The 72,089-nt window shown below is 33.5% G+C and overlaps 2 protein-coding genes across 3 annotated transcripts; one reads left to right on the forward strand and one right to left on the reverse strand.

The window, feature by feature from the left end:
• Positions 1–7,737: 7,737 nt before the first annotated feature.
• On the reverse strand, positions 7,738–29,375 carry LOC129222830 (zinc metalloproteinase nas-14-like). Its single transcript, XM_054857382.1, has 6 exons — positions 29,228–29,375; positions 27,480–27,532; positions 22,953–23,028; positions 19,128–19,245; positions 18,054–18,232; positions 7,738–7,986 (listed from the first exon to the last, which is right to left on the reverse strand). The coding sequence occupies exons 1-6, from the start codon at positions 29,349–29,351 to the stop codon at positions 7,745–7,747; spliced, it is 792 nt and encodes a 263-aa protein (XP_054713357.1). The 5' UTR covers positions 29,352–29,375; the 3' UTR covers positions 7,738–7,744.
• A 12,796-nt stretch (positions 29,376–42,171) lies between these two features.
• On the forward strand, positions 42,172–59,663 carry LOC129222127 (centrosomal protein of 19 kDa-like). 2 transcript variants are annotated; one of them, XM_054856576.1, is made up of 3 exons: positions 42,172–42,234; positions 44,558–44,640; positions 58,848–59,663. In XM_054856576.1, the coding sequence occupies exon 3, from the start codon at positions 58,871–58,873 to the stop codon at positions 59,360–59,362; it is 492 nt and encodes a 163-aa protein (XP_054712551.1). In that variant the 5' UTR covers positions 42,172–42,234; positions 44,558–44,640; positions 58,848–58,870; the 3' UTR covers positions 59,363–59,663. The 2 variants fall into 2 exon arrangements, with proteins under 2 accessions (XP_054712551.1, XP_054712550.1); XM_054856575.1 differs by lacking the exon at positions 58,848–59,663 and adding an exon at positions 48,375–50,293.
• Positions 59,664–72,089: the final 12,426 nt, after the last annotated feature.

Genomic DNA, 72,089 nt, shown 5'->3' on the forward strand with positions numbered 1-72,089 from the left:
CCTACCGCAGTGCTGTCCACGAGACTACCGGATACGCCCCATCTCGGATGCTCTTCGGACGAGAGCTTCGGCTACCTTGTGATCTCGTCTTCGGTCGTCCTCCGGATGCGCCTTCATCGCCTGAGGAGTACATCCAGGATCTCCAGGCCCGGTTGGAAGACGTTCATAACTTCGCACGAGAGCGAATCAACATCGCGGCGGAGAAGATGAAGACCCGATACGACACAAGGTCTACTGGACATGAACTCAACGAAGGCGACAAGGTTTGGTTATGGAATCCCATCCGACGGAAAGGTCTGTCACCCAAATTGCAGTCGCATTGGGATGGACCCTACAAAGTCCTTAACCGACTGAATGACGTCGTAGTGAGGATCCAAAAATCACCTAATGCAAAACCTAGGGTTGTACATTATGATCGGTTAGCCCCATACTATGGCCATAGTTCATGAGTATTACGTAAACAACCATGGTTGATAACATAAAAGTTGTAGATAATTAATTTTTGCTTTTAATGTTTAGTAATATTTCTTGTTATTATTGTGTTTTCTGTATCTGTTAGTTATTAATTAATGTGTATATTTGTCAACTTGTGATAGAAGTTTGGCACCCTTTCTGGGGATTGTACTGCCCGGGACGTGCAGTCCTTAGGAAGGGGGCAATGTTACAAATCTTGTAAATAGTAATTATTGTAGGAACGTAACCTGTAAATAGTTTCCCGTAATGAATATACAACCCCTTAACATATGGCTAAAGTATACAACCCCTATTCTTTTTATTTTCATTGATAAAGTTTGATAACGGTCTACGCATTTCTCGAAGCTGAAAGAATGTTGTAGAAAATTCTTGGATGTTTATAAAAGCCGTTAGCGATGGATAAACGGAGAGTTTCGATTCAGATTTCGAACTGAGTGTGTGTATTAGCTCTGTTTCTAGCGAGGCATTTCGCTGTGTTGTTTTCGTATTTGGAAGTAAATACGTGTGTAAACGTTGAGTTTACGGTGTTGCGTGATAATTGCTTAATTGCTGATGAATAATTTTGCAGTTGTTGACGATCTTTCCTGTACATAGTGTAAATAAATTTCCTGTGCTTTTATCAAGAACTGTGTCTTCATTTCAAGAAAGTGGAAGTCGCACCGAATCCGTTACAGTATTATCGATGGTGTTTAAAGAATAAAATTATTTTTCACTTTTTAGAGCAATTTTGAAGTCGGTTCTATTTTTTTTTCTTTTTTTTCAAAATTTTTTTATTTCATTCTTTTTGGTGTAAATGCAGATATTTCAGTAAAAGTAAGAAGTTACCTAGTAAGAAGTTCGGCTCTATATCACTGTATTGCTTTAGAAAAGCCTTTATTCAAAATTATCATTACAATTACTATTACCTACTGTTATATGGCACCAAACTTTTATAACAATGAGTTTCATATTGTCGCGTAGATGAAGATAGCGAAGACAATGTGAAAGCCAAATGAAGCGAATACTCGTTAGTCTCAACTCTAGATCTTTATTCAGAACCACGAATGAACAGTACATCTCCTTATATACAACTTGAGAAAGTGCTGGAACTTTCCAGACTTGAAAAGATACAGAAATTAATAGAACATTCGAGAAAATACGGGAAACAGTAGAAACGAAATTTAAGTAAAATTCACTTTGTTCCAGTCGGGATTTGAACCCGGGTCGCTCGTGTGGGAGGCGAGAATTCTACCACTGAGCCACCGTTATCCACGGATAAAAGGGGGAACTTCGCTACAATATCATTTTAATCATTTAATAGGGAAATTTACTGTCTTTTGCCCATAACTTTTTTTCTAAAGAACAAATATGGTCAAACAAAGTAATGGGACCTAAGTTGAGCCATCCCCTATCCATTAAAAAAAGAATCATCAAAATCGGTTCACTAGGTGAGACGCTATGAGTGGACAAAAAAAAAACACACATACATACGGTATGAATTGATAACCGCCTCCTTTTTGAAGTCGGTTAAAAATGTGCACACTTATATTTAACTTTTATCAAAGATATTATAGTGAACTCAGAATTCACTCTAAAAGTAAAAATTGCTGATTGTAGCTGAAATTGCCGACTGAGTACAGGAAGGCGGCGCCCGGTGGTTGGCAGGTTCCAGTGCCCTCCATAAAAGCCCTTATTCGGCCAAATTTGTCTGATTATTCGGCAAATTTTAAGATATTATTGCATTTTTAAAAAATCCTGAATGTCCCTTCTCATGTGTGCATTGCATATCCGTACTTTATCATTCGGAAAATTGAGAATTTCCCAAAGAATTTAAGTTTGGGGTGTCCCTGAATACAGTGTCGACAAAATAATACTTTGTTCAAGTAAATGTCGGTAAATTGAGAATACTGTGCAAATAGCAGTCGGCGAATTGATTGTCTTTCAGGTGGGCTTTCAGATGAATAGTCGTACGCAAAATATACATGTTTTTTGGTTTTCCCTTTTTCAAAGAGAGGTGAAAACTTGCACATGGTCAAGCTACATACAACTTTACTCAAAGATTTAGAATGCCGAATCAACTGAAAAGGCAAAAATGCCGACTCTAGCTGAATTTTCTGAGAGGACGCTTATTGACTCGGCAAAATGAGCAGTCACAAACTAAGCAATCGGCATAGTGTCAGCAATGTAAAACTGAATGTAAACGGAGATCCCATTCATTAGTTTCTCTTGTGTAAAGTATGAAAAGGTTAGATGTATAACTTTGTATGAATATGTTAACTTTTTTTAAAATTTTCTGTCAACATTGAAAATGCCGACTTATGAACTGATTTTGCCGACTGGATGTAATCACTGGGAGGGTGAGACACCCCCCTCACCCCCCCCCCCTATGGCGACGGTCCTGGGAACAGTGTGTCTGCTATCCTTTCTGTCTAGGAGCAATCCCTCTCACCCTAGCCCCTAATAACTTTTGAGGAAAAACAGCTGAATGCTAACAAGCAATGTTTTGCTTTTTTCTTGAGTATGGATTTATAGAAGAACAAGTGTCATTTTAAAAAGATGCCTCGACCTCGAACATGAATTTTTGGGAGGGGGGAAATTCCCAATTTATCGAATGAAAATCTAAATTTGACCGAATAATAAAACACGAACATGTAGGGGAGACTGGGGATACTTGATCCCCACTTTAGTTTTCAATTTTTTTTCTCTGCTATTAGTTTTTTCTTCTTTCCTTTTCTTTTCTTTTTTTTTCTTTTTCTAATAAATGAACAATGGTAATTTCTTCCTCTGTCAGACAGTAATATTTTTAGTTGAAATTAAACAGAAAATTTTGGTAAAATATTTTTTTTTTTTCAATGTTTTCAGAAAGGCATCATGTATCCCCACATCAAGTATACATGATCTCTTCATGTGGGATAATTGATCTCACTGAGAAAATACATAAACTTTTCATTTCATCAGCAATTTACCTATTCATTTCAGTTTTCTATATAATTTTTCTAAAAAATAACTATATTTTCAATTTTCTGACAATAATATGAACACAAAAATAACATTGTTTTAAATTCATATAGGAAATTTGTAGAAAAATGTACACAACTATGATGAACTTAGGATGCTTTTAATTAGTAATTTATTCTCCAAGACAGTTGTGAACAATATATCTCTACTTATTAAAAAAAGGTAACGTCAAAGAAATTGTGAAAGGAAACCTGTGGTGCGACCTGGGACTAAAACAACCCATATGGCACCTACAGCCTTAAAATTTTGTACAAAATTGCTTCAAGCCCCGGGGTTGGGCACCTGGAGTTATTTTAAGTTTCGAATTAGTTTTTTTGCAATTAATGTTTTAAATTGAAATTTTACGTAAATTGATTATAAAAAGGACGAAATATTTCCTACACCCCTTAACGTTCTATGTTGCTCGAAAGAGAATTTTTTCTTGCATCAAATAAAGCTTTGTTCCAATTTTCTAAATTAATTTTTGGTAAATTTTCTTTAATATTAAGTCAACCGAAGCTAAAAATAAATCATAAATCCTGAGCACAAACGATGATAGAACTTATTTTAATTTTTGTGGAGTAAATAAACATTTAAAAATTATATATATGCGTGCATATGCAGCGGCATACCAGGCATACCTAGCGTGGTTGTCACCCGGGACCGTAATTTTTGGTTTCACCACCTTCCCTTTTTTTTATACAAAAAAAAAAAAAAAAGAAACCGTCACCTGTTCAAGAATTGTTGAAGTTATCGGCTTTTTAGATCGCCGATAACTTTCTGAATTTTTAAGATATTGAACTAGAACTTTATTATGTGTTGAGGGATCCAGTTGTGTTTCAGATTATGAAAGTAATAAATTACCATCTTTCGCGCATGCGCAGTGGAAAATTAATTGCTTTAAATGTCCATATCTTATTAAATTTTCAACATTTTCATTTGAAATTTCAGAATAAAACTTCTCTTGTATGTTGTCAAGTTTTCTAAAAGTTTTCTAAGTTCGGATGGAAAACTTTGCGTGTTATGAGCCAAAAATCTTCAAATAAAATTCGTAGTTTTGAAAGAAATGCATATATTTTCGTGAATATCAGTGACACTTTCTCGAAAGCATGTATGTAAAATAATTGTAAATAGTAAGCTAACTAATTTCTGAAACTTACAGCTTATTCTCAGCTATTTACGATGAATGAAGACCAAAAAACTTTTTTGTTTTCCTCAATTTGTCACTAACACCGGAAGCTCAAGGGTGATATAATTTTTATTGGAAATTGACAGCTGGAGCATACCTGTTATATGACAAAAGTTACAAAGCCAACTAGTCTTTTATTTCATGAGAAATTCTTCAAAATGTGAATTTTTGAATGTGTCCCAATACTTTTGGTCATTTAGTGTATTTCAGGGATAAATTAGTTTTCCACCATTCCGCCTCTTTTTTTCTTCAGTTTCCCCAACTATGTACATATTTCCGTGATGAATAAGTACCAGTCTGAAACAAAGTAACAATAGTAAACAACGACGTAGAAAATTGATTGCAATTATGCGTTTCGAGGTTTCAAAGAACCCTTTTTTCAATGCAAGGAAGTGTGTGACTTTACATCTAGAAGCTCACACTTCTTTGCATTGAAACAAATGGTTCCTTGATATCCCGAAACACGGGTCTGATGATAATATGTGCTTCATCTGCGTTGTTTATTTCTTTTATAAATATTTCTGTGCTTTGGGTCCTATATTTTTTATTTTTTCTCTCACGTTTAAAAGACACACTCACATACACACACACCACGGAAATAGATGAACTTTACATACATTGTACTATAAGCCAGTATGGTATATATTACATATCGTAGGCATCACGCTAAACTAACAAATGTGAAAATTGGTATTTTTTAGGAGAGCCAAAACACGGCATATAACTTTTCCCCCCTAACTCATTTAGTTGCTTGCAATGTGTTAATTTTTATTGATAATTTTAAGAGTAAAAAATAAAATTATCGTTGAAGTACACTCATGTCCAAAATTAAGTTTAAAATATAAAATATGTAAAAACTAAAAAACTATTTACTGTGCTGATATAAAATTTGGCACAGAGGTATAGTACTATAGGGGAAAGAACAAAGAAACATAACAACATGGAGAAGATACACTGGTGTGCAAAAATTAAGGACGAAGTCGAAAAATTAGCAAATCAGCTGAACGAAGAGGCAGAGCGGACAGAAAGACCAATCAGGAGATTAAGTAAGGTGATGTACGGTAGCACATGCGCAGATATGCAGGCACACGTAATGGGGGAGTGTCTGAGTAGTATAAAGCATGTTGTCGGTGTGAGATCAGTATTTCTGGCAAAGAGATTGCACGCCGTATAGCAGTTAAAATCACACCGAGTTGCTGCTTCAGCGAGAAATGGAGAATAATCAATCTGTTAGACGACATCTGGATGCTTTTACCCGAGGTCGAATCATTGGAAAGTTGGAGGAAGGCCGCAGAGTGACAAGTGTGGCTGCAGAGTTCGGAATTGCTCACAGCATCGTTTCACGACTTTGGAGACAATTTCAAACTATCAAATTCAAACAGGAACAGCTATCCGGGGGTTCAGTAGTGGTCGTCCACGAGGAACCACACCCGCAGATGACCGGTATATTGTCTTACAGGCCAGAAGAAACAGGCGGCAGACAGCGGGAGAAATCGCTAGCACAGGCGACTGGACGACCGATATCGCGTTTTACCGCGGCCAGAAGACTGCACGGTGGTGGTCTGTTTGCACGACTACCACCGTGTGTGTACCTCTAACACCTGCCCATCGGAGAATGCGTTCTCTGTGGTGCCGGGAACACTGGAATTGGAGAGACAATGAATGGGGACGAGTACTCTTTTTGAGAGCAGATTCAGTCTGAGTAGCGATTCTCATCGCATACTCATCTGGAAAGAGCGGGGAAGCTGCAATCATCCCTCGAACATCATTGAAAGGGACAGGTATGGAGGTCGCGGTGTTCTCGTTTGGGGAGGCATCATACTTGGTAGTCGTACAGACCTTCACATCTTCGACGCAGGTTCAGTCAACGGGACCCGTTATTGTAACGAGATTCTTCTTCCATATGTGCGTCTTTTTAGAGGCGCTATGGGTCCGCAGTTCCTTTTCATGGACGACAATGCACCATGTCATTGCACAGTAGCTGCCGAACAGCTCTTAGAGAGTGAGGATATTGAACGTATGGATTGACCGGCACGATCTCTGGATCTCAATCCCATCGAGCATGTATGGGATTTTCTAGGCAATCGCTTGGCAGCTCGTACCTTACCACCAGTAACGATTCGGGAGCTTCGATTGGCGCTGCAAGACGAATGGACAGCAATGCCTCAACAACTCATTGACACCCTCATTCTCAGCATGGGCAGACGCTGTGAAACCTTCCTAGCAGTCGGGGAAGATCATATCCCCTACTAAAGACCGGATGTTTCTTGCTGGACACCGATCACAGGGATGTTTCAGCCCTCAGTCGCATTGCGCTCCATGCTATTTTTTCAATAAAGCTTCTTTTTATCCCTCTGATTTCTCTTTTAGTAAGTGTTGCTTACATTACACATGTCCTTACGTATTGGGGATCTTACAGTATTAAATGTGTTGATTTGGAAAGCTTTTGTACAAAGTTATATTGAAAAAACCGTCTCGTCCTTAATTTTTGCACACCAGTGTAATTCAGAGTTGAGAAAAAAGGCATAGATCAAAAAGTGTTAAATTATGGATCAGAGATGAAGCATTTGTCTCGATAAAAGCCTATCTGATATGGACTGACCACCGTGCACTGCTATATAAGCTTCACAACGAGCTTTTATACTGTTTATGACGGCGTTTGGAGAAACAAAGCCCATTCTTTCAAAAGCGGTAATTTAAGTCGTAGAGGGTATTAGGAGGGGGGTTACGCTGTGTAACGGCACTTCCAAGACCATCCCAAACATGTTCAATAGGATTGAGATCCGGAGACCTCGAGGGCCAGTCCATACGTCGGATATTCTCTTCCTCAACATACTTTGTGACCTTAATTTTGGACATGAGTGTAGTTATACCAGTAGCCCTTTTTAAGTACTACGGCCAACATCGAATTGGAAAAACGCGATTTTTCACATTCGTTAGTTTAGCATGGTGCCGACGATGTATACCTTTGAATCACTCTTCAAATATTAACACCCTTAAGTTTTAACTGTTTAACTCACGCAATTTTTGATATGCGACCACATCAATGGCCGAATAATACTAACAAATCATTCTTAAATAGTTTATTTGTTGCTGTTTGTTACTTCAGGAATCACATTCATAGAATTTGTTAATTTTTTCAACATCCAAGTCCGTTAAAACTCCGTTCTTCAACCCATATCCAAGTTCATTTGGATTCACATCAGCATTGGTGGGCAGCAGAGTAGGATTTGGTGGGTTTCTTGAATAAGAACGAGATGTATAATGCATTACTGATTTGTAATCGTATTCCACGTCTAAATCATCAATGAGGTCGGGTGGCAAGGCCTGGAAGTCTGCCTCATAACCTATTAAAAGAAAAAAAGAATTTAGGCTTATGAATCTGAATACAATTAGCATTGAGATGTGCTTAACTAAGTTTCTTGGTACGTTGGTTTCTGTCACAATTCCAAAATATTTGTCTCACTGAAAAGATCATGGTATTAAACATTTTGTTCGCTATTTCTTACTTCGTAAACTATACTGTCTTCACCGGATAGCCACACTTGATGTAAAAAACACCATATGGCGATGTGAATCACGTGTTTGGCTATAAAAAAGAACGAATTGGAGCCAGGCAGACTCTAAATGCGAGGAAGATAAAACATTTTTTATTATTTTTAATACAGCAAAAATGCTGGTAAGTTTTTGTCTGGTGAACACGATAGATGTCGTTACGTAAACCGAAGCATCATGTGACGGTACATGCGCACAAGTGGTTTTTGCTGCCGCGCTCGCTTTGACGTTCGATTTTCAATGCGCAGGAGATGTGAGGCATGCATCAAGGCCCGGGGTCGATATTTCGAACACCTACTTTGATGAAGATCGTTGAGTCCTTCATGTTCGTTTTTGTTTAGTTTTTTGCTGTACTAAGGATAATAAACATGTAAGATAAATAAATACCTTTGTGCTGAATAGTAAAGTCAGACCAAACAACGTAAGTAAAAGCACAAATTTATAAATTACAGCAGACACGTGTTTCGGCGTTACAGGGAACGCCTTTTTCAATGCAAAAATAATGAGCTTATGGATGAAAAGACATCCGACAAAAGACTTTTGTCGGATGTCTTTTCATCCATAAGCTCATTATTTTTGCATTGAAAAAGGCGTTCCCTGTAACGCCGAAACACGTGTCTGCTGTAATTTATAAATTTGTGCTTTTACTTACGTTGTTTGGTCTGACTTTAATAAACATGTTTTCTTCACTAATTCGTGTCTTGTCTTTTTTTGTGATTTGTGTCGTCAATATCGCGCCAGGAAAGCGTTTCCAACCATGCATTGCTGCGAGTCTTCCCATCGTCTAGGTGTACTCTATCTGCCCTGAAAGTCTGTAAACGCTGTACTGATACACCCTGTAGATGAATTAAATAACACGGAGCGCGTTACTACAGCGGTGCGAGGGGGTCTGCTAACTGTTTAAGCAAACAAATTGTATACACTCGTTTATTTATTTATTCGAAATTCGTTAAGGAATTCAACATTCTGAGGTTCTCAGTATCAAAGGAGTGACGAAAATTACTTAATTTCCGGCATAACGTCTCACCATGGGCAACGCAGTGGCCGATCGCCTGCAGTAACTGAAGTGGGGAAGTTCCTACACCGTATTAGCCTAAACATCGCTTTATTAGTGTTTTCAAATAACCACTCCATATTTTCCATTCTAAATGTGAAAGTTAATTTAACATAGTGGTATCAAAGCGTGAAGCTTTAGTTGAAGCTAAAGAAGAGAATGGTTCTTACACTTGAGGCAGTGAAAAGTAAAGGGATGTGAGTGGACGATTTCAAGTTTTAAATAAAACTCGTTTAAAGTTGCGGTCGTAGGCAAACTTCCATTGGAATTTGTTCCTAAATCATGCTGTTTAGCAGCACCTACCAGAGCTACTAGTACTATCTCTTGCCCTAAAACGGAGAAGAGGTTCACTTTCCACTCGTACTGGTTAATTCCAAACTTTTAGTTTTGGTACTTAAATCCCTTTGCTTCTCACTGTCTCGTTTGAAGAAAAAAGTAAAAATCCTCGATATGCAAGAGAACCTGATATCGATCTCATGAGATGCACAGCACAAACCATCATCATCTTCATTTTTAGTTGCAATTACTATTACTATATATACTGTGTAGGGTAGACCAACCAGTGACTGAACACTACCCAGTGAATGAACAAACTCGTAATATTTAAAAAAAAAAAGCTTCCAAAAGCTTTTTTCTAAATAAATTGTTCACAATTGCTTTCTGTATTGATATTCTAAGCTATCTGATACCTGATTAGTTATTTTGGTCACGTATTTTTACAATGAAAAAAATATAGAATGTTCACAATTGTGCATCATTCTTTTTCTCTGCAAAAATTATAAGGTTAGTTTCGTGCATGCAACTATTTTAATAAATAATAATTTTATTTATAAATTTTATTTTCTTATTCTGCAAAAGATAAATTAAGTATGCATATATAGGCTATGGATTTAAGTTGTTTTAGTTAATGCAGAATGCGTAGTTTTTCAGGTAGAGGGGTGTTCAGTCACTGGGTACGAAAAATTACGAAAAACAAGTGAATGAACACTGACAAAATTTCTTTTGATTTAAAAATAAATTTGAAGTTTCTTTGAGATATTTTTAGTTTTGTATTTTTTTGTAATGCAGATAGTTTTTTGTGTTTATTTATTTATATATTTCATTATATATTTTTTTCTTTGCATACAATACACTTTTAAACATATTACTGTTTTTTTTTTTCGTTTTCTTTAATTATTTTATATCATATTATTACATATTTATTTATTTATTTATCTATATCCCTATCTCTGTATCTATATATCTCTATCTCTCTGTTTATATATCAACCTGTAAATTTATCTACAAATCTACCTATCTTTTTCTCTAACTAGCTTTCTATTTAACTACCTACTTATCTATCTCTTTATCTACCTATCTTCTTAAATAGATAGATAGATAGATAGATAAGGCAGATATATAGATAAATAGAGATACAGATGGATAGGTGGATAGCAAGATATATAGGTAGATAGGGAGGTGTACATATAGATGGATAGGAAGGTATACAGATAGATAGCTACAAATAGGTAGGTAAATTGATAGATGTATAGATAGTAGATAGATACAAATAGGTAGGTAAATTGATAGATGTATAGATAGTAGATAGACAAATAAATTGGTAGATAGGTAGATAGATAGATAAGGAGATAGGCAGAGATAAAGATAGATAGCTAGATAGTTAGGTAGATAGACAGATGTACAGATAAATAGATAAGTAGATAGGTAAATAGATGAAAAGATAGATAAGTAGACGGATAGATAGCAAGATAAAAAAGGAGATAAACAGATATATAAGTCAGGGGTGCCCATCCCCCCCCCCCCCCCAAAATCAATGGCGCAAATTCCCCCCCAAAAATTTTCCCGCTTTCGAATGGGGTGATACATAACAGTTTTTAAGAGTGTGTAATTTCTAGTCAAATTCAGGGGGGGGGGAGCGCTAACAATCTGAAATATAGTTGGATTGTGTGACCCACCTTGCCTTCCCAAATTTTACAACGTAGTCCTTGTGTAAACAAATTTTAGGTGCCCCTGAATTTTGCTACACCTTTTTTTTTTTTTTTTTTTTTTTAACGTATGAATCGTTACAGGGAGAGTGGATTCAACTTGCTGGCTTGGGATGGAGTCATTACTAGCTGTATACAATATGAATCTTGGAACGGAAATTTATTGCCACTTTGATAGGGGGTCCGGGGGTTTCTCCCCCGGAAAATTTTCGAAATTGTAGTTTTAAAACTACAGTTTTAGACGATCTCTGGTGATGTTAGGGGGATACATGGTTTGGTGTTCCCTTCCCAGTAATTTTCCAATATTGAAACTTTAAAAGCGCAACTGTAGATAGTCAACGTTGTGTTAAGGAGGGCTCTCCTTTGTTTTAAAGTTTTAGTTCTAAGAACGCAGTTTTAGACTATCTGTGGTAATGTTAAGGAAAGAAGATATCCTAGGGCTTGCCCCAGGGAAATTTTTAAAATTAAAAGTCTTAAAAACGGTATCTATGGTTGGGGGAAAAGCGGTTTTCTGAAATTGAAGCTCTAAAATCGCAATCATAGCCGACCTTTGTGATGTTAAGAAAAAAAAAGTTTTCGGAAGCTCTGCCGAAATTTTCTCGAAATTGAAGCCCTGAAAACCAATTTTAAGACGATTTTTCAATAATGTTGTTGAAAGTGGGGGAGGGGGGTCGGGAGAGGGGTGCTCCACTTAAATTTTCGAACTTGTAGCTTTAAAAACGCAGTTTTGATAAATCTTGATAATGTTAGTGGAAATAGCACTTCGGTGCCATTCCCCCGGCAAATTTTTGAAATTGATACTCCAAAAACGCATTTCTAGGCTAGTGTTTGATCGAATTAAAGAAAGAGGGGGGAATCAGGGGCTCTCTCCTACAAATTTTTCAAAATTGCAGTACTAAAAACTCAGTTTTAGATGACTGATGATAAAGAGGGTGTTATTCTGGCATTACAGTACGGGCTGTTACAGTTTTCCAAAATTGAAGTCGCATAGCCGAAAAAGATGGATCACACACACCGTGACAGATATTTTTCGGAAATCCTCAAAAATGGATTCAGCTATTGAGCACACATCGAAAACCAGAGCTCGAGAGTTTTAACGAATCCAATATCCTTCTACACGTATTAGATATAGAAGAAAGTAAATATGAATTACGAAAAATAATTTAAACACCTTAGGAACAGACTGTTCTACTTCTATCAACAAAAACCAACATCACAGAAAGTTTTAATAAAAATCATCTAATGATAAATTGAAACAGTCAGTTTAAAAATGGTAGAGAAGATGGGAGTAAAAGTGAAATGTGTGTGTGAAAAATTCTTCATAAGCTTAAGCTAGTTAATCAATAAAATATATTAATTGTCGATTGGAGGGAGAAAAATGTGTTTTCCGCAAACTTCAAAACTAGTTCATAACAATTGTTAAATGAATCAGTGAAAGAATAGAGCATACTGGTTAGAATTATTACAAACAATAAAACATTTTAGACCATTCTCCCTCTCATCACTGTTACACGTATTCATCATGCAAAATTGTGCTTCTTCCAGAAAATTTATGAAAAACTGAAAAGAAATCAAATTGTCTGATTCAGTTTTGAAACGGACACCAACTCCATATCGTCTGTGATGTTCCCCTCATTGAAAAAGAGACACGGTCATTAAATTTTGGAAAGGAGTACCAGAGCCGTCGCTAGTCAAAAAAAAAAAAAAAAACTGGAGGGGGGATACGATTTTGGCGGCCCCTTGTTTCCAACGCATTTTCCAATACGCAGAGAGAGATGATTTGGCTTCTGGTTTAGCAGATATAGTCATATTACTAGACCTTTTAGTGCTAGCAATAAAAATTTAATCGTAAGAATAATATTCAGTCAGAATTAGGGGGTGTCGGAGCGCTACCTTCTTGCATTATTTTGAAATTGAAGACATAAAAACGCAGTTTTAGACTATATTTTAAGTTTGGGAGGAAGGGGAGAAGAGGTCCAGGATAGCCACTCCCGATATTTTTTCCAGATTTAAGTTCCCAACACAATCGTACGTTATATTTATGTTCATAAAAGGGAGTCCGGGGGGCTGCCCCCCTCGAATTTTCAAGATTCTTATTTGAAAAACAGTTTTAGACAATCTATGGTGATGTTAAGGAAGGAAGATTGGGTCATCGTTCAATAATTTTTCAAAATGTAAACTTCAATGACGCATTCCCAATTGTGAATTATTTCTGATTATGACAAGTAAAGGGGGGCCGGGGGCTCATTCCCGGGAAAAATTTGAAAATTGTAGTTCAAAAAATGCAATTTTAACCATCTATGGTGATATTAAGGAAAAGAGAGATGCGCCCCCCCCCCCCCCCCGAAATGTTTTGAAATTTTGAAGCATTAGAAACGAGACTTTTTTTGTTAAAATTTAGTGCACTGCCAGTTTTTTTATAAGTAAAGCTCCGAAAACGTAATTTAAGCTAACCATCGATGAAAGGGGAGGGGGGGGGGGGTTGAAAGGGCTCGCGATCGGAAATGTTTCGTGATTGAAGCACTAAAAGCGAGATTTAAGATGTTTTTCGATGATGTTGAAGGGAGAGAGGGGGGTGGGGGCATTATCTCGAAAAATTTTCGATCTGTTGAAACCGCAGTTTTAAAAATTTTAGGTAATGTTAATGGGTGGAGAGATTCGGTGTCCTCCCCTGTCAAATGTTCCAAAAATTGAAATTCAATTAACGCAATCGTAGACGATTTTAAATACTGTAGAAGGTTTTGGAGATCTCCTCCGAAAAATTTTCTGAATTGAAACCTTAACAATGAAATTTTTGAGGATCTTCGGTAATATTTGGAGGACGACAGTTGTGAGAAACCTAAGGGAGTTTTTTTTAACATTACTGCCCAAAAGACGAAATTTATTCGGCCTTGAATGATGATCAATGATTAATGGAGAGTGTGTTTCTCGTAGGTTAAGTTGGGAGCAAGCACTCTCACGGTTTTTCGAAATTGCAGTCCTAAATGCTCAGGTGTAGGCCATCTTTAATGACGTTATGGTAAGAGATGGGGTTTGAGAACGTTTTCCCGGGATTTTTTTAAAGCCTAAGTTTTAAAAACTCACTTCCAGCCCAGCTTTGGGGACGTAAAAAGAAGGGTTTGGATGTCCCCACTTTTCCTTTCAGTTTGGCTACGTCCCTCCTATCTTCATTGTAAATATTAATTATTGATAAACATATTGTGGTAATATTTTCTTCCAATTTTTCTTTGCCAAACATAGTTATTTGCTTGGATTTTCCATAATAAAGTTTTCAATTTCCCGCCTAATATTTTTGTTTACCTGCAATACAAACGTTTGTGACCTTAGAAAAAGGACTTTTAACGTTTTGAACGGAAGTGGTAATTTTCAGCAATACCTTAGGTCTCTATTCCACTTCATCTTATTATAAATGTGCCTCCTGCATCTCTTGATCAAGCTTTGATTTACTTACGATTTTTACATTCAAACATTTAGAATTTTTGGTGTGAGTATTCATTATAATACCTTGAATCTCTCTCTTTGCATTTAACTGTTTCTCTCTCACTTTATTTCAAATTTATTTCGGCGACCTATACATTTTTCTCCACTTAGCAATTATTTTCCGGACAACATTTTTCTTCAAAAGAAAAAAAAAACATATGGGAATGTTTCGGCGACCCCTATCCTATCTGCTGCCCTAATGAAGTTGGCCTATTTATGGTTTTTTTCCCCTCTGTCTCTCTCTTTAAACTGAAGAACTATATGAAGCATGGTTTTGTATAACCAGGGCCGCCGAGAGACAAGGCGTGCACCATGTTAGTTTTGTCACCGGTCCTCCCTCCCATTTTGCTAATTTTACTCTATGTACAATACTTTGAGTCGAGCCCATACTTTCCGACTAGACAGACATACCCACTATGCGGCGTAGTCAAGTGTACTGCACAGAATGTTTTTTTTTTTTTTGCGTTAGTAAAAGTTTTTGAAGCTTACATTTGCGCGGTCCTTACTTAGATACTCTTAATAAAAGAGAATCATGGATATTCCTAAATTGTATTTTAAGATTACATTTTCTATTCAAATTTTACAAAAATACTTTTTGTCACTATTATTTCGATCGTTCATTTATAATAACTATTTTAATTTTAAAAAACAACGAAGAATTTTTCTTTTTTTTCGTTAGTTGCATCGCTAAAATGAAATTTGCGGCCCCACTTCTGAAAAAATGGGGGGGGGGGGGGGTGCTACGGCGATGGCCCTGAAGAGTACGTGAAAAAAGTATTATTAATGCATCTATTTCTTGCTGAATGAGTTAAAACATTTTTTCATTCCAAAGTTCAAAAATTCATTTCCTAAGGAAAAACAAAACTTCTGGAAAAAAATCCCCCCCCAAAAAAAAATGTTGATGGCGCAACTTGCGCCATAATCCTCCCCTGTGGGCACCCCTGATATAAGTAGATACATAGATAAGTAGATATATAAATAGGTAAATATATAGATATGTTGATAGACTGATAGATAGATAGATTGACTGATAGATAGATAGCCAGGTAGGTAGACTGGTAGAGAGATTAGGTTGTTGGATCGTTAGATGGATAGATAGACAAATAAATAGATGCTTAGATAGGTAGGTAAATTAATAGATAGGTAAATAGATAGACAGATAGATATATAGAAAAATAGATAAGTACATAGATAGATAAGGAGATAGACAGAGATAAAGATAGATAGATAGGTAGGTAGATAGATAGACAGATGTATAGATAAGTAGATAGATATATAAATACAGATAGGTAAGTTGATCAAAAGATAGATAAGTAGACATATAGATGGGAAGACAGATAGATAGCAAGATAAAAAAAGGAGATAGACAGATATATAAGTAGATACATACATAAGTAGATATATAAATAGGTAAATATATAGATATGTTGATAGACAGATTGATATGTAGATGATTATGAATGATAGACAGATGATTGATAGACTGATAGATAGATAGAAAGGTAGATAGACTGGTAGACAGACAGATTAGGTTGTTGGATTGGTAGATGGATAGATAGACAGATAGATATATAGAAATGTTATAGACAGATTGATATGTAGATAGGTAGATAGACTGATAGATAGATATACAGATGTATAGATAAGCAGGTAGATAAATGAATAAATAGATGCATATAGAAAGATAGAAAAATAGATAGATACATAAATACAGATAGGTAAGTAGATCAAAAGATAGATAAGTAGACAGATAGATGGGAAGACAGATAGATAGCAAGATAAAAAAAAGGAGATAGACAGATATATAAGTAGATACATAGATAAGTAGATATATAAATAGGTAAATATATAGATATGTTGAAAGATTGATATGTAGATAGACTGATAGATAGATAGAGAGGTAGATAGACTGGTAGACAGACAGATTAGGTTGTTGGATTGGTAGATGGATAGATAGACAGATAAATAGATGCTTAGATAGGTAGATAAATTAATAGATGGGTAAATAGATAAACTGATAGATATATAGAAAAATAGATAAGTACATAGATGGATAGGTAAATAGATAAATAACTAGAGGTATACGTTATACGTGTAGATAGATAATTATGCAGATGTATTGATAGACCGATAGATATGTAGATACACAGATTGAGATATGGACAGATATATACATAGATAAGTAGGTAAAAAGATAGGTAGATGGACAGATAGAGAGATAGATGAATAGATGAATTGAGATATAGATAGATGGATAGAGATATAGAAAAAGAGAGATATAGAAAATCATTGGTTTTGTGCATCATAACAGTATTTTACATTGGATAACGCAAGTTATTTAAAAAAAAAAAATACAGTATAAATATTGATATTTGTTTGAAAACGTTGGCATATATACCTCTGAGTAGCGGCTTAAAGCAGTTCGTGGGCTGCTTACAGGTGTCAGAAATAATGTTTACGTTTATCAAAAAGTCGTATACATACTTTTTTTCACAACATAAAATTTGACATACGCGACGAACCTTGGAACACATCCCTCGTCCACTGTAGTTAGTCAAAATTTGTTTTTGTTATTATGAAAGGACAAAGCTTTATTACTATTATTTTTAATATTTTCTGAGACCTACTAATATTCAGTGCAGTATTTATTCAATTACTCCTAAACTTATTCTTATTGTAAATGCTTTCTCCAATAGTCAAGTGCATGCGAGGCTAAGTGGATGAGGCAAAGTGAATTAGTTCCTTTCGTTTACTTATTCAATGATTTGTATCTCTTATGTATTCATTCACAAATTAATTCATTTGCATTTCTTTATTTTAAAATGCAATTATATATTTGCTCATTCGTTCATCTATTTTCATATTTATTCACTATATTAATCAATTAATTTACTCATTTATTTCTTAATTGTTTCAAGATCTATTCATTAATTATTTGATAATTTAGTTATAAGTCAGTTGATCAAAAATATTTCTAATAATCAGATAGAAAATATTTCATTAGAAAAATATTATTTTTTTTACTTTGTCCCCCATGGAAAAAAAAAGGTGAAAATTACACATTCGACTCTATTGAGTTCTTTGACTGTTATAGTAACAGAAAACACTTAACACTGACATTTTATTTTTTAAATGAATGCAAAATTTCATTTGGGAGACTCGTTATAGGGTACAATGCAGAGTTTTCATAATACAACAAAAAAACATGCTAGGAAATGTTTGATTCAATTATTCCAAAATATATGTATTTTGCTATACAAATTCATAATTTCATGATAAACATCTTTTAATTAATAAGTAATGATAACAAACAAACTAGTTTGTGCTATAAAGGACTTACCCTCTTGTACGTTATCCCAGACAACATAAACATAATCATCTCTATCTGAACGAGAATGTTCGTGAAGAAAGCCCAACGTGTGCATCAGTTCGTGCATGATTCTGCCTTTGGACATACAAAGAGGTGCTTCTAAAGAGATGGTTTGTACTTGACCTTTGTAGCCTATTTCTGACTGGCAACTGGAAGAAAAGTAGATTCCAAGAAATGCAATTGTACTGTAGAGTATTTTAAATAGAAATTCACTTGGTTTCAAAGGGTATAGATTATTTCAAATTGACATTAATTTGTCACTAACTAGACTTTTACGGAAAGAGGGAGGAATATAGCATTAGCGATCTATCTGCTGAATCAATGGGGAAAAACTGCAGTCATGGTTGTTTGAAGGCATGCGCTGAAGGTTTTGATGCTTTTAAGCAAAGCAAAGCTCACCATTACGTTTGCAGTGAGAGGATTTCGAATGGCAACATCCACTTTTCCCTAGTGCAAATTGATCAGCGTACTGAGAAACCACAAACGAATACTTAAGTATTGGCGCGTAACAAATATTTGCTCGTTGGCATACTCGAACACCTGACTGCAAAAACTCTCTGCCTTTTAAAGGTTTTTCCGAAAGCAATGCTGTGCGCGTGGCGCTACGATTGGTGGTTCCACTATGTCTATACCTGTGAACTATATACAAAGTTAGTCACAAAGCTCCTCCTCTCTCGTGTTGTCATCAGTACTTTATAATGATCTTCCTTGTAAATTCTTTACGTCGCCAACTTCCGTCACACGCCGATTGATACAACGCCAGCTGTAGTTTTCTTTTGAATCACATTATACATGTATGTTACCGTGAAAGACTGGAATTTAGAGAAGTCGACTTTTACCGGTGATCCATCGGAAACATTCTGTCTTTTACCGATGTTTTAGGTATGTGAATGTTGATATTCATTGGCTAATGTTGACTTTACCAAATTTCGGACTTCCGCAGTAACATATGCACACTTGCATACACTGATGCACCCATGCTTTAATCATTAGCGGATTTTACATTCAGAAAACGTGACGATCATATGAAATAGCATTACGTACCCCATATCATTCTGAATTTCTACGTAAGCCTCTTCTTCCGATCTCTCAACCCATGAAATGCAAGTCTGCTTTTCAAATTCATCCATGGCGGAACGAATCGCTTCACGATCTTCCTCCTCTGCAAAGAAAGATTCGAATAATACATGAAAAGAGTAGTGGTAGGAAAATCTGAACTGTCATATTAAGCACGGGAGAGAATGTGCTGATGCTTTGTGTCATACATTCCAATCTGTAGTTGCGGACTCTTCAACTCAAAGGAATCACAGCACAAAATGAGGATAATGCCGCCCCCAGCCCTTCCATCTATCTTGCTTTAAACTTTTCTATCAAGTTAAATTTTCGTATTTTTAATGCACTGTAAAGTGCGAATAGTTAAATTAAAAATTCATTTTTTACTACTAATATCTTTGAAATTTTTTTTGTTAAAACGGAGGTATACTGTAACACAAACTGCAATTAAAAACCTTCTCCCTCTCCCCATTTTTTCCGAAAACGAGTTCAGTGTTCAGATACCAATGCTTTGCTTTTAATCATCAAGTTTTTGCCACTACGCTTTTTCGCTGAACGGAACAGACCACTCTCTAAATCACAACGTGTATTGAATAAGGATAAGGAATACAAGCAGTTGCTGAAAGGGAAATGCTAGTATTCGAAGGGGTGCCTACAGGAGGGGTTTATGGCACAACCTGTACTGTTGAAATTTTCAGGTGAGATAATTTTACAGGGCTATGATCTTATTATTGGGATCAAGGGACTGTCGTTCATGAGGGTTGCTCCGTAGCATTTGAAGCGGCGCACAGAGCCATCGCTAGATAAAAAAAAAGGAGGGGGGGGGGCAAGTGTTATAAACATAATCGTATGGATATCGTATGGATAATATTCAGTCATAAAAAGGGGGTTTCGGGGGTCACCTCCCGGCAGTTTTTTAAAATTGAAGTTAAAAAAACCGCAGTTTTAAATATATATTTTTACGTAAGGTGGGAAGAGGTACGGAGGAACCTCCCCCGATATTTTTTCGAAATTGAAGTTCCAAAACACAACTGTGAATTATATTCGATTATGTCCAGGATAGCGGGGTCCGAGGAAAATTTTCAAGATTGTAGTTCGAAAAACAGTTGTAGACAATCTACAGACCGTGGGTCACCCCCCCCCCCCCATAATTTTTGAAATTGAAGTACGCAAATGTGAAGTATTTCCGATTGCGACAGGGAAAGGGGAGTCCACCCCCTCCCTCTTATGGAACACTCTCCTAGAAGTTTTCCGAAATTGCTGTCCTAAATCCTCATGTGTAGGTCATCTTTAAGGACGTTAAAGCAAAGGATGGAGGGCCGAGAATATTTCCCCGGAGTTCTTTTAAAACCTCACTTAGTTTTAAAAACTCACTCCTATTCCAATTCAGAGTCACAACTGTCTACAACTGTATTTATGTCGAGGACTGCATACTACGTGCCTTGCCTCCATTATTTTTATATACCGATAGATGGCAGCACCATCACCGGATCGAACAGTTAATGAGAATTTAGAACTAGTCCAGGAGCTAATAACTACCTAGTACTAGCACCCCCAGAGGTATCGTTTCACTTGGAGGACATTGAGACCGCGAGCATATTTAACGTCGCCCAGTCCCCTTTAATGACGACGGTGGGTCTTCGACCATCGAGGCTCGAACCCAGGACCCTCCGGCCCCGAATCCGACACTCTACCGATCGGGCTACCACGGCCCAAAAACTAACTCCCAGGCTGTCTTTGAGGACGTAAAAAGAAGAGTTTGGAGTTCCAACCCAAGGGCCCTCCTTTAGGCTACGTTCTCTCTTCATTTTTGATTTTAAATTTTAATACACATATTGTGATAAAACCTTCCCCCAGTTTTCCTTTTCCAAAACCAATTGTCTTCTTGGATTTTCCATAGTAAAATTTTCAATCTCCAGCCTAATTTTTTTATTTGCTAGAAGTCCAAGCGTCTTCGGCCCCAAAAAAGGAACTTTTAATATTTTGAATGGATGTGGTTTTTTGTTGCGATAATTTAAGTCTTTTTTCCACCTCATTTTATTTTAATATGCCTCCTGCATCTCTTGATAAAGTTTAAATGTACTTTTACATTCAACCATTTAGAACTGATGTGGTGGGGTGACCACAAAAAATTAAAGTCGATTTTAATTTATCTAATCACAAATTATTAGCGAACACATTTTCGAATACACTTTTGCAAATGAATAATAATAAAAAATAGAGTATTAAAAATGAAAAAAATTACTTAAGCTTGAAAAAATCCATATTTTGAGCATTAGGTGGGGAGACCTAAATTGCATTAGAGCAAAAGCTTCTATTTAACACTAATTACCAACATTATTGATTATATTTTTCAGCTTGATACTTTCTTAAAACTTACCTTATATACATACACACACACACACACACACACACACACACACACACACACATATATATATATATATATATATATATATATATATATATATATATATATATATATATATATATATAAGGTAAGTTTTAAGAAAGTATCAAGCTGAAAAATATAATCAATAATGTTGGTAATTAGTGTTAAATAGAAGCTTTTATATATATATATATATATATATATATATATATATATAAAATAAAGTTTTTGAAGAAAATTATAAATTTCAGGCCTAGTGTGGTTTTCGTAGAACATGTTGGGCAAAAGGACAACGTTTTATTAACATGAAATTTCAAGTTTATATAAAGGAAGTTTTTTTTTTTTTTCTTTTTTTAAATTTGGCTTGCACACAAGTGCTGGCTCACACTTTCAGACGCAAGTCGACCGGTATACATTTGTTCAAATTGTATGAAACTTATTTTTTACAATGGCGCTGTTTCCATCAGTCAAAAGAACTGCTTTTAGTCACTGAAGTAGATGGAATGAGGAAAAAAATGACTTTGAGCGAGGAAAATCTTTTATTTTCAAAACCTTTAATTTTTAATTAATTTTTTTAAACGTCCTATTGTTCTGAACGGATTATATCGACATCGAATTTTCCTCAACGCTGACATCAAAATTTGACTTCATTTTTTATATAAATGATGAATTTTCTAGTCTCCATGTCCGGGGCAATTCTCTTATTTCTCCAATCTTCAGCGAATCGTGTGCAAGTTACGACGAAAAATCTAAATGATTTCAAAGTTTTTGACGGACATTTTTTAACTGCAGTACGTTAGAGGATCTTTCTACCAGTGCAGTGACAGCAGGTTGTTTTTCCAGCATCGGCACTCTGCAGGCAGAGAAACTACTTTCCCAAAATGAGCTTACATCAGTTATACTTTTTTGACTTGTTCTTGTTTTTAGCGGCATTTTTAAGAACATTAGCTTTCTTTCATATTTTTATCGATTCTAATCTATTTTTAAAAATATAATTAATTGTAAAACAGGCAATGATTAGACAAAACATGAATTTGTTTAAAAAAAATGAACTTCAGACAATTTGATCACTTTTCTATGGATGTTTCTTATCTAAGTTTTTAAGTTTCTAAACATACAGCTCAGAGACATTAGTAAGTTATTTCCATGCCGCAGATTAATCCCAGATCAACTCGATTCAAAATCTAACCACTAGACTCACGGAAATAGTTTCTTTTGATTGAATAAGAGGCATGACTTGCAGAGTATAAGCGACTGGATTTTTCAAACCTATTAGTGCCCTTGTGACCTTCCCCGAAACTTGCTTCTTTGCTTGTTACTCTAAAGATGGTGTAATTGAAATCAAATATATAAAAAATCTACCCAGTAGGTAGTCAAAAAGTCTGTTAAGAGAAAATAAAATTTATGTCGGATTTAAGACTTACCGTATGTTTCATCAAGAACGTATGGAATAGTTGTATCAGGCCACCGTCCATCGATATTCGTAATCACATTCCTGCCCTGTTTGAAATATTTTTTTGTGATTTTTATTTATCATTGTATATAAGAAAACTGAAGACAAACAGTCGAAAAATCATTTAGAAGCATCATTATTGATAATAATTTACGAAGGTTGCACAAATTCATATTTCAAAGCAAAATAAATAAAACATATTTATTATAATTAAGCTGTAATAATAAATTTTGGCAGAAATAAACGTTAATTAGAACTTTAAAAAGGAAAAAAAATCTAACAAGCTATGAAAGTAAGTTTTCTGTATTCGAACTGTACTCTGTTTCCTATTGTTTTATGCAATTCTTCGGTACATACATATGCGTATCGCAACACATCGGTGCATACCATATATACGTATATTCGCATTGAGTACAATATTATATGTAATGAATCCGAATAATGAAAAATGTACGAAGAGTAAATTCGAAATTATCCTTATCTTTCTTGGAATACTATTCTTTTAAAGTCAAATAATTACAACCAAACATGAAATTTAGTTATCAAATCAATATAAAAATAAATCAACGATATCAAATAATCTACATTGTGTTTTCTTTCTTTTTTTTTAAATTTCCTTAAAACATTAAAACAAGTATACGACGTAAAAAAAGCTTTCAAAAACGTGTTTAACCTGATTTAAGGAAAACCTCAAAACCTGTACAGTTCGAAAAGTTTGAAATCCTCATAATTAAGAAATATACTCCTGCTTTTTAGCATTGAAATATACACTGGTGTGCAAAAATTAAGGACGAAGTCGAAAAATTAGCATATCAGCTGAACGAAGAGGCAGAGCGGACAGAAAGACCAATCAGGAGATTAAGTAAGGTGATGTACGGTAGCACATGCGCAGATATGCAGGCAGACGTAATGGGGGAGTGTCTGAGTAGTATAAAGCATGTTGTCGGTGTAAGATCAGTATTTCTGACAAAGAGATTGCACGCCGCATAGCAGTTAAAATCACACCGAGTTGCTGCCTCAGCGAGAAATGGCGAATAATCAATCTGTTAGACGACATCTGGATGCTTTTACCCGAGGTCGAATCATTGGGAAGTTGGAGGAAGGCCGCAGTGTGACAAGTGTGGCTGCAGAGTTCGGAATTGCTCACAGCATCGTTTCACGACTTTGGAGACAATTTCAAATTACAGGAACAGCTATCCAGGGGTTCAGTAGTGGTCGTCCACGAGGAACCACACCCGCAGATGACCGGTATATTGTCTTACAGGCCCGAAGAAACAGGCGGCAGACAGCGGGAGAAATCGCTAGACACACGACACAGGCGACTGGACGACCGATATCGCGTTTTACCGTGGCCAGAAGACTGCACGGTGGTGGTCTGTTTGCACGACGCCCTATACGGTATGTACCTCAAACGCCTGCCCATCGGAGAAAGCGTTCTTTGTGGTCCCGGAACACCGGAATTGGAGAGACAATGAATGGGGACGAGTACTCTTTAAAGATGAAAGCAGATTCAGTCTGAGTAGCGATTCTCATCGCATATTCATCTGGAGAGAGCGGGGAAGCCGCAATCATCCCTCGAACATCATCGAAAGGGACAGGTATGGAGGTCGCGGTGTTCTCGTTTGGGGAGGCATCATGCTTGGTAGTCGTACAGACCTTCACATCTTCGACGCAGGTTCAGTCAACGGGACCCGTTATTGTAACGAGATTCTTCTTCCATATGTGCGTCTTTTTAGAGGCGCTATGGGTCCGCAGTTCCTTTTCATGGACGACAACGCACCATGTCATCGCACAGTAGCTGCCAAACAGCTCTTAGAGAGTGAGGATATTGAACGTATGGATTGGCCGGCACGATCTCCGGATCTCAATCCCATCGAGCGTGTATGGGATTTTCTAGGCAGACGCTTGGCAGCTCGTACCTTACCACCAGTAACAATTCGGGAGCTTCGATTGGCGCTGCAAGATGAATGGGCAGCAATGCCTCAACAACTCATTGACACCCTCATTCTCAGCATGGGCAGACGCTGTGAAACCTGCCTAGCAGTCGGGGGAGATCATATCCCTTACTAAAGACCGGATGTTTCTTGCTGGACACCCACCAGAGGGATGTTTCGGCCTTCAGTCGCATTGCGCTCCATGCTACTTTTTCAATAAAGCTTCTTTTTATCCCTCTGATTTCTCTTTTAGTAGTGTTGCTTACATTACACATGTCCTTACGTATTGGGGATCTTACGGTATTAAATGTGTTGATTAGTAAATCTTTTGTACAAATTTATATTGAAAAAACCGTCTCGTCCTTAATTTTTGCATAGCAGTGTATGTTTTTTTTTTTTTTTACTTTATTGACAGTTAACTGTAGAATTGCAATTATTCATTTTTGTTTCTGACAACTGTTAAATACTTGATCCACCCTTGTCAGAGCAAGTATGATAAAAGTTTATAAAAAGGGCTTTTGTGCAAGATAAAACGCATCATTTTCTTAATTTCGACGCACGTAAGCTTCTTATCTAGAACTTTTTACAAGTTCGTTTAATTTCTTAACAAACATGCAGCATTTTATCTTAAGATTTATAATGCCAGTTTTTCTGTATTTTCTCAAGCCTGTCAAAAACTAAAGCCTCATGTACTTGTAATAAATCAGCCTTTGTTTCCATTCGCATTGCTTTCATCATCGCATAAGGGAAAAATAAATAAACAATATTATTTGTAATCCTCTCCGCATGGCGTTAGAAAATTTTGAAGGACTTTTTAGCTTTGAATAAGCTTTATCTCGGAAAGAACTTTTGCAGAATATGTGCGACAAAGACTTTTTAAATTTGTGCATTTCAAAAGTTTTTTTTTTTTTTTTAACAAAATTTTAAACATCAATGCCCTCTCATAAAAAGTTTTACTTCAAAAACTTGTTAGTTTCATACAAGTATAGAGCAATTCGGTAAAATGACACAATCAAGTTTAATTGTTCTAAAGTCCTTGAAATTAAGTCGAAATTAAATCCTTGAGTCTACTTGGGAATGACTACAATTTTGTTTCTAATCTAGTGGATGACTAGGATGTTACTCTCTCGTTACCTATTTATTAATTCTCAACACCATTTCTTTTAAGAATTTTATGCATTTTTTATTCTTGTGGTCATTTTGTTTGTCGGTAGGTTTCGGGGATTATCAACTATATCAGCCGATGCAAGTGACGATGCACTGTCTTTTCTTTTTCCTTTGTCGATCAATTTCAACGATTTATCGAACCCAAAGCTATTTTTGTTTTGAATTATCTTAATTTGCAAAAGTGTGGAAACTCAAAAAAATTTAGTTCGCCTATTTTTTCCTGATATTTTTGAAGCTTCAATTATGCTTTATAAGGCGGCAAAACGCAGAATTTTATTTATTTTTCAAATTTTTCCCTAGGGAAAAACGCCCCCAGATCCCCTCAAACCGAGATTATTCTAGATCGCATTTAAGGTGGTCCTTGAATCACTCTCCGGTAACCCCCAAAATAACTCCAAGGTCAATTCAAAAAGTATATGTTGTGTGATTACATTGAGAAAATTTTTCTTTCGTTAATTTTAATTAGGTATAATTTAGATTAAATTACATTAATATGCATTCGTTTTATTATAATTAACAGGGGTGTACACCAGGCGGTAGGCATGACTCAGACTGAGTCATTGAAATCAATGGGCCGTTTCCAGGGAACTTTTCAACTTTTTTCGAGGGTCTCGTTCTTGGGTGGGGGGTGAGGGTGACATTATTCTTGCAATGGACATCTCTGTAACAATGCAATCATTTTTTTTTATTGAGGGCCCCGCAAGAAATTTTGCCCAGAGCACCGCAGCACCTAGGGCCGTCACTGTTGAAAACCATTTGTTTGCAGCAATTTACATTTTTTCTCAGCAATCTTTAGCTCAAGAAAGTTTAAGCATGAACAGAAATCGTCTACTTTTAAATGCTAAAACAACGGCATGTTTATCCTCTTATCAAGGTAACAAAGAAAGACTTTTCCACTGATATACTTAGGATTCATGCTTACGTTTTTCACCTAACGGTAGCAAACCTGATAATAGTAACGACTCTTTGATAAGCATGCCCACAGCTGATTTCGTTTAACATCGGGAAGGTGTTCGTCCTTAGCTGAATTTCTAGATTTGAGGCTCCGAAATATTTGCCATTCTTGACAACCTATGTATCTACAATAGTCTTGGCTTAATTTTATCACTCTAGGACACAACGGTTTTAGTTACAATAAATGAATCACGAAATTAGAAATATTTAAAAATTATAGATGCACATACACAGTTTCAACATAAAATGAAAAGAACTCAACTTATATTTACTGTATGTCTCCATTAAAATAGAATTATCATTATAAATTTTTGATCAGAATAAATAAACGAAAACCTAGATAATCGTAAATTCAATTACTGTTAAGAATAATCATCGTGTTAAGTTTTTTCCTACTAATAACTCCTTAAAATTTCAAGGGGAAAATTAATTACTTTACTTACTAGTATAAATCCATTTTGAAAATTGGAAATCCTTTTTGTAGTTTTCCTTAAATCTAAAACAAAAGAAAAAACCAACATCAATTTTTCAATATCAATACATACATACAAACAGACATATATATATATATATATATATATATATATATATATATATATATATATATATATATATATATATATATATATATATATACGTATGTGTGTGTGTCTGTGTAAGAATTGATTAATTCAGTTACTTATGTCGAAGGTATTTAACAGTAAACATAAGAGAGACAAATGAAAAGATTAATAAACCCGTTTTTGGAAAACCCTTCGTGAAACATAGAACTCCGTTTTCAATGCGTAGCTAAAGACTGGGACAAGAATAGATCTAAGAAAACAAATAGATTTCGTTGGCTTTCGTTACGATAATTTTCAATCGTTTTTTGTCGAATGGCTCCATATGCTTGCATCGATTCAAAAGATTCAGTGCCTCCAAAACGCATGAATAAATTTTGATTGCCAATTTTGGCTGCATCAGTCTCCTTAAACTACAACCCTCCCCTCCTTTACAATTGTAGTATGCTTTCACAGAACACAAAGAAGCTCCGTAGTCTCTTCACTCTTCAGACGTCACGTGTTCTCACGGAGAGAGGGTGGGGATTTTTTAGTGATGTGGATGCTATATTACGAATGGAAAAAAAAATTTCAATATAAAATGAAAATTGCCTTTATAAGTTTTGGAGGTACATGATTATTGATTTTTTTCCTACACTAAGGGGACCTTGCTCCCAGTAAGAAAACTTTGCAAGACAGATATCTTTTTTGCTCATAGCCTCAATATCTTGAACAGAGAAATTGGAAATGATTCTCCTGATTTGCAACTAATAAACAGGCAACAGGCTTAGGCATTCATGGCTTGGTTATAGTACGGGGGAGTTCATAGAAATATCCATAATACTACACATATTAACATATCATAATTGGTAATATGGCGCAAGGGCAAGTGATCAGTAAGGGTTTGCCCTTGCCCTAACCCCCTTCTTTCGTTCTGCCTCATACACACGCAGTCGAAATCGCTTATAACGAGCCCTGATATAACAAAAAGACGGATTTAGCAAGGAAATTACTCATAGAAGAATTTGGTTGGCGCAATGATAAGTGTATAAGAGAGCATAATTCGCTTTAAATCGAACAACGCTTAAAGCGATCAATATTTTTGTTACTCATCGAATTTCTATTGACATAACATATCCTTTAAACAATTCCTCCAACAATCCTGCATAACATATTCTTTCTTGAGAAAATTTCTGTAAAATTCCGAAAACAACTGAAAACTGAAAGATGAATCATAAATCTTGAGAAAAAGTTATGAAGTTTTTTTTTATTATTTTTATTTTTGCGGAGCAAGAAAATTCCACTCAGGGCCTGATTACTGAATAGGCCAACTAGGCGCTGGACTTGGGCCTCCGCTGTTTATAGGCCCCCAAATGGCTAAAATTGTGTTAGCCAACGGATAAAATTGTAAGTTTTGACGACAAGGGGGTCCCAAAAAAGCGATTGGCCTTGTTCCTCCCCCCCCCCTAATATCTTAGTCAGGCCCTGGTTCCACTGTGATACAAATTTAAGGATTCCGTTAAATCCGCAAAAATATAAGAACCTCGTGTACTTTTCTAACGGGGGAGGGTAGAGTGTGATAGAACGTTATAAATCTAGTTTAATAGGCAGAAGTTGAAGAATACTACTTTAATCAAAAACATTTTACCTACCTGCTTTGGAAGTAAACCATTCTTGATCGTAACTGTCTGTAGATCCGTGACAAGACAAAACTGCGAGCTCAAACAGTAGTATCTCAACAAATGCTATATTTATAACTTCTGTAAACATTCTCATCAGTTGTAAAGTAAAAGACGGAGTTTTCTCCGCATACTATTCACTCACATTGCTACCGATAGGTAGTGAGAAAAGGAACATTTGCGTCAGATTCAAACTTATCTCGCAAAGATAAGCAATTTTGCTAACAAATTCAAGAACAAAAATTATTCTTTTTCCTTCTCATTTCTTGCTTTTTAATTAAAAAAAAAACTGTTCGCACAGTAACAAGAAAAAAAGCAAAGAAAAAAAAGGGGGCGGGGGGAGAAAAAAGAAAAAAGGAGTTTGAAAAAAAAAAAAAAAAAAACTGCTGAATTTAGAAAACAGCATTACAGATTAGTTTTATACCACCAATAAATTCTGTCCAACTGTGGTAATTTAATTAAATGATTTTCTTCCTACTTATTTATTTTGTTTCTTTTGTTCAATTCATGCAATTAGATTTGTTAAACCTGGTTTACCAGGAATAAGCCGGACTTTTTGCAAAGATGATTTTGAAAACTTTTAAGGCATGAGAACTTTTAAGTGCCTTTTTTTCTCTTAACAGCATAATTTATTTACTTTATTTTTATTCATTTACGTTTGCTTATTTATTTATTTATATTTTTCAAATATTTTTTAACTTAATTTATTCATTTTCATTTTCAAAAATTACACAATAAACTGGGATTGAAAAAAATGGTTAACTTATTCAATGAAGAAGAGGTGAACATTTCATCAAACCATACGTGAGTTCAAATGCAGCACGTACAAGTACATTTTGGGGGAAAAGATGTAATGATCATGGAAAAATTATGATTTCCAACATTTTTCAAAAAAAAAAAAAAAAAGGAAATACTATCCACATTAATAGGAGAATAAAAATGTTAAAAATAATTAATTTGGCGTTTTCCAAAGGAAATATGAGAGTGGAGCCGTAACTAGACTTATGTTTCGGGAAAGTGTATCGGTATTTCAGTTTTCTTTCTCCTATTTGAGAAAGGATTTTCTTTGTATTACTCATGCTATCAGCAATGGCGTACCAAGCATGAGTGTCCCCCAAGGCGAAGAAGTTCGGGAGAGCTCACACATTCATTTTTCAAAATTGAAATGTTAAAAACGCAAATGTTAAATGCAAGTAGGGGAGGGTGGGCCCAAAGCGGGAAGACCTTCGTATGCCCCCCATAGTGTATAAGCGACGATGCATACATATGTCGTGTTTACATGAACACCCCCGAGTTTTAATCAGTCCCAGCGAAGCAGCAGTGCAGCAGCATGGCGCAACCAGGCTTTAAAAAGAAAAAAAAAAGAAGTTTTGTAACTTGTGATTAGTCGAAGATTAGCTTATTTTTTTGATTGTAAATAATATTACGTTATTCTGATACCATCCACCTTCAAACTACGATAGTCATTTTTTTTTTTTTTTGGTTTCTTTTTAAAATTTAAGGTTATATATATAGGGGAAAAAAACGTATTCGGGCAAAGCGGTGCGGGAAAAGCGGGTATAGGATTTAATCATATATTTATTTATAATTTCTTGACTCGTGTGCTGACTTAGGTTTTCTATTTCAACAGATAAATAAAACTTTAAAAAGTTATTTTTTAGGATGGCTATTAATTAGTATATTAATTAAATCAGATAGCTCTTTATGTTTTATAAACAAATGTGCTAATTTTAAATTGGATAAGTAAAACTGTTTTATATACATATTTTTTTTATAATTACAGGTAGCTAGTCAACTATTTTAATCATTTATAACTTCATATTTGATTGGAAAATGTACCCAACCACAATTAGTTAAGCTTACCCGCTTTGGGCTCAATAGTAGGGCAAAGCGGGTTTTTCAAATGTTTGTAAAGTTTGATATTAAATAAATATTGGGTTTGAAATAATACAAATATCACTTTTTATTTTGAAGTTCAAGATCCCTGCTAGGAAACAAAACCGAAACTGTTGCAATAAAAGTCCAAAAACTACAATTTTCGAGCGTTCTTCGAAAACCTACCCTCTTTGGGCCACCTTCCCCTATGTTAGAAAAAAGGCATGTTCGAGAGAAATCCCCCGGAACTTTTTTTCAATTGTAGTTCTTAAAACTCAGTTTTAGACAAACTTTAGTGACATTACGAAGAGGAGAGGTTCGAGGACTCACCCCTGGAAAGGTTTCTAATTCATAGCCTTAAAAAGATACTCTAGACTATCTTTTGTCTAGAGAATGTAAAGGGTTGAAGAGGTCTGGTGGCCCACCCCCGGGAATGTTCGAAATTGAACTCTTAAAAACGCGTTTGTAGGTCACCTTTAGAAATGTTCAGGGGACCGACAATTTTTCGAAATAGAATCTCTAAAAACGCAATTAAAACAACTTCTTAGAAAGAAGTGACAAACAATTATTTCACAAATAACGACTAATCTGAATCTCTATTTGCAGTTTTAGAGCCGTTACTCGATAACTTTTGTTACTTAGTACAACTCCAGAAATTTAGGTTACACAACTTCAATATTATCCCACAAACAGCATCACCAACTTCATAAATGTGGTTGACTTCTTTAATAGCATCAAGATTTCTCGCGTGTAATTCTAACAATGTATTCTCAAAATTTTTAGTCAAAGAACATATTTGATCATAAATGTGATTTTAAAATAATTACTTAAAATGTCGGATAATATGGAATCCTTATAAAATAAAGAAAGGAGAAAAACATGAAGCGGTTAAATAATACATTACAGGAAAAGGAAAACGTGAGAAAACAAATTTAAAAGAAATGCTTACCAGTTTTTTGTATTCACCATCACACAAAAATATATCATTATAGATTCCATAGTGAGTAATGTTACAGAATAGGCGGGAGGCATAAACTACAATTTAATCCCGGCCTTCACTTAAATTCGGTACACTGGCACTGGTTATACTGTATCTCTTTTCCTGCCTTAAACAAAAGTAAAAAAAAGGTTCTCCACAGATCTATATAAAACCATTTGTAAACATGCCTCTCACTTCCAAATGCTCTGAAATAATCTAAAATAGTAATAAACAAATCAAGCGTAGTTATAAAAAATTGGCTTTAAATATTCTGGTGCCATCGGACGACAGTAAAAAACGTAATTTTATGTAAACGTAAACGCAAACCTTCATTCTTTTAGAAGGTAAAATCTGCTTCAGTTAAGCTGTCAATGAACGTAAACGATTTGTAACCATGGCGAAGAAAGTATGTTGTACTCCTAATAAATATTAAAGCAACGAGCTAGAGCTATTCTCGTTGTCATGGTAATCTTAAGCGTGGGAGCAACATCAACCTTGGTCAATTGAGCTTAATAAGCAACAGGGGAGGGTGGCCCAAAGCGAGTAGGTTGCCCAAAGCGGGTAGGTCTTCGTATGCCGCCGTCCTCCCCCCCCCCCATGTTGTGTTAGCAGCGATAAATACGTTTGTCGCGTTTGCCCGAACACCCCCGAGTTATTATCAGTTTCAGCACAGCAGCAGTGAAATGACTTGGCGCAACCAGGCTTTAAAAAAAAAAAAAAAAGATGCATTAAAAAAAAATGAAGTTTTGCAATTTGTGATTAGTAGAAGACCAGCTTATATATTTTATTGTCAATAATATTAACTTATTCGGACACTATCCACCTATAAACTACGATGGTCATTCCGTTTTTTTTTTTTTTTGTTTGATTATTAATTCAAGGTTATAATTACTGAAATAAAAAAGTGCGCCTTTGGGCAAAGCGGGAATAGGATTTAATCATATATTTATTTAAAATTTCATGACTCGTATGCTGATTTAGATTTTCTCTTTCAATAGGATAAGTATAACTTTAAAAAGTTATTTTTTAGGATGGCGCACAATTAATTAAGTAACACAATTAATTAGACTATTAATTAACTCAGTTATTTCTTTATGTTTTATAAACAAATGTACTGACTTTAAATCGGATAAGTACAACTGTTTTGTTTTTTTTTATATAATGGCAGGTAGCTAGTCAACTATTTTAATCATTCATAACTTCATATTTGATTGGAAAATGTACCCAACCACAATTAGTTAAGCTTACCCGCTTTATGGGCTCCCTTGTAGGGCAAAGCGGGTTTTTCAAATGTTTGTAAAGTTTGATATTAAATAAATATTGGGTTTGAAATAATACAAATATCACTTTTTATTTTGAAGTTCAAGATCCCTGCTAGGAAACAAAACCGAAACTGTTGCAATAAAAGTCCAAAAACTACAATTTTCGAGCGTTCTTCGAAAACCTACCCTCTTTGGGCCACCTTCCCCTATGTTAGAAAAAAGGCATGTTCGAGAGAAATCCCCCGGAACTTTTTTTCAATTGTAGTTCTTAAAACTCAGTTTTAGACAAACTTTAGTGACATTACGAAGAGGAGAGGTTCGAGGACTCACCCCTGGAAAGGTTTCTAATTCATAGCCTTAAAAATATACTCTAGACTATCTTTTGTCTAGAGAATGTAAAGGGTTGAAGAGGTCTGGTGGCCCACCCCCGGGAATGTTCGAAATTGAACTCTTAAAAACGCGTTTGTAGGTCACCTTTAGAAATGTTCAGGAGACCGACAATTTTTCGAAATAGAATCTCTAAAAACGCAATTAAAACAACTTCTTAGAAAGAAGTGACAAACAATTATTTCACAAATAACGACTAATCTGAAACTCTATTTGCAGTTTTAGAGCCGTTACTCGATAACTTTTGTTACTTAGTACAACTCCAGAAATTTAGGTTGCACAACTTCAATAACTTCAATATTATCCCACAAACAGCATCACCAACTTCATAAATGTGGTTGACTTCTTTAATAGCATCAAGATTTCTCGCGTGTAATTCTAACAATATATTCTCAAAATTTTTAGTCAAAGAACATATTTGATCATAAATGTGATTTTAAAATAATTACTTAAAATGTCGGATAATATGGAATCATTATAAAATAAAGAAAGGAGAAAAACATGAAACGGTTAAATAATACATTACAGGAAAAGGAAAACGTGAGAAAACAAATTTAAAAAAAATGCTTACCAGTTTTTTGTATTTACCATCACACAAAAATATATCATTATAGATTCCATAGTGAGTAATGTTACAGAATAGGCGGGAGGCATAAACTACAATTTAATCCCGGCCTTCACTTAAATCCTTTACACTGGCACTGGCTATACTGTATCTCTTTTCCTGCCTTAAACAAAAGTAAAAAAAAGGTTCTCCACAGATCTATATAAAACCATTTGTAAACATGCCTCTCACTTCCAAATGCTCTGAAAGAATCTAAAATAGTAATAAACAAATCAAGCGTAGTTATAAAAAATTGGCTTTAAATATTCTGGTGCCATCGGACGACAGTAAAAAACGTAATTTTATGTAAACGTAAACGCAAACCTTCACTCTTTTAGAAGGTAAAATCTGCTTCAGTTAAGCTGTCAATGAACGTAAACGATTTGTAACCATGGCGAAGAAAGTATGTTGTACTCCTAATAAATATTAAAGCAACGAGCTAGAGCTATTCTCGTTGTCATGGTAATCTTAAGCGTGGGAGCAACATCAACCTTGGTCAATTGAGCTTAATAAGCAACAGGGGAGGGTGGCCCAAAGCGAGTAGGTTGCCCAAAGCGGGTAGGTCTTCGTATGCCGCCGTCCTCCCCCCCCCCATGTTGTGTTAGCAGCGATAAATACGTTTGTCGCGTTTGCCCGAACACCCCCGAGTCATTATCAGTTTCAGCACAGCAGCAGTGAAATGACTTGGCGCAACCAGGCTTTAAAAAAAAAAAAAAAAAAGATGCATTAAAAAAAAAATGAAGTTTTGCAATTTGTGATTAGTAGAAGACCAGCTTATATATTTTATTGTCAATAATATTAACTTATTCGGACACTATCCACCTATAAACTACGATGGTCATTCCGTTTTTTTTTTTTTTTTTGTTTAATTATTAATTCAAGGTTATAATTACTGAAATAAAGAAAGTGCGCCTTTGGGCAAAGCGGGAATAGGATTTAATCATATATTTATTTAAAATTTCATGACTCGTATGCTGATTTGGATTTTCTCTTTCAATAGGATAAGTATAACTTTAAAAAGTTATTTTTTAGGATGGCGCACAATTAATTAAGTAACACAATTAATTAGACTATTAATTAACTCAGTTATTTCTTTATGTTTTATAAACAAATGTACTGACTTTAAATCGGATAAGTACAACTGTTTTGTTTTTTTATATAATGGCAGGTAGCTAGTCAACTATTTTAATCATTCATAACTTCATATTTGATTGGAAAATGTACCCAACCACAATTAGTTAAGCTTACCCGCTTTGGGCTCAATAGTAGGGCAAAGCGGGTTTTTCAAATGTTTGTAAAGTTTGATATTAAATAAATATTGGGTTTGAAATAATACAAATATCACTTTTTATTTTGAAGTTCAAGATCCCTGCTAGGAAACAAAACCGAAACTGTTGCAATAAAAGTCCAAAAACTACAATTTTCGAGCGTTCTTCGAAAACCTACCCTCTTTGGGCCACCTTCCCCTATGTTAGAAAAAAGGCATGTTCGAGAGAAATCCCCCGGAACTTTTTTTCAATTGTAGTTCTTAAAACTCAGTTTTAGACAAACTTTAGTGACATTACGAAGAGGAGAGGTTCGAGGACTCACCCCTGGAAAGGTTTCTAATTCATAGCCTTAAAAAGATACTCTAGACTATCTTTTGTCTAGAGAATGTAAAGGGTTGAAGAGGTCTGGTGGCCCACCCCCGGGAATGTTCGAAATTGAACTCTTAAAAACGCGTTTGTAGGTCACCTTTAGAAATGTTCAGGAGACCGACAATTTTTCGAAATAGAATCTCTAAAAACGCAATTAAAACAACTTCTTAGAAAGAAGTGACAAACAATTATTTCACAAATAACGACTAATCTGAAACTCTATTTGCAGTTTTAGAGCCGTTACTCGATAACTTTTGTTACTTAGTACAACTCCAGAAATTTAGGTTGCACAACTTCAATAACTTCAATATTATCCCACAAACAGCATCACCAACTTCATAAATGTGGTTGACTTCTTTAATAGCATCAAGATTTCTCGCGTGTAATTCTAACAATATATTCTCAAAATTTTTAGTCAAAGAACATATTTGATCATAAATGTGATTTTAAAATAATTACTTAAAATGTCGGATAATATGGAATCCTTATAAAATAAAGAAAGGAGAAAAACATGAAGCGGTTAAATAATACATTACAGGAAAAGGAAAACGTGAGAAAAAAAATTTAAAAAAAATGCTTACCAGTTTTTTGTATTCACCATCACACAAAAATATATCATTATAGATTCCATAGTGAGTAATGCTACAGAATAGGCGGGAGGCATAAACTACAATTTAATCCCGGCCTTCACTTAAATTCGGTACACTGGCACTGGCTATACTGTATCTCTTTTCCTGCCTTAAACAAAAGTAAAAAAAAAGGTTCTCCACAGATCTATATAAAACCATTTGTAAACATGCCTCTCACTTCCAAATGCTCTGAAATAATCTAAAATAGTAATAAACAAATCAAGCGTAGTTATAAAAAATTGGCTTTAAATATTCTGGTGCCATCGGACGACAGTAAAAAACGTAATTTTATGTAAACGTAAACGCAAACCTTCACTCTTTTAGAAGGTAAAATCTGCTTCAGTTAAGCTGTCAATGAACGTAAACGATTTGTAACCATGGCGAAGAAAGTATGTTGTACTCCTAATAAATATTAAAGCAACGAGCTAGAGCTATTCTCGTTGTCATGGTAATCTTAAGCGTGGGAGCAACATCAACCTTGGTCAATTGAGCTTAATAAGCAACAGGGGAGGGTGGCCCAAAGCGAGTAGGTTGCCCAAAGCGGGTAGGTCTTCGTATGCCGCCGTCCTCTCCCCCCCCATGTTGTGTTAGCAGCGATAAATACGTATGTCGCGTTTGCCCGAACACCCCCGAGTTATTATCAGTTTCAGCACAGCAGCAGTGAAATGACTTGGCGCAACCAGGCTTTAAAAAAAAAAAAAAAAAAAGATGCATTAAAAAAATGAAGTTTTGTAATTTGTGATTAGTGGAAGACCAGCTTATATATTTTATTGTCAATAATATTAACTTATTCTGACACTATCCACCTATAAACTACGATGGTCATTCCGTTTTTTTTTTTTTTTTGTTTAATTATTAATTCAAGGTTATAATTACTGAAATAAAAAAGTGCGCCTTTGGGCAAAGCGGGAATAGGATTTAATCATATATTTATTTAAAATTTCATGACTCGTATGCTGATTTAGATTTTCTCTTTCAATAGGATAAATATAACTTTAAAAAGTTATTTTTTAGGATGGCGCACAATTAATTAAGTAACACAATTAATTAGACTATTAATTAACTCAGTTATTTCTTTATGTTTTATAAACAAATGTACTGACTTTAAATCGGATAAGTACAACTGTTTTATATTTTTTATATAATGGCAGGTAGCTAGTCAACTATTTTAATCATTCATAACTTCATATTTGATTGGAAAATGTACCCAACCACAATTAGTTAAGCTTACCCGCTTTGGGCTCAATAGTAGGGCAAAGCGGGTTTTTCACATGTTTGTTAAGTTTGATAATAAACAAATATTGGGTTTGAAATACTACAAAAATCACTTTTTATTTTGAAGTTCCAGATTCCTGCCAGGAAATAAAACCGAAATTGTTGCGATTAAAATCCAAAAACTACAATTTTCGAGCTTTCTTCGAAAACCCATCCGCTTTGGACCACCCTCCCCTACGTGATTGTTCAGAAAAAAAAGAAAGAAAGAAAAATTAAAAACTTGCAGTTACTGTCCTTTATTTGCTCACGGCAGTATTATTAATTAATAATTAGAAAATATCAATAGTTAACAATCTATGATGAAGACGGTTTGATCAGCGATTTAATGAAGAATAATTAATCTGATCGTATTTTTAACGTAAGGATATACCCCCCCCCTCCCCTCCCGAAACAGAATCCTGTCTACGTCACAGACGACAAACTTTATCAACAAAATTCCGTCCTGTCTTGTCCCGTGGTTCTCAACCTTTTCACCACCTGAGGATCACTTGGTATCCTTCCAAATCCTAAGCGAACCACATACGATAGAAATAATAATTTCACAACAATGGGGTTGTTTCCTTCAGTCAAAAGCACTACTTTTAGTCACAATTTGATAGAATAATTCAATAAAATAACATAGAGCCAGAAAAAACTTATTTTCCCGACAGTTATTTATTTATTTTTTTTTATTTATTTTAAAGCTCGATTTTGTAAATAAGGCGTGGTCTTTATGAGGTCACAAGTGATGTATTTTGGCGCGCTACTCCATTGCTGTGCTAAATGTTTACGCTTTGCTGTCAACCGTGTTGCCAGGTTATAATAATTAGTGCTGTGCGCAAATGGCATCCGTGAATAACATTTCATCATTTGTGATGTCATGTGCAGAAGCGCAAAAAGTTAATTTCAATCTGAGCACCGATTAAAATAATTGTTAAAAAATATTAAACTTTGTGAAATTGTTTAAAAAATGGTTATATCCCTATATTTTTAAGTATGTTTTTCCAGAAAAAAATACTTTTAAAATTTTGGAAGCAACCCAACATTATATTTGGTGAAATAAGATGAATCCAAATGTTTTCTTTAAATAATTTAATTGCAACTGTAAAAGTTATACCGTTCAATATTAACTCGAATACATGCAATATATGGACGTCTCGGTTATACCATACAGGGACTGCAGTTTCGTCCTTCTTATGTCCTCACCAGTCTGGAATAAACAACAACCGAGCTGGAGACAGATGTCATCTAACTGAAACTTTAAAGCATTTCCTTATAATGGCAACGCAGATGAGTTGATGCAAAATGATAGAGATGAGTTAGACTTATAAGAGAGTTATTTTTCTCAAATTGCCGAGTCGGTTAATTAAAAATTTTTCTGTTTCCTATGCTTATAATTTCTGAGTTATGATTTAATTATGTCATGCTATGCAAATCACTGATAAAATTCTCATGGATATATGCTGGTAGGTTTCTTTTCAATTGATCTACCATTCTTTCTTTTTACTTATTGAATTCTGTAATTTTTCTACCGTTTTATTTCACTCATGATAAAAATAAAAACGATTTAACTGACATGCGAAATCTCGCCAAGGGTTCTTTGCTCGCACAATACTTAAACTATAACCCTAAACAAATTTGGCGAAATCTTTCAGCTGAGAATGTAAGCAATAAAGTAAATTATTTCTCGGCTAAACATTCTTTATTTCGTTCTACGATAATATATTCAAGAAAACATTTTGCATACTGGCCATTGCAACTAAATGCTGCTGTAAAATATGGTTAGTTTAATTAATTTAAGATCAAAAAAAAAAAAAAAAAGAAGAAGACCAGTGACCCACTTCCCCCAATCAACTCTAATTTGAATTCTGAAACTTTGAATTCAAATTATGTTTTTCGAATCACGAGTTGCGACAAGATCTTACTCGTTGGAGTTATTGTTTCTAGAAACGCCCGCCCCTCAAAAGCATATTCCTCCTCCTCAAGGGCGCCCGCATATTCAAAATTTTAAGGGGGGGGGGGCTCAGATATTTTCCCCGTGGTTTAGCAGGATATTTCCCCCATAGAAACTGATTTCAGTGCAGATTAGAGTTATTAAAATTTGACATTTTTAATAACTTATTCATTAATTGCTGGAGAAGAAATGTTTTTACATTTTGGCAAAGAAAAAAGTATTAAAAGCAAGGAAGTTCTAATTTCAAAGGAGGGGGTTTTAGCCCCTGGTCCAAGTTGAAAAAGGAAACACAACATCAAGGACGTTCAAGTGAAAACAATAAGCAATCGTGATTGCTCAAAAAATATATTCTTACAAATTCACACAAAACAATAAATTTTTTTTTTCCTGGTATAACGTTATCCAAGTTTGTTAATCCAGAGTTTTCTTGTGTTTACGCTTTCACCATTTAACAATCAACTCACTTTTTAGAAGGAAATAAGGAAAACTAATATTATTTTGAGAAGCTCGAGAATACATTTAAGGGACGAGATAATTTCTGTAGCTGAAAGCAATCTAAGGCACATCGAATGCACTAATAAATACTCATAACAAACTGCCTATGTTTACCAACAGACACACGTGGAACGCATTGTTTTTCCCTTTTCTTCAATTTTGTAAATCACCGCAAGGTAGCGTATTCCAGCGCTGGAGTTGCGAATAAGCTCAAAATTACTGTCTGTATGAGAATGACGGAATTCGCAACTCCAGCGCTCGAATACGCTACCTTGCGGTGATTTACAAAACTGCTGAAAAAACTAAAACATTGCCAAATTGCGTTCCACGTGTGTCTGTTGACGTAAACACAGGCAGTTTGTTCTGAATATTTATTAACGCATTAGATGTATTGCTTTCAGTTAGAGAAATTGTTTCGTCCCTTAATAGTATTCTCGAGCTTCTCAAAATAATGTTAGTTTTCATCATTAACTTCTAATAAGCGAGTTGATTGTTAAATGGTGAAAGCGTAAACACAAGAAAACTCTGAATTAACAAACTTGGATACGTTATACCAGGTAAATTTTTTTTTATTGTTTTGTGTGAATTTGTAAGAGTATGAGTTTTTTTTTCTTCAAAATCTTAAATTAACCATATTTTACAGCAGCAATTAGTTGGAATGGACAGTATACAAAATATTTTCTTGAATATATTATTGTAGAACGAAATGAAAAATGTTTAACCGAGAAAGAATTTATTTTATTGCTTTTATTCTCAGCTGAAAGGTTTCGCCAAATTTGCTTAGGGTTATAGTATTAGTATTGTGCGAGCTAAGTACCCTTGGCGTGATTCCGCATGTTAGTTAAACCATTTTTATTTTTTTATCATGAGTGGAAAAAAATGGTAGAAAGATTACAGAATTCGATAAGTAAAAAGAAATAATGGTAGATCAATTGAAAAGAAAACTACCACCATATATCCGTGAGAATTTTGTTGGTGATTTGCATAGCATGACATAATTAAATCATAACTCAGAAATTAGAAACATTCGAAACAGAAAATTTTTAAATTGACTGATTGGGCAATTTGAGAAAAATAACTCAACTACAAATGCAAAACAATTAGCGCTATCCAAGCAAGGCAAAGTAGTATCATCTTCTTTTGATAATAATTCGTAATGTCATATAATCAAATTATCTAGCATTAATTGTTATTCTTGTCAGGCCACAATTATTATTTAGTTTTATCAAGATTTGATAAACATCGAATTCAGCATCGTGGAAAAGGTTGCTTTGAACTACGAACTACGTAATTTGCATTAATTTTTGACATTTAGTAATGCTTCTTGAATTCTCTTTTTTTTTACGTGGGCCCGAATATCCACAACACTTTGAAAATTAATTTAAAAAGAATAAAGCGAAAAAATCGTGCATACGAACAAAATTTACTAGACTTATGAGAATTTTCTACGCTACGGCGTGCGTTTGTTTTACCTTTTTCTTCCGCCATTAGACAGTGGCTGCAGTGCCCCCTATAGTTCGCTGGAGTTGCGAATGACCTCAAATAAGAATTTTCAAAATTTGCAATTCTAATTTCAATTCACAGGGAACATTTCTCTTCTTCTTTACGTATCTATTTTTACTTATTTATTTATTTATGTATTTATTTTTTTCACTTTCACTAGAAACCAGGCTAAAAAGCGAAAGCTATATAGTAGCGCTACCTGGTGCGGAACATTAGGAAATGCTATTCAACATCATTTGTAAGTTGAACCAATGAGATTTCTTCGTTCTCAAATGCCGTTTAGGATTAGAATATATCAACTACAAATAAACTGCCGGCGCATTAGACACTTCGAAGTCAACAAAACTAGATTTAGAAGTTGTTAATCTGTTGCTATGAGCCAGTAGGGATTGTAAATTTTGGTAAGCAGATTGTTTTATTTTCTCAATTATACGGTTTTTTCCCCAAGTTTTGTGCTAAAAAGGGTAAAGTAAGTTTATATTTATTTAAATTTCACAAAAGGCAAAACATTTGGTTAACTCCTGTTTTTATTAGACATTAAAGGTTCTTCACTTTTTTTTTCTTTCTTTGTCAAAGCTTTTATTGTTTGCTCGATACTAAATGATCAGACTGAGTTTTTAATTTCAATAGGAAAAGAAAAAAAGTAATATTTCATTGTACTATATTATTAGCATGCTAATATTAGCAGATTAGCACTCATGTATCACACTTCGTAAGTTGATAGCTTTTAAAAGACTAGAATATGTTCTACAACAATACTTGTTATGGAAAACTGTATAATAATTTCATTTCACTGAGGTAAAGGAGACAAGAATATAATGCCTTTGGCATACTTACTAAGCTCTGACAACTGAATCAGTGAGAAGCAAAGGGGATGTAATTGGCAAAATTAAAAATTGGGAGATAACCAGTACAAATGGTAGATGAACCTCTCCTATGCCTTGGGGTAAGAGATAGTACTAGTAGCCCTGATAGGTTCTGCTATGCAGCATGATTTAGAAACAAATTTCAATGAAAGACTACCTAGGACCTTGTCTTTAAATGTGTTTTACTCATTATTTGAAAATGTCCACTTACATTCCTTTGCTTCCCACTGCCTTAATTCATATGATAAATTTTACAATGTGCGCCGTTTAGTTGAATAAAGTTTTTGAAAATTAACGTCATTCACTATGTTCTTCATTCATCATATAAATGTGTGGCATACACTCAGAGAACACGCAATCCAGTTTTGCCCTGGAGCTTTAAAATCCTTTTGGCTCAATCTTATAGCACTGAGTTATAATCGCAAAGGTCTGTGAATCAAACCCCTCATGGACACATCACTCACTCTATCACGTCCACATCTGTATACCATAAATAATGCTTTATTTTAAGTTAATAGAAAAAAGTGAATCTTCACTCACGTTTAAAATTTGCGTTGAATCTCATTGTTTCTTCACTTTTGTCAAGATTCTTTATCATTTGACTGTCCAATGGATAAGAGAATTTTCATTATGCAGCCATATTTCTTTGAACTGTCTCGTGCAACTTCAAAATGTTGAGTTTGTCCTTAAACGTTAAAAATTGTGTTGTTTTTCTTTGCTAAAATGCTTTTGAATGTCTCCAATCAAGTTTTAATTGCAGCTGAACGAAGGAAAAATCCTACCATTTACAATTTTCTCTGCCCCTTTGCTTACTGATTTGGAAAACTTATTGCTTTTCCTGCTGCTTTCCATCCTGCTAAAATGTTAAGTAGACCATCATTCAGGGCTTCAGCTATGGTCACACTTTTTGCAAAATGCGAAAATACTATCCAAATTGCAAAAATGGAACAAGTCATTTTTACTTTTTTGCTCCAATATAATAAAAAAACAAAGGGGGAAAAAAGATGCACAAACCCCGAGAGAGGAAGCAAGCATGGCGATATTGAACTTAATCGTATTTATAAATCTTAGCTAACATGTATAAATTGCTATTAGGTTCAACAATATTTTGTCTTAACAAGCATTATGTCCCCCAATTTTTAGGGGTTGTTTAAAAAAATTTTGCTCATTCAATACTAAAAACAATTCTGAGTTTTTAATTTCAAGTTTTTAAGAAATATTACCTGTTGTGCATTTCTTACTTCAAAGATGTCAAGGTTGAATTTTAGCATGTTGCTAAAGACTTTTCTCTAATTTTAGCTTTTTTGGTAAAGAATTTTTAAGCTAGGCTTAAACCCTGCCATCACTTGCCTATCGCGTAGGAAAGGGTGTGGTCTCTGGGTCTAGACCCCTCCCTTAGAGCTCTAATGAAAACAAAGTTGTTCCTTTCTGTTTAAAATACTTTTTTTAATCATCTAATCAATTTTATGTATGACTGTCTAATCTGCCAAAAATATGAAGAGATCTTGAAAAAAATAATGATACCCAAAGCATAGTAGACGTTAACTAATACATGCAAACCAAATGATTGTTTAATTTTCTACTACAATCAAAGCTGTGTGGGTACTGCTAGTCATAAATAAAAATAGCAGTGCTTTAATAAGTAAAAACCCTCACTAATTGTTTAAACAATGAAAGTTATCTCTTTGCTTGAATTTGTAACTTGGACTGCAGTTTTGAGTAGAAATCAACAGTGAATTAAAATAATACTACTGAAGAGCATAGTAGATTCCTAGCTAAAATTAGTTCTTCATAACATAATAGTTTAAAAAATCACTAAAGGGAACTTCTTATACTTATTTCTTTTCACTTTCTACAGAAGAGATGAAGAAACTGCTCTGAGTATTCCATAGGAAGAAGGTTTGTCATTGTCATAGAAAGGAACAACCACTAGTCATTTGGGTAAGCATCATTCTAGCATTTATGTTTTGGCACTTATAATCACTTCCAATAGGGGAAGAGCATTGTTATGGGGGGAAAAAGTTTTTCTGAATTTAAAATTGAACCCCCTAAAATCATACTATGTCATATAAAGATGATATCAGATGCAATTTTTTTTAAATGTTACAAAAATTGTCCAATTGCTCTAGTTCAAAAAAGGGTCGTGAGTTGAGGGGGGAGGGGGGGGCTAGTGCTAACTTAACGATTGAATTGAAATGTCTTTTGATTGTTGGCCCGCCTATTCTCCCAAAACTTACAATGTGGCTCTTCATTAAAAAAGATTGGAGACCCCTGCTCTAAACTATAATTTTTAATTTTCATCTTGATCTTGTGCATATTATACTTCAGTGATCACAGTTATTTGTTGGATTTACAAAAAATCTACAAAAATTGGGCAACTTTTAAATTGGATAAGCCTTAAAGAGGATAATGAAACTCAGTATGATTAGAATATAGTGCCTATATATATATAAAGCCTCTTTGTCAATTTTTTCTAACATATACCTTGCATTGTTTCTGATAATAACATGCTCTTTGATATCTAATATCAAATTGAGTTGTGTTTTTGTAAACCCTCACTGATATTAAATGCAATGATGACTTACAACTTGGCACAGTTTTAAAATGCTTTGTTGCTTATGACTTAAGATTAATTTAGTGATTGAAGTTGGAGTTCATATTTTTGGTTGATTTTAAATTTCGTAATTATGGGTTCACCACATATTCTTATGCTAAGTAGAGAAATATTTGAAGTAGCTGATAATCGTTTCTCAGGTGTAAAGGATTTAGCAAGGTTACTTTTCCCAACATCATTACATGCGTCCCATTTTCAAAAATTTCACTTTAAATTAGCTCTTTTAAAAGTTATCCACTCATCACAAAAACACCATTGGATTTTAAAAGAACTTATCTACAGGCTTTTAATCTTATAAATGAGAAAATTTGACCTATTTTAGAATGAATATCTGAATTCTTTTGGAAGAAGACTATCAGAGTTCGTTTATTGTATGAATCTGGATATTTTAATTTATTTCTTAATAAATCCCAATGACTCTTCATAAATTTTGCTGCCCTGAAAGTGCCAGAGGAGCCATTCAAGTATTAACTGAATGTAATAATGCCACAAAAAGCAAAGGATTGCCTCTACAAATATTTCTTTATTTAGTTTAGTAAAAAGCACCTTACTTTTCCTCTTTACAAAATTAAACATTACTTTAATAAGATGCAAAAAAACTGTAATGAAAAGTACTGTTATACAAAACTTATTTTGAATTATCCATAAGCTCAGTTCTATTCAACATTATTGGTTTCATAGGATGCTTTCTAGAATTGAATAAGAACAATATGCCGACAGAGTGGTGTAGTGGTTAGACGCTGGTCTCGTATGCCCAAAGGCGCACGTTTGATCCTGGCTCTCGTCGGTGTATTTTCTAAATGTAGAAAATCGACAGCGTCCATGTCGTATGATTATGCTGCATGCAAAAGATCTCTCGAGTACTCTTTTGGCATGGAGTATCTCTTGGCAAAATTAAATTCTTAACGCTGTTTCGTATCAAACAGAGCCCAGGTGCCTCTATCTAGTGGGGAAACTGGACGTTGAAATGCTCGTGGTAATAGAATTCCACCGATAGTGTGCCGCGTAAAAGAGTGGTTGCTATGCTGTGGGATTGCATTATGTCTGCAAAAGGCACTGCCTCTACCGCACTCCATTAGAAAGAAAAAATAAGAAGAACAACATTTTTTCCTAGAGAGCTGCCATGCAAGAGTACTTTTATCTGCCTGAATTTTAAATGTGGACTCTTTTGCAAAGCATACAGCAAATTAATGAATTATAAATTTTAATATACTTAAAAAAAAGTCAAAAATGAGTAAAAATACACGTAAGCCATTCAGTTACTTTGTTTCTGTCCTTAAATACTATGCTAATGATTTAGAACGCAGGAACTTCATTGTCCCAATATATTTCTTTTTACAAAAAAAATCCCCAGCCTTTTTTTCTCTGCCAGCTGTCTTTGGATCAAAATAGCAAGAAAAATGTTTTTTAATGAATTCAATTAGTCTTGTAGCACACCTTTTTTTTTTCATTTTATAAACAAATTGTTTTCAATTATCTTGTCAGAACATGCTGTTGTAGTTCCTTTCCTATCACAAATCTCTTTTGTGTTTTGTAGGAACTGAATTTCTATAAAACAATTTGCTCATTGTATTGTAGAAATTCAATTTCTACTGATATCTTTGCTACTTTACTTTGGGAGTGATTTGTAAAAAACACAATTGTTTTTTTCTAGGATTTTTTCTGTGAAGAAAGATTTTTACATCAACCCATAATTATTAAGCAATAAAATGTAAATTTTCCATAAAAGGAAAGCGTCTTATCAATTAACTGTGTAGTCCCGGAACCACCTTGTGAGGCTTGAATTTGGAATTAGCAAAATTGTAGGGTTGGAACCTTGTAATTAAGTAATTTGTAAATTATATTAATTTTAGTACTGAAATCAAGAAGGGTTTCAGAGGGGTTTGACTGAAAAAAAATACTCAATGAACATTATGTAATATGTTCTTAAGTATTACATTTTGCACTTGAATGGCTTTTTAGCTTCTAATTTTTTATAAAAAACTAACTTCAAAATTGTTCTGCCTTTTGCAAGGAATAAAATTCATTTTAATGGAGAATTTTTACTACTGTTTCAATTAGGGTTTCCAATCCCTAAATTCAGTCCCGGGGTTTCTTGATTGTAAGGAGCCAATCTTGCAGGATCCCGGGGGATTGACTTTATTCTTCTAAGTATTAAATTTTTATTGTCAAACAGAAAAGATTGTGCATTTTGAGAAGGACTGCTTTTGTTGCTTGAATTAGTAGTTTCCTCGATTTCCTTACATCAATTGTAGAGAACTATGAAGTCGGTCCCAATTAATAATATCGTTTGGTACGCAAAAGTGTGCCCAAAAAAAGTCCAATACACCTTAACAAAGCATTGCTCGTATGTAATGGGAAAGTATTTTAGCTCAAAAAATAATGCTCTTGATGAAAACGCGTGTTGTGGTTCCTTTCTCTATATATGGTGATATTTTCTTTATTTTATTTCCGAAGCATAATTTTCTGAATTTTAAACTTTAGAGATGGTTTTCAAAAATGTTTTTAATTTTTAAGCATTTTCTCAATTACTGAACGAATGAAAACTGAAACCTCGAATGAGAAAACCAATTCGCCCTCAGAAAAATATACTGTTTTTATAAGTGTTTCCTAAATGGTAAATTCAACCCACATCACATGATACAAAGTTTTTCTTGCTCTTCTTGCAGAAATATGTGGAAGGTAATTCAAACTTCAGATGATGCTTGTGAAAATAGTCGTTTTATGAGCGGCAAAGGTTGAAAAATGTTTGCATGAAAAAATTTGCGGAATTCAAAATCCCGCAGGACTTTGCTCTCAATCCCGTGGGATTAATCCTGCTAAATATCATTTGGGATCCCGCAGAATTCAGAATTAGGATTTCGGGATTGAAAACCCAAGTTTCAATATATAAGACATTTTTATTGCTTCTTCCAATTAAATAATGCTTAAAATGGTAATGCTTTGCTGTTTACTTTAAAGTCATGTAACCTTAAAAGTTGTTGTTTTGACAGTGAAACAAATGTACAATTTGTTAAATTGGCCTTCTTTCATTTCAATGACTTTGCATTTTTAATTATAGCTACTTCTAACAACCAAAGAAACTTTGAAATGCAGAATCCACCACTGAGAGCACAAAGTCCTCCTCCTCCTCCACCGCCACCACTACCGCCATCTGCTTCATCATGTATGTCGCTTTCAAACATCGACAAAGGTTTTGTCCCTAACACCGAAGTCAACAGCATCCATTCACATAATCTGCTTAGATTCCAAGAAAATATTCCTTCCAACAATTCTGGCCAAATTCTCGCATTTAATAAACCAGTTAACTATGTCTTGCAGAGTGGACGGACTTGTGGTGTTGTTGCTTTGTCAATGGCCAGTCAGTTGATAAAGAATGTGGATCCAGACACAATTTATATGTCTGCCCTCATTCGGGGATTCAGTAAAGGTGGGGAATTATTTTCTGCTTACAATGTTGCAGTTTTAGCTGAAGATTTACTAAACTGTGATGCTGAAGTATTAAGTGATCTGCATAGTCAAAAAAGTGTACTCCTAAATCATCTTTGCGATGGATGGCCTGTGTTAATACCTTACGATGCCGATAAAAATCATTTCCCATGCTTAAATAATGGACTTTCTGCCCATTGGGCTGTTATAACTGGATTATGTTTCCCTGTGGCAGAAGATCTTGATTTAACCTCCGTCCCAGGAATTAAAACTAAGGTTGGTGCAAACATTAAGTTATGTCATGTGAAAGAAGGTCAATTTCTGAAACCCTATTTAGATTTTTCTACAAACATGCACGTTTATGCTCATCAAGGAAAAAGTAGGTATATGTCTGTGTGGAATTTAGATAGACTTTTGGACAGTAATCTTAATATGTATGAGGTTGGTAAAAAGTTTTTACCAGATGAATTAGTTCTTCCGGAGAATGATGCGCTTTCTGAATTAAGAAATAAAGCTGTCCTCCTGAAAAAGAAAGCTTCTTGAGCTTTACACTGCTGATTAGTTCTTTTGAGAGACAAAGCTTCTTAATACCCTGTTTGCACTGAGGAAATAGAGCTGCCTTTTTTCAGTGCAATTGCTGTGATCCTACTTCGTGCATTAAGAAAGTCTCTCTCCTTGAGTGACTTTCCAACCTCATTCAGCAACAAAGCAGCAATGTTTTGTCAGTGCGAAAGGGTAATTGTTGTTAAGTTTTCTTAATTTTTAAAAGCTTCATAAGGCTCTTATTATTATTAAGTTTTCTAAGTTTTAATTTATGATTGGAAATAAAATTCCTATGTTATTTTTTAGAGTCATAATAATATAAATGATCATGGGAAAAAGGAACTGAAGGCTTGTTTTCTTTTATTTTACTTTACACATTACTTTAAATGTGTGCTGTATAATGCTTCTTTCAATGATAGCAAACTCTTTACACATTTTTTGTTTTTGATTACATAAAATTTACATCATATATGTGAAAAAACTATGTGAAATAGTCATAAGTTCTTTTATTTGAATCGTTTGAAACTTTCCCGGAATATTGTTGAAATGTTATGACAGTGCTTTTAAAATTGTGTATGTTAACTGTATTTTTGTCCAAAAGATGATGAGAGTAGAAGCTTTTTTGGTGTGTTTGTTTCCTACTATTTATTTATTTATTTGTTTATGAAAGTTATTCTTATAATTACATTCTCTTTTCTTCATTTGGTTTGTTAATTATTCAATATCATTTGGTGTAGGCTTTATTTAATAGATTCAAGACTTTAATTTCTATTTTGTAGATAAAATTATTTATCCCTTAGGGAAATGATTGGTATTCAAGATAGTTGTGACTATTCAACATTTCAAAATATACTCATAATTTGGATTAATTCTGGATTTATTGACTTAATGTGTTGATTTACTTTGTTTCACTGAAACTAGATGTGTGCATTTGAATTTTGCTGTATTAGTCATACTTGTATACAAACAAATATATGGGTGAATTATTAAATTACATTCTGTTTGAGATGTCTGAGTCATGTCTTTTTTAAAATTTTGTGAAAATTATTATTAATATTTTATTTTATTTTCATTATTTTCATTTTTATTATTTTCTTACAGTTTGCATTTTTTTCCCTTCATATTGAAAAACATCCTGTCTGTTTAGTATAAAAAGTATGCCTTAAAATTTTCTAACATGCAGAAGCTCTTATACATGCTTTAGTTTGAGAAACACTATTTATATATACAAGTAACATTTGTACCTGCATTACCAAGGCTCTATCCAGATTTTCCTGGTATGAGTTTTCAAAATTTTGTGGAAATATGTGACTTTGGAAAAGGACTTAGACCATAAATCAACCTATTTTCCTATTTTTTACAAAATTAATAGCAGGGGCAAATCCAGGAATGTTTTCTCACTACCTATTTTTGTAAAAGTATTCTTTTTTTTTTTTAAATCAGCATTGATTTTGTGATCTTTTAAAGGCACATTCTAATTTTTGTCTCAGAAAATTATAGCAACTTAAACATTAATTTGAAAAGTGCAAATGTCATTAACTAATATTTCGAACGTTTTTTTTTTTGGGGGGGGGGGGGACCTAAGAGGTAGGGAAAATATCTCTGCATCTCAGCTCAATAAGCTTTGTACTGTGTACAATTCAGGAAATCACCACCCCCTCAAACTGATGCTAAAAGATTGCTTAAAAGCAATTTGGCGAAAAACAGTGAAACTTGAGTTAAATACTATGAAAAAGTTGTTACCTAAGCGATTGTTCATATAAATCATCTTAGCATTTTATTTTATGAGTAAACTCTGTTTTAAACAGAAAAACGTGTTTTCTATTTTAAAACACAGGTTTTTGTGAAACTTAGGTTTTTTTAATATTGTTTCTTGAATGTGTCGATTTTCAAAGTTAGTTTTGTGAAGCTGCTGATTTTATAACTTGATTTTTGTGAAAGTACCAAAAAGCGGTAGTAAAATCAACCTATATTGGGTCCTGAATAGTTTTAATAAAAATCATATGTATGTAATAAAAGTTTGAGCTTTTAACTGTATAAGAATTAGTTGTAAACATTTTAATTTGAAAAATAAAAAATACATAACAAAGCTATCTTAAAAGCATGTTTGAAAAGTAAAATATTGTTTAGTTTTGTAAAAAAAATCATTTAATTGTTTGCATTTTTTGAAAAATCAAGTTAAGTTACTTATAGTTTTGCAAGAGACTAAATTTAATTTTTATATGTTTAGACCTTTCAAGCTCTCAGTTTTGCCAGTTAAATAATTAATGTACTTTAAAGGACTGTCATAATGCACACCTTAGGACTAAAAGTTTTGCACTACAATAAAAACCATGGTTTTTACCATCCTGTTAAAACTCTTGTGTCCAAAAGTGTCCAAAACTGCATTTTTAAAGAAACTGTATTTTGGGGAGAAAGTGTCAAAAACAGAAAAAAAATTGTCAAAGTTCTGTTTTGTATTGAATATTTATTCAATGTGAACATTCAAGTGTAGATATATATGCAATTTATTTAGACAGCTGATTCTAATCTAGTTTCCTAGAAGTTTAATTGTTCATGAAAAATATCAATTTGTACGCATGAGGATTTTTTTTTTTCATAATAGTAACTAAGGATCTCAATATCGGACCAAAAATTCAATACCAGTATTCGGTATTTTTTAAACATAATACCGGTATTTGAAAATTCTTTTAAAATGCTTGAAAACATATTGTCTTATTGCCACATTTCATAATTTTGTACAAAAATTGCATTAATTATGAAAAGGTATTGTGAACAAATATAAAATGAAGGAACAAATGTCATGAATAAACTAGTATGTTGTGGCCATCACGAAACTTTCTTCTATATTTTTTCTTTTTCTGATCCCTCCCCATGCTTGACGAGGAAGCAATATTCCTAACAAAAACAAAATTACACATGCAAAAACTTGACGACCATCCCAATGTCTGAATTATTGTAAAAACAAAACAAAGAGCGAAAATTGAAAGTTACTTTAAAAGCTTAACTTGAATTAATTACAAATATTTTATTTATTAACAAACATAAGATGGCAACAGTTAAAAATTTTAAATCATTGAGATAATATTTCCTATCATTTCCATACAATTAAAATCACGAGAAATACGCAGACGACAATCTATTACGATTTATCTTTCTTATTGTTGCATTAATAAAAATATTTTTATTCGCAAAAAAAAAAAAAAAAAAAATCAACACCTCTTGGAGCGATCGGCGTCAAAATCGAACCAAAGCCTGTTTACATATGGATTCACATATATTCCAAATTTCAACCAGAACGTAGCATTACTTCTTGAGATAGGGTACTCAAAATGGAAAAAAAGAACGGGTGATTGCGCTACCCCCTTTTTAGCTGTTGACACAAAAATAAAATCAGTTCTTATACCCACTAAGGGTTACTTGCCGATAAATTTTTCTTTCATTCCGTTCATTATTTCTTGAGATACAGCAGTCACAATTGACGACAAAAAACGTTCTATAGCTCAACCCCCGTTTGAGTTATTGACACCAAAATTGAATCAGCACCTGTTCCTGTTAATACCAACATATGGACCAAATTTTGTTTGATTCCGCCAGTTACTTCCTGAGGAATAGCAAGCACGCGTAACTCGAAAAACGTCCCATTGCTCCACCCCCCTTGGAGGAATTCGCGCCAAAAACTAATGGGCACAAGTTCACATAGGGGCACATATGTGTACTAAATTTCGTTCGATTTCATGCGGTAGTTTTTGTTGTAGAGCGGCCACAAAAAACTGGTCACACACAGATGTGACACACATACATACATACACACACACACACACACACAGACAGACAGACATTTTCCAAAAATGGTCGAAATGGACTCGGCACACCTCAAAACGTTCGAATCCGTCAAAATTCGAAATTCGAAAATTTGCACGAATCCAATACTTTCTTCTATATATTAGATATAGAAGAAAGTAAAAATCAATAATAGTGAAAAACATAATGCATAAATTGAACTGTCCCTAAGCCTGCAACTCATTTGAGTGCTCAACTTTTCTACAGCTGAAAATAATTCATCTTCAAATAACTTGGTCTCTTGGGTGTTATTTTTGGATAAATTTTTTTTGTGTGTGTGTTTCTTTTGTATTGTGTGTATTATTTTATAGCTAGTTGCAAATTCTTCCCTAGAAACGATACTTTTTCAATATTAACATCATTTATCTTGAGCAGGAGAGGTTTGTGCTTGCTTTTTGTTAGCCCTTTGGTTTGAAATTTACGTAGGCTGTTCAATAAGTAATAAGACTAATTTTACTGCCGCAAAACTACTCATCTGAGCGTAATTTCTGTGGCATGAAAAATGTATGTTGTCTGTATTAACAAAAGCTGCCGATATTTGGCCCTTGCAGACTCATGTTTCTGTGTATCATGTGATTGAATTGAAACCTGTTGACAGGCGCCTACAAGACGCATCCAGTTGTCAAAATGGAAACTTCGTTGGAACAAAGTTATGCGATTAAAGTTTGTTTTCGTCTGCAAAAATCAGCATTGGAGAACTTTGATATGATGCTTGAAGATTTCAACAATGAAACAATGTTTGGAGTTGGTACTTTCTGTTGGCATAAAGCTTTTAAGGATGGTAGGCAAAATATGGGTGATATTGAATTGAACGTGAGGACGAGGAAGACAACCTTCAACGTCCATCACAGAGACAGAGACAATGATTAACACTGCTGCTATTATCATCAAGAGGAAATACAGAATTATTAACATCAGTGATTTCTAGCTGTCTAACTCAACTTAACAAACCCTTATGAGCATAGGCGGATTTAGGACTGAGTTTTTTTTTTGTGGGGGGGGGGGGGGCAGGATTTTTTTTTTGAGCAACATTTCTAATTGCCCTCCCCCCCTCCCATGTTTTTGTCTGTTTTCTGTGATGCTTAAGGCCATTCTTTACTCTTTTATGTGTTGTTTTCATTACTGTGTGTAATCATGCTGTCCTTTTTAAATTGACCTTAAAAGAGAGGGGGCTGCTATTAAGAGAGTAACGCAGTGCTCCCTTTTAAGTGGGATGTAGAATATCTCTAGTTTTAGGGGGCCAGGGGGTTACTCCCCCGGAGGAAATTATCTAAAAAGGATATAAAACTCTGCATTTTGAAGTCTTATAAGGGTTAATTGAAAATAATAGGCAAATAATTTTTTTTTTAAGTTTTACGCTTTAAAAGTGCTTTGTGATGCAAGTTAATACTTTAAAAGAAATAGTGCACAGATTTAGAGAATAGGTATCAAGAGAGTAACATACTACCCATTTGAACAATTCTTAATTTATACACTTGATAAGAAATAAAATTGAAGCACACTTTGCTTAGGAGTTTCAAAGACTTGTCTAATAATTTTCAAGGTTTGGTTGGTTAGATTGGGTTTTTGGTTCAAGAGCCCTTGTAATATATCTATACTGCACCAATTCTTTTCAGAGATTTTAGAACCTATGAATAATTTGCATTTTCCAGCCTCGTAAATTGAGTAGTAGATTATACACTTGTACAGTATTGTTCAAACTTTGTAAGAAACGGCTATTTTAAGTTTAAAAGAAAAAATAAACTTTAATTTCCTATTCAAAAAAGAAAAAAATCATGATTTTTTTTGTTATAAGATTTTGGAAGATAAGTTGTTACTATATAAACTCCTCCCAAAACTGGGGAGCATTGTCCCCTTTGCCCCCCCCCCTATAAATCCACCCATGCTCTAAACTATTCAAAAACGAAAAAATAATGATTTTTTTTAAAATTTTTGGAAGATGTGTTGTTATTACATAAAGTCCTCCCAAAACTGGGGGGGGGGGCATTGCCTCCCTCTGACCCCCATAAATCCACCCATGCTTATGAGGCAAACATTTTGAAAGCAACAAAGCATGTCTAAACTCTACAGAGACAGCTTTGGAAAAGCTCTCGCAAACTTAAAGTTCACAAGTTTTTAAGAAGTCGACAGAACGTTAAAATAAATGCATTTATTCCCGCTGAAATTATTTTTAAAAAAGCCATGTAAATTATGACAATTAAAGCTTTTCTGTATTTTTTTGATAAATTCAGTCTTATTACTTATTGAACAGCCCTCGTACAATAAACTTGACTAAATTTTATCTTGTTATTTTCTCTTATTCGTTTTTGCTTTCTTTTCAAAGTTCTTTACAATTAAAATTATGTAAATGTTTGAAAATATGTTTCAATTGATTATGCTTTACCTCTATGCAAATGTTCAAGGCATTAGATAATTTCTAAATATTATCTTGCCAAGTATAAAGCCAAATAGCGAGACAAGACAACAAACGAATAACCTGGTGACAAGAAATTGCCATATGTTATGCTAACAAGAAAACGTTTTAGTCAAAATTTAGTAGAGTTGAGACAAAAATATTTTTTCAAAATCATAAAATATTACTGCAAAAGATGGTTGGACAAATGCATTCAAAATACTCTCGAAATTGACTTTCACAAAAGGGAAAGTGAGTGATCAGGGAAATGGAAAAAATAAAATCATGACTCACAAAAGCGCACGAAAATGCTACTCATTTCACTATCTAGAAGTGACCATATCATTTTGCAATCTTTTCTCTATGTTTAATGATATTCTATTGGTTCGTGCTTTTGAAGCCAAATTTTTACATCAATACATTGATTTTGGTTCTGTATCAAAGAAAAAGATATGTACATTTAAAATATAAGTCGATATGAAATAAGTTAAATTGAAAATTATTTAATTAAAAATATTTATTATTTTCAGTTAATACCGAAAATACCGGTATTTAACCTCAGCAAATACCGGTATTACAAAATTGCACGAAATGCCAGTATTCGGTACACCAGTATTGCAATCACTAATAGTAACCAAATGTTTCGACATTTATGCATGTGTGCAAAAGAAAGCGTTCAAAATATAGTGAAATAATTGACTTAAATGCAATAAATGACTTTTTTTTGTAGATACAGAATGTATATTATATTAAAAATATGAATAAAAAAAAGAAATTGCACTAGTTTTAAAATATGAGTGCATATATCTTCTTCTTCATCAGCACAACAGCCTGGTGCAGGCCAAGGCTTTCTCCGTCTGCTTCCTCCAGGCGGTACGACACGTTACCAGGTTTCTCCACCTGTTCACTCCCAAAATTTTTAGGTCCTTCTCAACACTATCCAGCCACCTTGTTGCTGGTCTTCCCCTTCTCCTTGTACCCTCAATCTTCGAAAAAGTAAGCTTTTTAACTGGGTCCAGATCTGCACACCTAAATATGTGCCCCAGCCATCTGATTCTATTAGCTTTAATTACTCTTAAGATGCTGGGTTGTCTGTATTTATGGTATACTTGAAAGTTATATAAACTTCTCCAAGCATCATTTTCTTTTACTGCTCCAAAAATTGACCGAAGAATCTTTCTTTCAAAAATGAGAAGTCTGTTTTCCTCTGTTTTATTAATTGCCCATGTCTCACTACCGTATAAAATGATCGGTTTTATGAGGATTTTGTATAGATTTATTTTTGTATTAATGGAAAGGAGCTTTGATTTTAATTGGCTCTTTAAGCCAAAATAGCATTTATTTGCCATCAAAATTGCACAAAATACCAGTATTTGGTACACCAGTATTGCAATCACTAATAGTAACCAAATGTTTCGACATTAATGCATGTGTGCAAAAGAAAGTGTTCAAAATATAGTGAAATAATTGACTTAAATGCAATAAATGACTTTTTTTTTTGTAGATACAGAATGTATATTATATTAAAAATATGAATAAAAAAAAAAGAAATTGCACCAGTTTTAAAATATGAGTGCATATATTTAGTCATTAATTTATTGTTCTTAAATCTACGATTCAAAAAAGAATTTTCATTGAAACATCATGTAAAACTTTTGTGCAAAAACCATTTATTTTATTTATTTATTTATTTTTTTGCACCTAATATTACGCATTTAATAACATTCTTCTAAGTTATAAATGGAACTGAAATTAGTTGTCTTGGTAGGGTTGTGAATTTCCTTTCAAAATTCTACCCACTGTTACATAAGGAACTTTTTATGCAATAGAGTTATTGGCAATTTTTTAATGTAAATATTTTTAAAAGAACATTTCGGAGAGAAATATATTATCAAATACTCATTAATCAAAACTTATTAATATTTATATTCATGCATTATGAATATTGCAGTAAATTCAAATTGATTAGACTACACCCATTTAGCTTTAGCATTCTTTTAGACAGTTTAAGACACTTGCGGACTCTTTTGGACAGTTAAAACCACCTGTCCTGTCTTAAACCAGTTTAGGGCAGTTCAAAACCCAAGACTGCATTAAACAGGTCATCTCACAAACTTACAAAATTATATTCAGAATATATCAATATATTTGTCCATCAGAATAAGTTTTTACTACAGTGAATATTATGGCTCAAATTGTGCAATTTAATTACCACTCAAAAACGTGTGTTCCACATTCAAAATAATCCTGCAGTTTGATCTTCATGGTTTGCAGAGCAACTGCATATTCTAATACAATCTGAAATTTTTTTTCACTGTGAATACAAATTTTCATTTAAAGCTAGATTAGCCGCCAATGGGGACTCGTGGGTTACTATCAGTTTACGGTGGGTTCGTATGACACGTGTGTGAGTTTTCTAATAGTTAGCGGAAATCCGCGAGTTTCAATCTCGCAATTTGCAAAACTCTGTTTATATATATATATATATATGTATATATATATATATATATATATATCTTAATATTTTTGTTCAGCCTGCTTTGTAGTGTTCACTGTTTAGGAAGTAAATACCGAAAGCCTACTTGCAAGCGAAAGAATGCACATATGCTGTTTCCGGTTCATAACCTTTCTGCAACCTGCGCAAGAATCTTTTTTTTTTTTTTTGTTTCAACAATATTTTATGTTTCATTACAGAGTAAATAAATTTCTTTTTATTTTCATTAAATTTTTAGTTTGAAAAGGTAGATGCACCATAAAATTCACCCTGAAAAGATAATGTACCATAAAAAGCTACTAAATCATTTTAAACAACAGAATAAAAATAAACCAAGAGGAAGCAGTTCCTATTAAGTAGTCTGATGAATTATTCTTTTAAAACATATTTATTTCCTTCGAGTTGAAAAACATAATCAACTAAAAGCATCTTCCCTACCCCTATTAGTGAAATTCCGCGATTTTCTATTTTAAGATTTGAATGACTCTGCAAACCACTTTCAGCCATTTTTGTTTTGGAGCAATCACATTTATGATTAATGGTTACTGCACGAGTCTGTGTCTACAACGATAGTGTCGAATACACTTACAAAGTTTAATTCTCACTGTAGGAAATGGTGTGACTGTACGATCGTTGATTTTCCACAAGTTTAAAAGGTAAGTTCAAACTGTTGCTCTTATATTGTCATCAGATTGATGGTTGCATGACAAACGGGCTCAAGTGAATGTATGAATTTAATGCTTTTTGGTGTATTCTTAAGTGGAATTAATGTGATTTTTCGTGTATTTTATTTTCTCTATGATTTTGTTACATTACATATTTCTGTTTTTCAGGCTCTGTTCATATTTGTCATCTTATGGAGGCTAGTAATCTTAGACCACTAAAAATTGGTGTTCGATTTAAGCAACCAGCCATAATTCTGCTTTATGAAGATAACAGCAAATACAGAAAGAGAATAATGCCCATTAGGGGTTTGAAAAAGAATAGTTCCGTAAGTCTTATTGCTGGTGAGTTAAAAGAGCGACATTTGAAGTACCTTGGTAAAGTTCCCGACTTCAAAGTCGAAAAAATGTTGCGACTTATTCAGAATGATATGCGTGGCTTAGATCTTGATGAAAGTCTTCAAGAACTGGAAAAAGAATTCTCAGTCGATCCGGAGGAGGATTTAAATGAAGCTGATGACATGAGATTGAAGAGGAAGAAAGAGATTATGGATTTGACTTTTGAAAAGAATAGAAAAAAGCCTGGAGATCCAGATTTTGAGTATGATGTGGAAGTGGACTTTTCACATGTTACTGGAATGGAGACCTCTATTTGGGACTCTGAAAAAGAAGAAAGCGAGTTTTGATGATGTGAAAAAAGATTCCCATTTTCAAACTTATTTTCACCTGAGCTAAAAGGGGTATTCAGTAAATTACCGCCCATTAGCCAGGGTTAAAGCAGAAATACGTGAGGTTAAGCTATCAATCAATCGAAATTACCAAGTAGCAATCCCCAAACATGAACAATTTGATTCACCAGAATTCATGTATATAATATGAGGAAGAAATAAAGGGACAAGTTCCTCTCAAGTTTTTGAAGGGTTGAGTCGTGTATCTTTCCTTTAGTTTTTAAGGAGAGAAAATCTTTTGTGTAAAATAAATATTTTATTTTAAGTCAACAATCATTTATTTTATTACATCAATGTAGTTATCTCGTGCTGATAATCCGAGTTGATCGGGACCAAAAATCAATCACAAAACTCACTCAGAAAATGTCGTATATGAGAAGATAGTTTTCTTTGTTCTCCCCCTCCCCTCATTTTAGTTTGGACATTTTTTTAACTTAAACGAGCAAAAATCTCAGAGGACCGGTCAAATCTTTCAGCCAAGCGCTGCCAGTTCGCCGGGCATTATATAAGCTACCTTTACTCCTGTTCGGTCATAGGAAAATTTCAGGTCCTCTCATTGGCTTATTCGAGTGTCAATCAAAGCTTCAAAGACGCCATTGTATTGTTGCTAGTCGTCTTTCACACTGTGTTTCTTGTTTGTAATCTGCTAAATACGAATAAGCATTTGCAAATGATATCTTTAATTGAATGTTGCTGGCAAATACAGCATTATTATTTCCAATCAATTTCATTCTTTGCAGAACAAATGAAAGCTGCCTTTGAGCTACCGTGCTTTGAAATAAAAATAGGTGGCGCCATCTTTGGGCAAAATGCATGTTTTACGACATTGTTTTGATTTAAATCGAAGTTATTTTAAAAATAATTCTCGTGGTAAATTATTTTGTAGATGGAAAAGAGCGAATTCTGCAATTTTTCATATTCTGAATGATATTTAATGCAATTTAAACAGCTCTTCTTATAAAGAAATGATTACCATTTAACTTAATAATAAATACTTCTAGTGACTAATTTAATACATAATAATTTCTAATATAATTTTCTCTTGTGTCAATTTTTTTCTAGCTAATTTCTATTGAATATGAGTTAGCATTCAAGAATAAGATTTCCAATTGAATTTTGAGTGAGTCTGGCAAACATATCCTTCTTGTCTACTTTTAATTTTATAACTCATAAAATAAAATAATGCTCTGCTTTAAAAAAAAAAAAAAATCTGTAAAATATATAATTAAACGAATAAATAGCATTATCTTTAAGCAAAAAATGGCGCTTTTGAAGAAGGAGCTATTGGAGTTTAATTTAACTCATTTGTCAACTAATTTTCAATGTAAATTTTTTTTAATTAAACAGCAAATTCTATATCTTTTAATATTCTTCATAATTTTTAAAGTTATGTAAAAAGGAGTAGGTAATTTAAACTCTTGAATGAAATAATTGAAAATAACATTAAAAAGCAATGTTTCATAATGTAAAATTATATATATGTTATTTCAAGTCAAACTTTCAGAAATCGCACCGTTTGTTACCTTAAATTCATTTATTATTAATTAAAAAAAATATCACACACAGTTGATGAGACAATTTAAGAGAATTTCATGCAGTTTCATTTACTATTTAACTTAGATACATTTGGGGGAAAAAAAGTTTCACAAAATTCTAAAACTTGAAAACTCAACCATTTTTGAGACAATTTTGAAATCAATATATGACTTTTAATGTATTGTAATAAAAAATACAGCGAAATTTTTTAGACTGGCCCACAGGGTTGGCCGGATTGGACCCAATTGGGTTGGACCCAATGGGTTTTTTTTGAAAAAACCCATTTTAAAAAACCCATTATTTAGCCCACTTTTGGGTTTTTTAAATTTTTTGAAAAGTTTTTTAAAAAAGTAATTAATTTAAATACTTTTACAATTTAAACTTCTATTTTATTTGTTCTTCACCACAGACAATGAACATAAAAAATGAATTTTGAACTTTAATAGTATTTCTTAACTCTTAACGGCATAAAAAAAAATACTTCAAAGATTTTAAATAAATATATTTAACTTTTTTCTTTAACTGGTCAATAAATAAATCAAATTATCTTGACCAAGTCCTGTCACGTCTGATTTTCTCAATATTTGTAGATTGTACAGAGGAAACTAATCTAGTTAAAAGGCTTTCATGTGAATTATTTTCTGCTAACCAACACGTCACAAATCTCGAATAAACACAAGGTATATTTTTTAGAAATAAACAGATTTTACAAACGGTCGACAGAAAACAGAACAGGTACAGTATTTTCATTATCTTACAAAAAAGTTTAATGTTTCTTAATCTGTACACAGAAATAGAAAAACAGGCAACATAAAATTCAAAGAAATGTCTTGATTAAGCTGGAATTCAGTAAATAGGGATTTAAACTACTTGAGGTTCTACAGTAGTTTTGCATAAAAAAATGAAATACAATAAAGTAAAATGCAAAAAAAAAAATAGTAGTAATTAAAAACGAACAATAGATTTTATCACTCAAGAAGTAATTTTGCCTTAACTGTTGGTAATCATGGAAACTAAAAAATCTGAAACTTCACCATTCTTGGGTTTCGTCGTCTTTCATACTCTTCTTCAGAAAACGCTGAATTTTAACTAGTTTTCCAGCTTTTTTTACCCCAAGACAATTCTTGTGCATTGTTCATATACTTACGCTACAATGTGCTACAAGTACCCTACATTTTCCCTAAAAAAAGACAAAAAAACCCACATTTCTTTTAAAAAACCCAGTTTTAGTTGGGTTTTTTTGGGTTTTATTTAAAAAAACCCAAAAAACCCTGGGTCCATGGGCTTTTTAAAAAAAACCCGGGTTTTTGCCAACCCTGCTGGCCCATGAAGAGAACTGCAGCTGTTAAATATTTTCAGCAAAATTTGCAAAAAAGTTTTCCTTATTTTTTTGCTGTACTGTTGATAAGACCATCGTGATTTCATGAATAGTTCTGAAACAATTTGAATGTAATCATTCAAATACATTAAATATCATACATTCATTGAAAATTTTTTAAAGTATTTAAAAAAAATTTAATTTAATGAAGGTGGAAGCCTTTCTTTTCTAAATACAGACATCTTAATTGTTTTAGCATTTTATAAAGAGTACGTATCGACTATTTATAATTTAACTCAGGATTATGAATTTAACCAGTGAGGACACACATAAAGCAATCCAACCAATGAACGATAAGATAAACAAAATATAGACAAAAAAAAACGGATTAACATAAAAAAATGGACAACCTGTTAGAGAGCTTTATAAAGCTTTTGACCAATAACGATATGATATTTTGTTCAGCTGACGTTATCAAATAGTAGTGCCCGAATAGCTGATTCATTTAAACATAATCTTTGAAGTAAAGGATTAGTTTTTTTTTTGTAAAGAATTAAAGTCTTCCAAAACAAAAAGGAACTTTTTCCAGATGGACTCACTTCTCAATTAAAGGTCTTATTCTTGAATGCTAACTCATATTCAATAGAAATTAGCTAGAAATAAATTTGCGCAAGAGAAAATTATATTAGAAATTATTATGTATTAAATTATTCACTGGAAGTATTTATTATTAAGTTAAATAGTAGTAATTACAAACAAGAAACACAGTGCGAAAGACGACTAGCAACAATACAATGGCGTCTTTGAAGCTTTGATTGACACTCCAATAAGCCAATGAGAGGACCTGAAATTTTCCTATGACCGAACAGGAGTAAAGGTAGCTTATATGCCGCCGGGCAACTGGTTCTGCAGAATTGTTACCTTAGAGGGCACAGGAGCTGATTTGATTTTGGCGTCAAAAGCTCGAAAGGGGGTGGTGCAATCGCAGGTTCTTTTTTCTTTATTGCGAGTGCTATATGGATGCCTCACTTGCCAAATCCAATTAACTCCATAAAACAAAAAGTTGAGAAAAGTTATGAAGAAGATATTGTTATACATAAGAGTGCATAGGCCCTTGTGTTACATTTTCTGCCATCACATGGTCAGAAATGTACTGAACCAAAACTTTAATATAAATTCACATGCTAAGCATTGGTTAAACACTATTAAAGCAGCAATGAGATTTTTTTTTTTTTTTTTTTTTTTTTAAGTGGAGTTTGGCTGCTGAGGCATCCATATATCTCAAAAAAGAATGGAACGTTTTGGATGAAATTTGGATTAAATATGAACCTACGCGGGAACAGACGCTGATTCAATTTTTGCGTTAATCACTCCAGGAGGGGGGCTGATTTTTGGCATTATTTGCTCGAATAAAAATAGCTCATATAATACAAAATTGTGAAAGATAAACCATTAATAAAGTATCGTCTGCTCGAGAAAGCCTTTCACGTGATTTAATTGTTTGAAAATGATGGGAAGAATCGCAATAATTCAAAATTTTAATTTTCTTCGATTTGTTAACAAATAAAGCGTTAGTAATTAAAACAAGCAAGGCTTTTGAAATGATTTTCAATTTTTGCTTTTTGATTCTGCCTTTGTTGGTGTATTTCGGTTATTCGGAATTTGGCACGTTTGTCAAATTTTTAAGTGAGTAATTTTATTTTGGTATCCCTGTTGTTTTATAAGCAGTGCAAATACCTCTTTCCCTATAATTTGTTTACGTGTGCAAAGGAAAAACATACCTTTCTCCAAACTGGTGTCAAAAATTTAGCGGCAAAGAATTAGATCACCGATTTCCCAATTATGATCAGGAGGAAATTCTTGACGAGAGTTCAAGACGGCCACGAAAATTGTATCTCATCATTTTAAAATTGTGATATCATTCCAGAAAATGAAAGTCACATTTGTTTTACAACTTTGAATTTCTGTGAGACATATGCAAAACCAGGAACGGAAATCAACAATTAGGAAACTCCAACCATTGCTATTTAAAATAATCATGTTTTCTTTCTATTTCAATATATATATATATATATATATATATATATATATATATATATATATATATATATATATATATATAATATTTGGTTATTTAAGGAAGGCCTGCTGCTTTAAAGGCAGGAACGTTAGCTAATGGAAAAAGTGACGTATCATTAAATGAAGGGGGGGGGGATTTGATGTGCACAACACAACTTCTCTCCTGTTGAGTATTCGAAGTCTTTAACAACTGAAAAAAAATAGATGCGTATGCTCATTACTCGGTTTGGAAGTAATACTTCTTTAATTCATATTGTTTGACATTTATAAAATATGGTAAATATAGAGTTTCGCAATTTAAAATTCAAAGAATTGTGATATTTTTATTAGCGTCAGGAATTCAAAATTTGAGGGAACATGCTATATTGTTTTGTAGAAAATGGTGTTCGCAAGAAAATTTCATTTATCAAATAAAATTGAAAGAAAAAAAAAAGCCATATATGGTGTGTGTATATATATATATATATATATATATATATATATATATATATATGTGTGTGTGTGTGTGTGTGTGTGTGTGTGTGTGTGTGTGTGTGTAAAATAAAATAGTAATAATATTTTCAACCAAAAAATATGATGAAAAGCATTTTTTTGGGGGGATAGTTTTGAAAATAGTGTTTGAACACTAAGAACCTACCCTTAAATACGGTCCTGATTTGACCCCTCCCTCCTTTGTTATAAAGTGTCACTTTTCACCTTCCCTTGTCACATGTTGCGCTATACTTCATTAAAATATTGTCAAAAAATGCGTAACGTCACATTTCTTTTTACTCCCTCCGTTTCCCTTTTTTCACAAACTTAGAAATTTCATTCCCCTCCCCTATAAAGCGTGACACCATTTATTGCCCAGTGTATCAAGATTTAGTTTTATATTTATCATGTTAAACAATTTTAAATCCAAATTTTGCCCTCGTTGTTTCCTTTCTTGTTATGAAAAAGGAAAAGTATTTTTCTTATTTCTTTATACTTCCTTTCTTTCTTCACAAACTTGTAAGGAAAGAAAATGGATGCTTTCTTGAAATTTTTGTGCAGTATTTTCACTGGTTCTTCTTAAACCGTCCTCCAAGATCATTTTTTATTTTTCCTCCCTATAATTTGTTAAGCTTACCGGTCTATCTTTCCACTGACGAAATTCTTCTTTTTCGTAATTACGGAGTAGCAAGTCCGTTGACTGTGCTACAGGTCGGAAATCGATGTCATGAGCATTCTTAATCATCTATGTTAGTTGTTAACATGTTCGGTTTTTTTTTTGAACTTTTTACAAATACCTGTGTTTTGTTCTAATTTAGAGTATGAGGAATTGTTTGCATCTGCAAAAATATATAAAAGCTTTCCGAAAAGTTCATTTCAACTAGGAAAAGTGATCGACTGAAAATTTTTTGAAATTTCAGTCTATCTTTAAGCAGTTAATTTATAAATATTAATTTGTTTCGTTACTAATCATGCCGATTGTCTACTACAGACTACAGATTGATGTGTTTTACATTTCGGTTTACTTTTTGAATTTTTCACTCTCAACTTTACGATTTCTCGTTCTTCCATTCATTTAAGTAACTTAATTTTATAGGGAGTTTATCTTTTTCGTCGTCTTAATTCTTTAACGACGCTTATTGCGTAATTAAATGATATTTTTGCTCCCCTAGTTCAGAAATACATGTAAAAAAAAAGTTTCTCCTAGATAACAGGACACCCCTCAATATTTTTAGACTTGTAGATAGTAATATACTGGAAGAATTTTAGCTTCCTATTTCAACTGAAAGATGGTGCACAATCCCCTCCCCCAAACTTAATCAGTACCAGGAGGGGGGGGGCAAAAAAATACATTGAACTGAAGAAACAATGGTGCATATTATAATATACACGAGTAGTATGCATCACATTGAAATAAAATAATTATTTACAAAAACAAAAAAAAAACAGCTGGGGAAATTTAATGTTTCTAAATTTGACATTTTCTGTGCTACGGCTAATGTTAAATGAAGGGGTCATTGAGCACCCTCTTAAAATTTGAGTTAGAAGCTAAAACTTTTACAGCATAATACTATAGTAAGTCTAAAAAAAAATAGGGAGTGTCCTGGACTCGAGCTGAAAAAAAAGTTTTTTTGGATCACTCTAGTGGACATGTTAATGCGCTAAGGGCATCGTTATTTTACTATTGATTTTTTTTTTTTCAATCTTTGCAAAATGGCGATTTTGCTTATTGGGCGGGGCAAAACCGCCATTTGGTGGGCCAATAACGGACGCGATATAAAGTCAATGAAAGATAGCTAGTTTAGAAAGTTTGGAAAAAAATAGAAAAAGGATATAAACTACACAAAACGATCACAAAATAATGATGCTCCAATGATTATACTAGAAAAAGTTACTGCACGTCAACGACGCAAACTTTCTTTCGTCTTCAATTTCCAGTTATTCTTTTCCTACACAATTGTGTTTAATAAATATTCAGTTACTAACTTAAAACAATGAAGCTAATATTTGCAAACAAATTTAAACCTCTTGTCTTGAATTAAAATTTTTTTTTAATTGATTCAAATACAGTTATTTGAAGCTTTGAAATCATGAAAAAAAAATTAATGGTTCCGTTTTGATGTTAATTATTGCAAATTCAAGCTTATTCTCTCTCATGGCTAAAATAAATAAATAAATTTAAAAAAAATGATGGGGCGAAACGTACCAGGAAAACCCAACTATGTAGTGTTCGATTTTGCCCCACTAAATAATGTGCAATTTTGCTCCTCTACGTAGCGAAACAAATTTGGTTATTCTAGGGCTACAATGTAACACGTCAACATGGCATTTCCTTACTAAAATAAAATATCCTAAAAAATGAAATGAATTTATATATTTACTTACTACATACAGGAGTATCACTCTTTCTAAGATAAAATAGAATCTTTATACCCTTAAAATCAGACAAAATGTGACGAAAGTTTTCTAAAAACTTTGACACCTAAACTGAATGACCGACAAATAATTACAGCTTCAATTGCTTTTTATTTTAATCGCTCTAATAACTGATATTGTTTTCACTTAGTTGTTGCACATATTACACATAATCAGAGGTGTTGGGTTTCACTTTCCTGAACAGTTTTACCCGAAGTTCCTCTACTTAATTTTGGTGGGTTGAGTACTTCAAGTAGTTAACTATAAATTTAGCAAAATAGAATGTTTCAGTTTTGTCGAAAATTTTTATTCGAAAGAAGACATATAAATACTTTAAACTAAGTAAAATTAAGAAATTGTAGTTTAATTACAGTTAAATTAAATCTTGTCTTTAAATATTGTAAAAAACCATTGACTTGTTGTTTTCTTCAAATATGTATGAAAAAAAAAACTGAATTGTAGTGACCTAGTTGTATTATTCACCTTTCACTTTGTAGGGACTAATTTTTGAAATAGTAATTCATTCAGAAACTATGTTATGTGACTGCGACTGAACCAACCTCTAAGTGTTTGAATTATAATGGTGCCCTACTTGCAAAATATTTTAACAACTACCCTAAAAGATTCCGATATTAACTGCATCGAAATCTGGTAGCAACTAATCTAAAAGATTCCGATGTTTAACCGCTTTGATCATTATCAGTAATTAGAAATTTCTTATCGATAAACTCATACAATGCTTGATTTCAACTCATTTTTTTTTCTTTTCAATTAATTAGTTTAAAAAAAAGAAGAGAAAAACTGCTGCACTCGCTCGCGTCGAAGAAAAAATGTCATAAACAAACAACCAAATGTTGTCAATTTCTATGCACTTCGCGTTCCATGCACTTGAATTTGAGACATTTATAAGATAAGAAGGGATTGAGAAATGAGCTAAAAGATAAGAGCTTTCTTGATAACACTGAACTTACAACATGTCTTATGAATTTGAACATATATTTCCGGAAAAAAGAAGAATGTCGAGATGAAAAGAGCTCATTCCGTAGAGTTTCCTCATAAAGTACATTCAAAAAATAAATTTATCTGTTTTTGAAATTTTTCGTGAGAACTAACATTTTCTCCTGAATTCTACTGAAAAGTATTTCGTTCGGTGAATATTTGCGCATGAAGATTTTTTTTCCCTTGAAAATGTCAGAATTAATTTTGGGAAGAGCTTTGAGAATTCCATGTACTCAAACTAAAAGGAAAGTTTGTAGTTTTCAGTTCAATTCAATTGCTACGTTTAGTATAGTTAACATGGGCTACTTTGGCCCTGGAGTCCTTCTTTGGCCCAAACTAAGAAAAAAATGCAACGTTCCGTGCAAACTTTCAGATAGCAGTTTTTACGCTAATGTGAACGGTTTTCAATAGGATTAGCAACAAGCAAGCAGTGATGTACTATATCAAAGAGTTGAATAACCACACAGGTTCAATCACTAAACAATTTTCAGTCGCTTTAAACTGTTTGATAAATTTTGTTTTTGGGTAAGAAATATTCCCTCCCTCCACCTTTACGAAATTGAATTTAAAACGAAATAATCAAACTCTAAAAAATATGAAGCTTGAAGGGAAATTCTTAAAAAAGCTTCTTGTTTATCATCTTCCGACATTTAAAAAATAGCGAATGTTTCAACTTTTGTTTTGGATAAAAAAATTTGTGTGAACTTCCTTTATCATATTTAAATTCAAAAGCTTTTGATTTAGGGGATGTCCATAAACGATGTCACCCTTTTTTTCCAACTAAGTTGACCCTCTACCTTTCTTACGTCATAAATTGTCGCACTTCGCCTTACTCCCCCTCCCCCTTTTCACACGTCGCGATGCTTTTCATAAGTATATTATTAAAAAGAATGAGAGGCATTTTTCTCTTTTTTTGTGAGTGGGGGAGGGAGGGGGGAAGGGTCTTGCTCATGGGATTTTTGTGGCATTTAAGGGGAAAGGATGCGACCTTGCTCTTGGGGGATGGGCATCTCTTCCCCCTCCCTCCCCTTTTTTTAAACTCGCAGTTTCATTATGCCCTCGCCCCCTTGAAGCGTGATGTCATCTGTTGCCAGCTCCTTATTGCTTTTTGTACTCATTAGATTCATTGCAATAATTAGGATATGTCCCATGCGTAAAATCAGTAGTTGATGAACGGTGAGAAGCTATAACCATTCATCTTATTCCTGTTACTAATTAAATAATTAATATTGAATAGTGTACTGCGATGGGAGGATGTTAAAGCACAGTATTTCCAGAAATGAGGTTTTGAAAATTTTGAAGAAACACGTTTTGGATTCCATACTAACAATAGAGCATTGTTGGAATTTAACTTTTTTTCGCGCTTTATTTTCTGCAGAAACCAAACAAGGAAGCTTGTACGACAAAGCTGAAGTCGGGTACATTTGTTGACAAAAATGTTTAAAAAAAATGAAAAATTTGCTGATACTGAGCTTTACTTTAGCACGACATTGTAACACAGTGCTATTGGTTTCTTGGATTATTGTTATCATTCTTATGTTTAAAGAGTTCTGAAAAACTATTGTTGGGGCAAACCTAACCTGGCAGCATTGTGAAGGATACGCCAATCCTAAGTACAACATTACGGCGTTGCCAGGTTAGGTTTTCCCCAACTATAGTTGGCAATCACAAATTTTCAATTTCAATATTGAAAGACTTTTTTTTTTTACTATCATTTCAGAGTGATACATTTTTTTTTTGCGCAAATTTATTTTTCTTTACATATTTTCCTTTCTTATTGGGTATATTAAGGGGGGGGGAGCTGTGTTTACAAAATAAGTCTGTCTTATGTTACGGTTCAAATACTGTGCTTAGATATGTTTCACGCTGATGATCTGCAAATAATAATCGCATGATTCCTCAAAATATGAAATTTCAGAAAGAGTTTATAGAGAATGAATCCAGCATTTTTTTTTTTTTTTTTCACATTGTAAAAAAAGTTTCACAACTTATTATTATTATTGTTATCATCATCATTATTATTATTATTATTATTATTATTATTATTATTATTATTATTCGTTTTAAATTTGAATTTTGCCTCTAAAGGCAAAAAATCCTGAATGATATAAAGCTTAGTTCTTGAGAAATATTTCTCGTAGTCTTTGAAAACGACTCGTGAAGAAACCTGTATCTACGTTTGAACTTAACATTGTGATTCAAAATTCTTCAGTAGTTAGAAAGTCAGATTTTCTACGAAGAATGGTCATGACGTAATATCCGGATCCACCTCATGAATGATGACGTCCCTGATAAACTGGGGAATTCCTTCCGGTGCAGTAGCACTAAATCGGTCGACCAGAAAGAGATCATTATTGCACTTGTATTTTCGCCAAATCTTTTCCGGATTCTATTTATGAATGAAGTAATAAGGTATGCGACCATTTGTTCAGAATCTACTTGTTTTGGAATGTATCTAGTTTACAATAAAACTCCAGAAATTGAAAAAAAAAAAAAAAAAAAAAAAAACATGAATTGAGTATGGAGTTTGCAACAGAACTCCAGAAATTAAAAAAAAAAAAAAAAAAAAAAAAACAAGTATGGAACTTCATGACAGTTCACGAAACAGAAATTATTTGTTTTAATTATACTATTCTACAGCTTGGGATATATTTTATTTTTTCCAGCAGTTTTTTCATTTTATTCATATCGTTTCAATTTTCTGAAATAAATCAATGAAGAAAAAAGCACTTTTGTATATTTAGATAGTGTACACTGGTTTGTAAATGCACACTTAAGCCAAACTTCATTTTCAAAAATTCATAATTATACATAAACTTTCAAAACTATAGCATTTGACACACGAAAGAAAAACATTTAAATTAATGTGTGTAGTTTTTTTTGAAAATTGAGATAATTTTTACGGTGTTGCTTTTCTTTTTTTTTTTTTTAATTTTTGATTAACGTTTTCTAGCCTAGCCATTTTCTTTAAAGAATTGTAGAGAAAAAGTTCTTCGGAAAAGTTTTTAATAGAAATCTATTGATATCTTTAGAAAAATTTTCTATGTATTAAATTTTTTTGAAGTGTTTTCTGTAGAAATCTATAGACAGTTTTATCAAAATACCTATAGAAAAGTGTTTAATAGAAATATCTTAAGAGTGTCAAAGAAATTATTTATGTGAAAATATCTCGCTACTGAAACATTTTGTATGCTACATATTGCTAGGATCTTACATTGAAAATATATCGAAAATCTAGAGCAAATGATTCAAAAATTATCTACTGCGCTTGAAAAAGATATCTTGTTTTACATAGGTGAGGGTCAAAATAGTTTTTAAAAAAATTGACATTTATGGACCGCTCCTAACTCTGCCCACATTCCCTTACTTTCTTTCATTTTATTCATCATAGAAGATTTTTTCTTTCTGTACAGCTGAGGAGAAATATCAAAACAAGGCGAGTGAAACGCGACAACGTGATTCGCACAATCAAAGTATATAAGTGTAATACACGTGAAGTAAACACGCGAGTCAGAAAAAAATAACCAACAGAAAAAAAATAAGGTCTTCAGATCAAACATATCTTTTAGAATGTTCCAGACGCTACAGAAAGTCGAAGGATAAACAAGTAAAAGGAACTCATATCGTGTGCGAATATAAAGTTTTGAAATTTAAAAAGAAAGAAAATATGAGAGAAATTCATGTAAAAAACTTATGTGATGTGATGGTATTTTCTGCTTACCTGCTAATCTGATAGGAACTCAGTTTCAGTTGCCTTTGGAGCAAAATAATATTAAAATACGCTTAGTAAACTAAACATGTTGATGCACTTTGCATACAAATGGCGCACGAATTATGTGGAAATGTATCACGTAATGAGAATCCTAT

This window comes from Uloborus diversus, chromosome 5, assembly GCF_026930045.1.
Source record: "Uloborus diversus isolate 005 chromosome 5, Udiv.v.3.1, whole genome shotgun sequence".
NCBI lineage: Eukaryota > Metazoa > Arthropoda > Arachnida > Araneae > Uloboridae > Uloborus > Uloborus diversus.

Bases quoted from the DNA above. Each gene is read 5' to 3' on its own strand.
- LOC129222830 (XM_054857382.1), bottom strand. From the start codon at position 29,351: ATGAGAATGTTTACAGAAGTTATAAATATAGCATTTGTTGAGATACTA. The intron at 19,246-22,952 runs GTAAGTCTTAAA...CTTTCTTTGCAG, and splicing joins CGTTCTTGATGAAACATACG to AGGAGGAAGATCGTGAAGCG. The intron at 7,987-18,053 runs GTAAGTCCTTTA...TTCTTTTAATAG, and splicing joins CTGGGATAACGTACAAGAGG to GTTATGAGGCAGACTTCCAG.
- LOC129222127 (XM_054856575.1), top strand. From the start codon at position 48,404: ATGCAGAATCCACCACTGAGAGCACAAAGTCCTCCTCCTCCTCCACCG.